General features: G+C 41.8%; 4 protein-coding genes and 1 long non-coding RNA gene across 11 annotated transcripts; 2 read left to right on the plus strand and 3 right to left on the minus strand.

The window, feature by feature from the left end:
- Nucleotides 1–9,504: 9,504 nt before the first annotated feature.
- Nucleotides 9,505–35,100, minus strand: LOC307033935 (uncharacterized protein). 2 transcript variants are annotated; one of them, XM_079672570.1, is made up of 5 exons: nt 34,944–35,100; nt 10,752–11,081; nt 10,603–10,644; nt 10,390–10,497; nt 9,505–9,616 (listed from the first exon to the last, which is right to left on the minus strand). In XM_079672570.1, the coding sequence occupies exons 2-5, from the start codon at nt 10,939–10,941 to the stop codon at nt 9,603–9,605; spliced, it is 354 nt and encodes a 117-aa protein (XP_079528696.1). In that variant the 5' UTR covers nt 10,942–11,081; nt 34,944–35,100; the 3' UTR covers nt 9,505–9,602. The 2 variants fall into 2 exon arrangements, with proteins under 2 accessions (XP_079528696.1, XP_079528695.1); XM_079672569.1 differs by lacking the exon at nt 9,505–9,616 and adding an exon at nt 9,640–9,785.
- On the plus strand, nt 17,154–18,980 carry LOC307032847 (piggyBac transposable element-derived protein 4-like; the record flags this gene model as incomplete). The annotated part of the gene is made up of 3 exons (XM_079671127.1): nt 17,154–18,265; nt 18,392–18,598; nt 18,711–18,980. The coding sequence occupies exons 1-3, from the start codon at nt 17,843–17,845 to the stop codon at nt 18,978–18,980; spliced, it is 900 nt and encodes a 299-aa protein (XP_079527253.1). The 5' UTR covers nt 17,154–17,842.
- Nucleotides 24,254–25,659, plus strand: LOC307032250. The gene is made up of 3 exons (XR_013806190.1): nt 24,254–24,661; nt 25,375–25,435; nt 25,524–25,659. It is a non-coding gene; the product is annotated as an uncharacterized lncRNA (long non-coding RNA).
- Nucleotides 35,101–42,993: 7,893 nt separating the features above from the next.
- LOC307033934 (uncharacterized protein) lies at nt 42,994–52,908 on the minus strand. Of its 4 annotated transcripts, XM_079672568.1 has the most exons (8): nt 52,836–52,908; nt 52,444–52,683; nt 48,094–48,193; nt 44,815–44,921; nt 44,367–44,696; nt 44,046–44,165; nt 43,900–43,934; nt 42,994–43,755 (listed from the first exon to the last, which is right to left on the minus strand). In XM_079672568.1, exons 4-8 carry the CDS (start codon nt 44,858–44,860, stop codon nt 43,633–43,635), a joined length of 654 nt encoding a protein of 217 aa, XP_079528694.1. In that variant the 5' UTR covers nt 44,861–44,921; nt 48,094–48,193; nt 52,444–52,683; nt 52,836–52,908; the 3' UTR covers nt 42,994–43,632. The 4 variants fall into 4 exon arrangements, 3 of the variants coding, with proteins under 3 accessions (XP_079528694.1, XP_079528693.1, XP_079528692.1); XR_013806723.1 differs by lacking the exon at nt 48,094–48,193 and having other exon boundaries at nt 44,424–44,696; XM_079672567.1 differs by lacking the exon at nt 48,094–48,193 and having other exon boundaries at nt 52,444–52,648.
- Nucleotides 52,909–54,283: 1,375 nt separating this feature from the next.
- On the minus strand, nt 54,284–56,742 carry LOC307033569 (uncharacterized protein). 3 transcript variants are annotated; one of them, XM_079672102.1, is made up of 6 exons: nt 56,669–56,742; nt 56,166–56,498; nt 55,528–55,572; nt 55,299–55,340; nt 55,172–55,206; nt 54,284–54,518 (listed from the first exon to the last, which is right to left on the minus strand). In XM_079672102.1, exons 1-6 carry the CDS (start codon nt 56,712–56,714, stop codon nt 54,396–54,398), a joined length of 624 nt encoding a protein of 207 aa, XP_079528228.1. In that variant the 5' UTR covers nt 56,715–56,742; the 3' UTR covers nt 54,284–54,395. The 3 variants fall into 3 exon arrangements, with proteins under 3 accessions (XP_079528228.1, XP_079528227.1, XP_079528229.1); XM_079672101.1 differs by having other exon boundaries at nt 55,299–55,409; XM_079672103.1 differs by lacking the exon at nt 55,528–55,572.
- Nucleotides 56,743–71,757: the final 15,015 nt, after the last annotated feature.

A 71,757-nucleotide genomic window follows, 5' to 3' on the forward strand; every position in this document is an offset into this window, starting at 1 on the left:
TATGCGCATTCACCTCATAGGATTTTTCTGCATCATCCAGGGTCTCATCCTGAGCCATCTCTCCAGGCAAGACTTTCTTCATCCTCCTCCTCTTTTGTGGCAGTGTGGCCTCCACTTCAATGTCCGTGTCATCTCTCTCTTGGATTTCTGTGTTTGTCCAGTTGACAAATGTGTCTGCTGCTTTTTTTACAGATTCAAAATCTCTTCCCAAGCTTTTCAGCGTACCCTGTGTCGATGCCACCATTCTGTGAACAGAGAGGATGTCCAATCCTGCCGTCTGAAGGTATTTAGACAATGGAGAGGTATGTTCAAATATGTGGAGGAAGATTTGAGCCGTCAAGATCATCTCATACTTGAGCAATGACTCTGCATATCCTCTGGCCATGACACAGTTTCACTGTTGCCTGTTTTCTGTATAGCATCAACGTACAGACCATCTTCCGGTTTTCCAAAGGAGCCAAACACCTTCTTCAGGGCCTCATGCTTGGCCCACCAGCGTGTCTCGCCAATAGGAGCAAGGCGTCTACGTCTCTTGTTTCGGCCTGACTCTTCCCACATATTCATCCTTTTATATGACTCTTTGATGAATACCGCAATGCCATTGAGGAGCGCAAACTCACTCTCAATAGTAATCTGGGTTGTGTTTGCAAGCACCAGATTTAGTAGATGTGCGTAGCACCATACATGCACCTGGTTTGGAGATTGTGCAGACAACAGTGAGGAGAATCCTTTGTATTGGCCTTGCATGTTTGATGCCCCATCAGTCGCATTTCCAATGCACATGGTCTTGCTGAGGCCCATTTTGTCCAGAACTTCTGACAGCATGTTGACAAAGGCCTGTCCAGTGGATGAACTGCACTTCAGCACTGCAACAAGCCTCTCATGAACAACATCACTAACATACCTCATAATTATAGAGCATTGATCCTGAGAGGTGATGTACTGCGTTGTGTCCAGCTGCACTGAAAACATTCCTGCTTTCTTTATATCACTGGAGATGTTTTCTTGAATCAGATGGTGAATTGCATCTATCACTGAGTTGACTGTGGTTTTGGAGAGTAAAGTTACAAGGGAGCCTCTGCCTCTCGTGCCACCAGACAAATGCAACTTTTTGCTGTTCTCAATGCAGCTGTCCAGGTGCTCTTTTAAACAGAAATCATACTTCCCCAGTAGAAGTATGAGTTCCAAGAAATTACCATGATCAACTGTGTGGTCTTCCAGAGTATATGCTGCCTCATTTTCGGACCTCCTGTATGCAAGCCCCCTCTTCCCAAGAACCTTGATGACATCTATGATGCGCTCCAAAACCTGCCGTCTCTTTCTGAACGGCTCTCTGTGCGCCGACATCTGACTGCCACCAAACACACTGCTGATATCAGCACTGGCGGATTTCAAGATGTAAGATTCAGCACAGTTTCTGTGTGCACTGCTTCTCTCATGCTCCTCTGTGCGCTGGTGTATATGCCTCCAATCTGACATTCCACTGATGAACAGACTGCTATCTGTTCTTTTACCGAATGCCATGCAGATGAAACAATACAGCATGTGACGCTCTGGACAGTGCAGCCACCACTGGTGCCGTCTCTGCTACAGAACACTTTCTGCACAACTGGATTGCTACTTTTTTGCTGAGGATGGTAATTTAAAAATGACTGGAGATTTTTCTGATCAGGTTGTGAAAACAAATCAGTTATTTGACTGGCACACTCATAGCTCTCAACAGCTGTTTCCCTCTCAGGTGATCCTGTCTTTGGGCTGACGCACTCCTCACTCTCTACAGCCTTTTCCCTCTCAGGTGATCCTGTCTTTGGGCTGACGCACTCCTCACTCTCTACAGCCTTTTCCCTCTCAGGTGATCCTGTCTTTGGGCTGACATACTCCTCACTCTCTACAGCTGTTTCCCTCTCAGGTGATCCTGTCTTTGGGCTGACATACTCCTCACTCTCTACAGCCTTTTCCCTCTCAGGTGATCCTGTCTTTGGGCTGACATACTCCTCACTCTCTACAGCTGTTTCCCTCTCAGGTGATCCTGTCTTTGGGCTGACATACTCCTCACTCTCTACAGCCTTTTCCCTCTCAGGTGGTGCAGTCTTTGGGCTGCCTGAATTGGTCTGGCTCTCTCCCTGAACTGACCATCTGGACTTGCCCTGAACCTGTCTGGGCTGGACATAGGGAAAGCATTTATCATTGGATGGGGAAATAACTCAAAACCACAGAATAATGTACAAGATAAATGATTAGTTCATATTGAACGAAACGTTCGCGAGCTTAACAACACTAGTGACTTTGCCATGTTTTCATTATGACACTTACTAGTGTTTTCCAATGCAAAAAAGTCAGATCTTTGTGACAATACCTGAAAATGTTCAAGACAGCACTATACACACCCATTTGAAAACTACAGTAAAAGTAACACATTTACACAGAAATTAAAGTTACACACAAATTATGAAATAGTTATCACCTCAGTAAGCAATAAATGAATTGAAAGATTACAATAAATTCAATGGCAAATATTGCAAATTAAACGAATTATTTCCTATAGGTTTACCTGTATTTTGTGATAAAATTCAAAGTATCTCATCTGTATTTACAATACAGCTTGATTCTGCATCTCTACTTACAGCTCGTTGGTCCATTTGAACGTTTACTGTTGCAATGGCAACAAGAGACCGCTGACGTTAGCAGCTCTTAGCTAGCCTAGCTAAATCATCTGAACAATAATAACCCATAATATCACAATTCGGCATATTTAAACAAAGTCAACCACAACTACCAACATTCACAGCTCTTCAACTCTGGGCTAATATGTTGTCACAAGTAGGACTAGGTAGTGATGGCAGTTTGACACTGAAGCTTCGAACGGAGCTTCAACCCTGGACTTCCTATTCCATAGAAGCAGTGCTTCGAAGCTTGCTTCAAATCACGTGACATGTGACGTCCGAAGCAGCAACTGCTTCAAATCACGTGACATGTGACGTCCGAACCAGCAACTGCTTCATTTCCTGAATGAATCAACTCACTGGTTCGCCGTCCAATCAGGTGATTCAATGCAATGCCTCGTCTCGATTCTGACAGGTGACAGGTTGAAACAGTTTCACATTTGAGCGCTTCAACACTTTATAACCGCTCTAAACAATGCGCAATGTGTGGGTTGTTGTCGTAGTTTGCATTGTTGCTGTTGAGTTGTTGTTGGCATTGTATTTTAATTGGATCATTATAGAGCAAGCCAGGAAGATAAATAGGTCGTTCTGGCTCGTGAAACACTTCGAAATGTGGAGAAGTTGTGAACAAAAAGACAATGAGTAATATAAAAACACTTCGATGGTCTAAGGAATTGATAGCCCAGTGGATAGAGCCGGCGGCTAGGATGCGGCAATATCCTCCGCGCAGCAGGTTCAAAGCTCGGAATAGTTCAACTTTAAATTGTAATACTTTAATAACTGATAAAAGGCCCTCTCCGCCCAAATAAATGTCAAGCACTCTCGAGTCTCTTCTCAATAACCCAATACACACTATTATCAATCTTTAATCGCAAATAGAACATGATATTCAGTCTTAGTGTGTGTGTGTGTATCGAATATTTTTCAAGGCAAAGATGCGTTAAACCCACTGCAGCCTTGCACTTCGCCAGGAGAGGTCGCTGTAACTGAAGCTTCGAGAAATGAACCTATTTCCGACACAATTGTCCAAGTGGTTCGACGCTTCATTCAAAGCTTCATTTTGCCATCACTAGGACTATGCAGTTAATTAGGTCACATCACATTCAATGTAAAAACGTTTTCTACTTTTTTTTTGGACATGTCTCAAAAATGTAGCCTACCCAGCCCCAGGCTAACGTTACTTACCATGTATGCCTCCACTCGCTCGTCTCCCGGCGCAGCAGCACCTGCTGGGGTGGTGACCCCGGCACCAAATAGGTCCGTCAATTTAGAATATTTAGCAGCCTCCACCTTCTTCTTCTTATTATTCTTCTTCTTTTCTTTAATGGCGAATCGCTTCCACTTGGAGCATATATCGCCACCTACTGTTGAGTTATTACATGTTCATATTAAATCCTTATCCGCAGACCAGTGCTTTTGAGGAATTTGAAGATCAGCTTGTTTGCTTCATTTCTTGATTTACTTTCATATATTGCCTTGAAATCCATGTCCTTGATGTTGAGTTGTTCCAGTGCAGTTTTCAGAATTAATCTTTGTCTGTTATAATCCGTGCAGCTAAAAAATACATGATGTATTGTCTCTGGTTGTTGGCAACCATCACAATTGCCATTTGGATGTTTTCCAATCAGATGCAGTGATGAGTTTAGTCCAGAGTGTCCCAATTTTATCCTGCTGTTAATGCTCTGTTCTCTTCTACTACTCCCCCACGTGCTTCCTGTTCCTACTTCCCTTTGTATCTGATATAAATGTCTTCCTTTGGTGTTACTGTCCCATAGTTTTTGCCATTGTTGCTTGATAACCACTTTTGTAAAAGATTTGACTTCTGCTCTACTGATGGGTACCATAATATCAATCTGGTTTGCTTTCAAACCACATTTTGCCAGTTGATCCACTATTTCATTCCCTCTAATACCCACATGCGCTGGAACCCACACAAATTGAACAACAATTCCCAGATTAACTAACCTAAACATGCTTTGTAAAATTTAATGTAAAATATCCTGACGACATTCTGAAGAGAAGTTGTTTATACTCTCCAGAGCTGCACTGGAGTCAGAGCAAATGACCACTCGCATTGGCTGTATTTCCTCTACCCACTGAAGTGCTAGAGAGATAGCCATCATCTCTACTGTATATACTGCAATGTGATCACTTGTACGCTTTCCCACTTTGACTTTTAACTCAGGAACATAAAATGCACAACTAGTTAGACCATTTTCTGGATTTTTGGATCCATCAGTAAATATTTTTATAAACTGCCCATATTGTTCATGTAGAACAGTGTTCACATAAGCCTGTACATTGAATTTGTTTTTCATTGAATGTACCCGTTTCAATAGTGATAAATCTACTATAGGTTGAGGTAGCAACCATGGTGGAACAGCTGATAACAACACCGTCGGACTAATATTCCATTCTTTAACTTTGAATTCCTTACATATTTCCGAAACACAAAAACAAAAACTTTCTTTTTTAATTTTGTTACTTTCCCAACTTGTTTGTACAGTTTGTTTAGTAGGGTGAGTATCTTTATGACCCCGTAGATTTACCCAGTAATTAACAATTAACTGCTTTCTCCTCAAAGAAATAGGTACTTCTCCGACCTCCTCCTGAAGTGCCGACACTGGTGTAGATCTTACTGCCCCACAGCATATCCTTAGTGCTTGTGCCTGGACTCTATCTAATTTTTGAAGAGAAGAATATGCAGCTGACCCATACACTATTGGTCCGTATTCTATGGCTGATCTTATTAAGGCCGTGTATACGTTCCTCAAAGCAGCTTTATCAGCCCCCCACTTAGTGCCTGCCAAGCACCTCATAACATTTAAAACCCTTTTACATTTATCTACTACTTTATCAATGTGAGTTCTCCATGTGACTCTCTCGTCCAACCGTATTCCCAGAAATTTAAATGTCTTCACTTTCTTTAGATCTTGTCCATAAAGTTTTAACCTAACCTCCTCACCTATCCTTTTCCTCGTAAAAAATAAAGTTTCAGTTTTTTCCACCGACAATCTAAACCCCCATGTCAGAGACCAGCTTTCAATTTCCGTAATGGCTTCCTGAATCTTAGCTACAATATATTTTACACTTCTGCCCCTTTTCCAAATAGCTCCATCATCTGCAAAAAGTGACTTACCAATATCAGATCCTACTTGTGTATATATATCATTGATCATGATAGAAAATAAAAAAGGACTGATGACACTCCCCTGCGGGGTTCCATTTTCAACTTCATGCCTGCGAGAATATGACTTGCCAACTCGGACTCTGATGGCACGGCCAAACAAAAAATCCATAATCCAATTATATACATTACCTCCCAGACCCATAATGTCCAGTTTTATTAATAATCCTTCCTTCCACATCGTAATCTTTTCCACATCAAAGAATACAGCTACAACACACTCCTTGTTCGCTTGGGCTTTCCTGACTTCAGACTCCAGGCACAGCAGTGGATCTAAAGTACTCCGCCCTCTTCTAAACCCACTCTGATAAGGAGTCATTAGTTCATTTTTCTCAATGTAGTATGTTAGCCTTTCTGTTATAATTCTTTCCATAACTTTACACAAGTGTGATGTCAGAGCTATAGGTCTATAACTGCCTGGACTGGTTGGATCTTTCCCAGGTTTCCTAATAGGAATAATGACTGACTCTTTCCATATTATTGGCAGCTTCCCTTTCTCCCAGATCTTATTGTACATCTCCAGCAGCTTTCCTAATGCAAAATCACTTAATTTGGTCAACATTATATAACATACATTATCTTTCCCAGGAGCAGTCATTTTACACTTACTTAATGCTCTTCTCAACTCTTGAATAGAGAAAGGTATATTTACAACACTCTGCGACGAATGTCTTTCTTCATATACATTAGGATGCTCATCTAACACTTCCTGCCTCCTGATCTTACCTTCTTCTGTCAAATTTTCCGAAGAATGAACTTTGACAACATATTCAGCTAGAATTTCTGCCTTCTCCAAAGCACCAGTGGCAACTTCCCCTCCAATCTCTAATACTGGCAGGTTACTCTGATGTCTTATTCCCCTCATCTTCTTAATCATTCCCCATACTTTATCTAATGGTGTAGTTCTCCCAATACTTGAACAGAATCCTCTCCAACACTCCCTTTTTGCTCTTTTAACAATGTTCCTTACCTGAGCCTGTGCCTTTTTATATTCTAATAAATTATGTAATGAATGTGTCTTTCTTAGCTTTCCAAACAGCCTGATTTTGTTTCGGATTGCATCATTACAGTCTTTGTTCCACCACGGTACCATCTTAACACATTTACCAAGTTTCCCAGTTTTATTCCCAATAGTTTGATTAGCGCTTTTAATTATATTTGAAGTAAATTGCTCATTTATTTCATCAATATTTTCTGCCATATCAATCTGATCCAATTCATTAGCGCACAATTTGGCAAACATCTCCCAATTTGCTTTAGAAAAAGTCCATCTCATGATACCGTCTAGCTCAACCACATGACTTATATCAAACTTGATTATAATCGGAAGATGATCACTCCCAATACTGTTATTTGCCAATACTTCCCAACTGCTACCAGAAGCTAATTCACTTGTTACAAGAGTTAGGTTGATCGCAGACTCTGTTCCATCTCTAAAATTGATCCTTGTACCTTGCCCATTATTTAAACAAACTAATTCCTTTGCCTCCATTAAATCCTCCACCCCCTGTCCGTTGTAATCTGTTGATCTCCCTCCCCACATTGTATTATGTGCATTAAAATCACCACACCATATTATTTCATTTCCTTGGCAAAGACTGTCTAATTCCTCTATTTTGAGTTTATTACATGGATTATAAAAATTCAGGACACTAATTTTCCTTTTATTAATCCAAACTTCTACACCCACTATTTCTAAATCATGACTGTTCTTAAAAGTTAGCTTACTATAAGACATGACTTCTCTGATAAAGATTGCACATCCCCCTCCCTGGCCATCATTTCTATCTTGTCTTATAGCAGTATATCCCCCAATTATGAAGTCCAAATGAGTCTTCAGCCATGTTTCTTGAATACAAATAACGTCTGGTTTTTCTTTTAACATATATATATAGGTCTTGAATTCTTGTCCATTTGCAATAAGGCTTCTAGCCTTCCATTGCAGAATGAGAAAAACCATTCATCTACTCACTAATCTGGGAATCATCATTATTGGTGGCTAGCATTTCATGTATCATTTCAACGGTTATATCCTTTATCCCCAAAAATTCACCTACTGCCTCCACTATTGTTTTCAGTCTTGACCTCTTTTTTGTCTGTTGTAAAGCAACATTCACCACTTTTCCAATAAAGGCCACAAACTTGTACTTATTAACAATCAATGCATCCTCTCCTATCACACACTTATGTGAACACTTTGTGGAGCTTTTATTTGCCTGTGGGAGTTTGGGAAAATCTTTTGAAGAGAACATACTTGATGCTACTTGGGATTTCCTAGCTATGTTTAGTGAAACCTTTTCTGTTGCTTCAGCATATGAGACTTTATTTTGCACTTTGTATCTCTCCACCTCCTTGGCCTTTTTCTGCACTTCACAGCCCTGATACGCAGCACTATGTTCCCCACCACAGTTACAACATGTCACCTTAGCACCTGCAGTACAACTACCATGTTCATGTTCCCCCGCACATGTTGGACACCTGGGCTTAGTTGCTTTGCACTTGTCTGCCACATGCCCAAACCTTTGGCACTTAAAGCACCGCAGAGGTTTAGGGATGAATTCTCTTACTGGAAAGCTCATGCAACCGATCATTATCTTCTGTTGTATTGTTTCTTCAAACTGAAGAAGAACAGACAAACTATCCACTATCTTACCTTGGTACCTAGTAGGAAGACGCTTTACTACAGTCACTTTCCCCCCTTTAATTTCCTTCTTGAGTTCTTCTATGCCGATTTCTATGGGAACTCCACTGATAACTCCTAGTATTTTCCGATTTGCTCCAGGAACATGGCATTTAATTCGAACTTCATTCAGGGTCTTCATTTTCAGTAACTTTTCCTGTTGTCTTGCATTAATCAACTCAACCAACATCCGTCCTTTGCTCAGAAATCTTGCTTGTTTTATCGATCCAATTTCTTTGTGAATTGCTTTAGTCAGGGCCACTGGATATAGCTGCGGATTGCTCACCAAACTCCACAATCACTTTCCACTCACAGTGAAGCGTTCCCACATTGACGTCACTTCCGGCTTCCCCCAAAACCTCAAAATGAGTCGAAGGAATTTTCCCGCGATGTTCGAAATTATTGATATTTATCGGAACGGTATCGCTTTTTCTTTTTTAAAGTGACGGTTCGAGATTACTAGTAGCCCACTATTTCATTGCACAACAGTTGTTGGGTTCGTGTCACAGGCTCTTTAAGGTTTGTGGTCATGGCCGAGTGCTTCCTGTGTGTTTGTCATCCTAGATTGTTTTTGGTTTTTGTATCTATTGTCAACTTGTTCCTATTCTACAAACACAGGACCTGCTATAATATACTCAAAACCAAGAATTTTAATTTTTGACTTTGTTGCAAAGCATATGCTTTAGAGGCCTCGGGACTGTCATGTTAGTTTTGCTCAGACCACACTGTGCTGTCTCTTCCTGTGAAGTGATGTCACTCCCTACCCTTTATTACCGTTTCACTCTCCATATGAGTAATTTTGACTTTGTTATCATCAATTTCCTCTGAGATAAAGATCAGAGGCCAACCAGAGTTTTTTTCTGAGCGAGACAGAAGAAAACACAAGACAAACTGAATTAGATTATTGAAAGTTTATTCAAAAGGAACATTGAAAGTGAGTAAACTTGATATGATAAAGCACCAGTTTGCAGACAGTTACAGGGACTATGAGTCTATCTGGTGGCAGCGTAAACAACATGAGTCTCCTCTTATTGTCTTTGGAAGAAACCTCCACTCTGTACGGGTCAGGTCATCAGAGCCCACATTCTGTAAATCAATATTTAGGGTCAGACACTGTATTTGAACAGTTCTCAAAAGTCAGCACATCTGACTCGAGGTATAAAACGTGTTCATATTCAGTGCAATCATTCAAGAATATCAAGAAAAACTGATACTAATGCCTTGTTTCTTTCAGGATGCAGTCCTTCAATTGCAGCTTTGTGACAAAGATAATCCTGATTAGTGAGATTTAAATCAATACATTGATTTTAATTCATCTTTTACAACTTTAAATCAATTATATTACAACAAACTGTGTCAGTTTGTGTAATGGAATAGGTAAAGGCTCTAAAGGTCAACCCTCACAGAAGCAACATTTTAAATGCATTCATATATCAATGGACTTATCACTCATGTTAAAGACATTCTGCATCTTCTAACTTTTCTCAGTAATTCCTAAAGTCAAAAGTAGTACATTTTGAGAGGAAAAAGTTGAAATATTAAAAGACGGAAGTTGGAATTAAATGAGGAAATCATATCACGAGGCCTCTCTAAATGTTTATACAAATATTAGATAATCCACTGTGTGCAGAGATGCTAACCAAAATCAACAAAAAACTTGATGAAGCTTGAATCAAAGCCTTTTGGGGCTTAACGTCCAAAGAATTGTTAACCTTTCTACTTCCGATAAAGGGTGTGCCACTGCATGTGTTCCGTGCTCTGAGCTGATTCAAACTGATTTTATCGATTTGTCTATTAAACACAAAATAATTTCCAATAGCAACACATTTCCATTTAAAATAGACACATTAGCTCTGTACCTGTTTGAAGCTTCCTGTTTTGAACCACCAGACCAATAATGACTATGATAAGGAGAACAGTCAGAACGCCCAGCATCACACTCGTCAGTGCTGCTATTTCATCCGACTCTACAAGAAAGATCAAGAAATTAATTAAATAAATTCAGATACACTTTTTTACCTTGAAACATTAGATAATCTGCGCATTAATAGAAAACTTTACAATAATCTTACTTTTAAACTTAATATCCATGTCAACATGTTGCTCATCGCTACCTTTTGAAAAAATAAAGATACATTTAGTCTACATCAAAATGATAAAAGCCACTTGCAGGTGGTTTTAAGCAGGATAACAACAGAGAATACTTTTGAAATAATCCTACCTGTAATGCTCAAACGTGCCGTGTTGAAATACAGAATCCCAGCTATGTTAAATCCACAGAAGTAAAGTCGAGAGTCAGATACATCCACTAGTTTGATTTCGAGAAAGAGGTTGGAGGTGTTGGATGTCATCTCAAATTTAGATTTTTGAACTCCATCACAGTAGGAAACCTCGCAGTAAGAATTGATCATCACGGCGACACAGCTGACCTGGGTTATGTTCACCAGTCTGAACCAGTATGTATTGGTGTCAAATTTGGAAATGTTGGCGCCCGTCAGTGTGGCATCTTCACCAGGCTGGACCTCCACAGAAACCGAGACAGAAGTCGAGCCTGAAACAAAAACATATTTTTTTGGGGATTTAAACAAGTGGACTCAAATCACCAAATATATACATGCCATTGAGAGTAATTCAAAGGCATTACTCACAAAAACTGCAGAGACTTAAAGCTGTTATCAAGATAGAGGTCTTCATGGTGCGTGCGACTGAAGCTCTGTCAAAGTCCGCAACTGAACTCTACTCCAGTGAGGGGGCTCTCAACGAAAAGAGAGGATGGGACACTGAACACGTTTTTGCTTTCAGGAAGAAAAAAAGTGTTGATTTTCAATGTGAGCCTTAAACTCTTAACCCTCCTGTTGTCCTGGGGTCATTTTTGACCCCAAAAGGAAATCTATTGCTGTCAAAAATAGGTTTTTAATTCATCAAATGGTCTGAAAATTATAGGGGTGGTTCAATACTATGCTCTTAACGATTAAAATATATTTGATGTAATTTCATTGAATTATGGGTGTTTTATTGTATTTTATAACACCTTAAGCCCTCTGGTGTCAAAAATGACCCCGCAGGACAAAGTGGAGCAATGGGGCACATTTTTTCAGCATAATGCTGCAACAACCCCCTGCCTGCTCCTCGGAACACACACACACACACACACACACACACACACACACACACACACACACACACACACACACACACACACACACACACACACACACACACACACACACACACACACACACACACACACACACACACACACACACACACACACACACACACACACACACACACACACACACACACACACACACACACACACACACACACACACACACACACAGGTGTGTTGTTGTCATCTCCGGGTATCCCGTGTGCCTGTTCTGTTGCTGATAGCTTATTATCTTAACTTAATCGATCGTTTTAAAACTCTTGATCACGGCAACTGCCTGACGTTGTAATCACACGTTACTACAGCTTAAGCACTCACAACTCTCCTTCTCTTAGCGACTGTAACTCCACAGTTGCCTACACTCTTTTCAGGTTTGCTAACGGTAGCTACTTTAGCTTGATAGCTAGCCATGGCTCTTTCCCCACCCTCGGTGCTATTTCCTGCTCTAACTGTCTCATGTTTGGTTACTTCCCTACCTCCTTTACTGGTACCGATACATGTGTTAAATGTAGTATAGTTGTTGGGTTGGAGGCGGGAATCATAGCCATAGAAGCCCGGCTCCGCATCTTAGAAAAATAACTCAGCTACAGTAAAGCCCATGTTAGCCGGTGCGGACCGGCAAAAGGTAGCTCCTCTTAGCCGTCCCCCGGCAACTCCCGAGCAGCAGGGAGATTGGGTGACTGTTCAGAAGGGGCATAACGCGAAACCCGCAGGTCCCCACCAACCCGTTCACGTATCTAACAGATATTCCCCACTCAGCGAGACACCCGCTGAGAAGCCAACTCTGGTTATTGGTAGCTCTATTATGAGACACGTGAATTTAGAGACCGAAGCGTCCACAGTCACATGCATTCCGGGGGCCAGAGCGGGCGACGTTGAGGCGCATCTTAGACTGCTGGCTAAAAATAAACGTAAATACAGTAGGATTGTTATTCACGTCGGTGGTAATGATGTTCGTTTACGCCAATCAGAATGCACCAAACTTAATGTGGCGTCGGTGTGTAGTTATGCTAAAACGATGTCGGACACCGTAATCTTCTCTGGTCCCCTCCCCAATCTGATCAATGATGACATGTATAGCCGCATGTCCTCATTTCAGCGCTGGTTGTCTTGGTGGTGCCCAGCAAACAATGTGGGCTTCGTAAATAATTGGACAGCATTCTGGGGAAAACCTGGTCTGATTAAGAGAGACGGCATTCATCCTACTTTGGAAGGTGCAAATCTCATTTCGGCAAACATTTCAGGGCTTTGTGGACTTAATCCATGACAAACTGGAGTTGAGACCAGGAGGCAGAGTCGCAGTCTTACACACTTCTCTGCGCTCTCTCCTAGGCAGTCATCCATAGGAATCCCGAACCCAATAAAATACCCAATATTAACGGTGTGTGTGTCTGCCCAAGGACAATTTAAGGTAAAACCTAATAGAGGTGTCATACATAATAACCTAATAAAAGTAAATGTAACAACTACTACAGTGCAACAAAACAGGAAGATTAAATGTGGTCTCTTAAACATAAGATCTCAAGCATCTAAAGCAATATTGGTAAATGATTTAATATCAGATTATAATATTGATATATGCTGTCTCACTGAAACTTGGTTGAGACATGAAGAATATGTCAGCATAAATGAGGCCACTCCACCCAGCCATATCAATACTCATATTGCCCGAGGCACGGGCCGAGGAGGTGGAGTTGCAGCAATCTTTGACTCAAGTTTACTTATCAATACTAAACAAAAATTAAATTATACCTCCTTTGAAAGCCTCGTTTTTAGTCTTACGCATCCGACCTGGAAAACTTTGCAGCCAATCTTATTTGTTACAGTATACCGTGCACCAGGTCCTTATTCAGAATTATTATCAGAATTCTCTGAGTTTTTATCAGCTTTGGTACTTAAAACAGATAAAGTAATTATCGTAGGTGACTTTAATATTCATGTTGACGATAATAAAAATAGCCTTACTGTTGCATTTAACTCTATATTAGATTCTGTTGGTTTCTGTCAGAGTGTAAATAAACCAACCCACTGCTATAATCACACTCTTGACCTTGTTCTGACTTATGGTATTGAAATTGAGCAACTATTAGTCGAACCGCATAATCCTGCTTTATCCGACCATTTCTTAGTAACTTTTGAAGTACTGTTACTAGACTACAAAGCATTAGTCAAAAGCTCCTGCAGCAGAAACCTATCTGTTAGTGCTATAGCCAAATTTAAGGAAGAGAATCCACCAATACTTAACTCGATAGCATGTCTGCATGTAAGGGAGGAAACTTATAAAAAATGTAAACCACCCCAAATTGATCATGTTGTTGATAGTGCTACAGATGCGCTGCGAATAAAATTAGACTCTGTTGCTCCTTTGAAAAAGAAGAAAATAAAACAACATAGATTAGCTCCATGGCATAATACCGAAACCCGCAAAATAAAGCAAAAGTCGAGACAACTTGAAAGGATATGGCGTTCCACTAAACTTGAAGAATCTCGTTTAATTTGGCATATTACTCTCAATGAATATAAGAAAGCACTGCGTAAAGCGAGAGCAGCCTACTACTCTTCATTAATAGAGGAGAATAAGAATAATGCAAGATTTCTTTTCAGCACTGTAGCCAGGCTGACAGAGAGCCACAGCTCGACTGAGCCTTCTATTCCCATAGCACTCAGTAGTAATGATTTTATGTGCTTTTTTAACGATAAAATTGTTACTCTTAGAAACAAAATCAATGACCTCTTGCCTTTGACCAGGATAGTATTATCAACAGCTCCCGGAAACGTAAGTTCTAATATTACACTAGATAGTAAACTAGAAGGCTTTTCAGCCATAAACCTTGAACAATTAAATTCAATGATTCTCTCTTCTAAACCATCAACGTGTATCTTAGACCCGATTCCAACTAAGCTGTTAAAATAAGTTTTTCCATTAATTAGCACTTCTTTATTAAATATTATGAATATGTCTTTATTATCAGGCTATGTTCCACAATCATTCAAAGTAGCAGTGATAAAACCGCTTCTTAAAAAGCACAACCTCGATCCAGAGGTTTTAGCCAACTATAGACCTATTTCTAATCTTCCGTTCCTCTCAAAAATTCTTGAGAAAGCAGTCGCAAAACAGCTGTGTGATTACTTAAAAAACTATGATTTATTTGAAGATTTTCAGTCTGGCTTTAGAACACATCATAGCACAGACACAGCTCTGGTTAAAGTCACAAATGACATTCTAATAGCCTCAGACAAGGGACTTGTCTCTATTCTTGTCTTGCTCGATCTTAGTGCTGCATTTGATACTATCGACCATGATATCCTATTGCAAAGACAAGAGCACTTAGTTGGCATACAGGGAACTGCTTTAGGCTGGTTTAGGTCCTATCTATCTGAACGCTCTCAGTTTGTACGTGTCAACGATGAATCTTACATGCAAACCAAAGTTAGCCATGGAGTGCCACAGGGCTCAGTGCTTGGACCTATTTTGTTCACACTATATATGCTTCCGTTAGGCAATATTATAAGGAATCATTCTGTAAACTTTCATTGTTATGCGGATGATACTCAACTATATTTATCAATCAAGCCTGATGAAACTAATCATCTAAACAAAATTCAAGACTGCCTCAAGGACTTAAAAACGTGGATGACCTTACATTTTTTGATGTTAAACACGACCAAAACTGAAGTTATTGTACTTGGCCCGAAGAATCTACGAAACAAATTATCTAAAGATGTACTAACTATGGATGGCATTAATTTGGCCTCCAGTGAGACTGTAAGGAATCTTGGTGTTATATTTTATCAGGATTTATCCTTTAACACCCACATAAAATCAATTTCAAGGACCGCCTACTTCCATCTACGTAACATTGCAAAAATCAGGCATATCTTGCCTCAAAACGATGCAGAGAAACTAGTCCATGCATTTTTTACTTCAAGGCTGGATTATTGTAACTCCTTATTATCAGGGTGTACCAAGAAGTCAGTCAAGTCGCTTCAGCTGATTCAAAATGCTGCATCTCGTGTACTAACCAGAGTTAGGAAAAGAAACCACACTACTCCTGTTCTGGCTGCCTTACACTGGCTCCCTATAGAACACAGGATATAATTTAAAATTCTTCTTCTCGCCTACAAAGCCCTTAATGGGCAGGCGCCATCTTACCTTAAAGAACTCATTATACCCTATTGTCCTACTAGGGCATTGCGTTCCAAGAATGCAGGGTTGTTGGTTGTTCCTAGAGTCTCTAAAAGTACAATGGGAGCCAGAACCTTTTCTTATCAAGCTCCACTTTTGTGGAATCAGCTTCCAGTTTGTGTTCGGGCGGCAGACACCCTATCCGTTTTTAAGAGTGCGCTTAAGACCTTCCTTTTTGATAAAGCTTATAGTTAGGGCTGATTAGATTCAGCCCCTAGTTTTGCTGATATAGGCTTAGTTTGTCGGGGGACATCTTACTTCTTCCTTCTCTCTGTCTATACCTGTGTACTCTCATGTTCCGATTAACCCAGCTTCCCCAAATTTCTTTCTTATTAGTGTCTATATACGCCGGGATCCGGAGTCATGGATGATCCTGCGGTCCTGTGTCATGGATCGCGAGTCCTGGATCTTGAGTCATGGCTGTGGTCCTGGATCATAAGTCCTGGATGGATATCCTCGTGGATTCATCTTCCTATTATACACACATACATTTCCAAACATTTGGACTACCTATGTTGCAAATGTATTATCTTTTCAATTTACACACGGCATCTATTGCACGTCTGTCCGTCCTGGGAGAGGGATTCCTCCTCTGTTGCTCTCCCTGAGGTTTCTCCCATTTTTCCCTTTAAACTGTGGGTTTTCTGTGGAAGTTTTTCCTTGTACGATGTGAGGGTCTAAGGACAGAGGGTGTCGTATTGTCATACTGATATTCTGTACAAACTGTGAAGTCCACTGAGACAAATGTAACATTTATGATATTGGGCTATATAAATAAACATTGATTGATGACACACACACACACACACACACACACACACACACACACACACACACACACACACACACCTTTGATGTATTGGATCAATCAATTGTCAAGTCAAAAACAAACAGGCCTTTTCTCACAAATGTTGGGGCATTTCACATTTTATTCTGAGAGAGACAGGCAGCAAAATGAGGAGGCAGAAACATTTGACTATGGAGGAGGTTCATGAGCTAATCTTTAACCGTGTTATGGTGGAAAAATCAACCGATGGAGGATTCAGGGTCAGAAGGAGGAAACTCATGAAGAGGTGATCGATGTAAGTTACAGACCAAATTCTTCCTCTGAAGAAGCCCCCACATCGCCCACTTCTGAAATGGAAGAAGGTTTTGAAATGGAGGAAAATGAATATGAAGAGGTAGAATCAGAAATGGAAGAAGTGTCAGAAGTGGAGGACCGCATTTATTTTGAGGAAGTGGAAGAATCCACTGATGAGGAAGAATCTCAGGAAGAGGACCCAGCTGAGATGGAAGAATATTTCCAATCTAAGAATGAAAAAATGATCTGGTCTTCCATCCATCCCAGTGACAGACGTTGCATGGTAACAGCAGAGACAGCAGAGAGAGAGACAAGCCGCCAGGGTCCAACCCTGTATGCCAGGTCTCATATTGAGGACATAAAGTCCGCTTTTTATCTGTTTCTGCCCAAGGCCATCGAAGAGTCAGTGCTGAACATGACTAACAAGGAGGGGCAGCGTGTTTATGGGAAAAAATGGAGAAAGATGGATCAAATGGACCTGCAGGCATACGTGGGTTTGTTGGTTCTAGCTGGAGTGTACCGATCCAGCAAAGAGGCTACAGCAAGTCTATGGAATGCAGAGTCTGGTAGGGCAATTTTCCGTGCCATGACACTTAAAATGTTTCTTAAAATCTCCAGAGTCATAAAATTTGATGACAAAGACACAAGAAAAGATCGCCGGGCACGAGACAAACTTGCTCCAATTCGAGACGTTTGGGACACGTGGGTGTCTCTCCTGCCAATGATGTACAATCCACTAATGTGACTGTCGATGAGCGCCTGGTCCCATTCAGAGGTCGCTGTCCATTCAAACAGTATATCCCAAGCAAACCAGGGAAATATGGGATAAAAATATGGGCAGCATGCGATGCCAGGTCAAGCTACGCATGGAATATGCAGACATACACTGGCAAACCTGCTGGTGGGATGTCAGAAAAAGATCAGGGCATGCGAGTTGTCCTTGACATGACAGAAGGCCTCCAGGGAAAAACGATAACCTGTGACAACTTCTTTACTTCACATGCCCTTGGCCTGGCGCTGCTGAAAAGAAAGCTGTTCATGGTGGGAACAGTAAGGAGAAATAAACCTGAGCTTCCCCCTGCACTGGTGTCAAAAGCGGACAGGGCTCGTTTCTCATCGAAGTTTGCTTTCACCGAGACCCATGCTCTGGTGTCCTATCTCCCCAAAAAACAGAGAAATGTTCTTCTGATGAGCACTCTGCATCGGGATGCAGCTGTGAGCGACAGGGATGACAAAAAGCCCAAAATCATTGAAGATTACAATCACAACAAAGGGGGTGTCGATAACCTTGACAAGGTATTTCACATTTATTATTCATAATGTTAATAATATTATTTATGGAAAGGATAATGCATTGAATTTGTGTGTAGGAAATAAACATACATTTCTGAATATGTTTTGGTTTGTTTATTTTGTTTCAAGGTTATCAGTGTGTACACGTGCAAAAGAATGACAGCCCGTTGTCCCCTAGTTGTCTTCTTCAACATTCTCGACGTGTCTGCATACAATTCCTTTGTCCTGTGGTTTGAGATCAACCCAGCCTGGAATCAGGGGAAGTGCAACAAGAGGAGGCTGTTCATGGAGGAGCTTGGACGACAACTTGTGATACCTCACATACAGCGACGCAAGGTCAGCATTAAGCTTCATTTCTGTTGCTCTTCCTTCTGTAGTGTCCTCACAATTTTTACTTTTTGTATTTGCACTGTGATTTATTATAATAAAGTTTGACTTGACTTGACAGGTTCTTCCCCGCACGCCAGCCGCTGCCAGTTTGGTTATGGAGGTCCAGCAGTTCTGCTCCAGCTCTACCTCTGCAGCAGCTACCCGTCATCCAGCTCCCACTCGCCCAGCTCCCGCTCGCCAAGCTCCCCCTCATGACCCATCACCCAAAAGGAGCAGGTGCAAATTCTGCCCTCGCCAGATTGATGTGAAAACCAAGAAAATGTGCCAAAGATGCAATGCATACATCTGCAAAGATCACACCATTGTTACCTGCCCTGCATGCAACTGAGGGCACATTAAATGTGTAACACAGAAATGCGTGAGGTTTCCACTTTAAATTCTTGAAATAACAGTCAAGCAAGACAGGGTCAAAAATGACCCCAGAGGGCACAAGGTGTGATTATGTGTTGTCATTAAAAAAATATAAATTATTCAAAAAGGGCATCCTTACTAAACTTTGACATATACCAGTCTCTGATAAGACAAATAGTCACAATACGGTATGTTCAAATTATTAAATAGTTTCATTTATATTTTAACTCAGAAAACGGTAACATTTCATATAAAAAAGATCTTTTGGCCCTAAATTCCAAAACAAAGGGAAAAATGTGTGGTATTGAGTTGGACTGAAGCAAAACTAAAGTTGTAACACAAAATTGATTGACATTTCATACTTTATGCTTGAAATAAGAGTCAAGCAAGACGGGGTCAAAAATGACCCCAGAGGGCACAAGGTGTGATTATGTGTTGTCATTAAAAATATATAAATTATTCAAAAAGGGCATCCTTACTAAACTTTGACATATACCAGTCTCTGATAAGACAAATAGTCACAATACAATATGGTCAAATTAATTCATTGTTTCACCTTTTTTTTTTATCAGAAAATTGTATAATTAAACTAAATTCCAAAACTGAGGGAGAAATGTGTGGTAATGGGTTGTACTGAAGTAGAACTAAAGGTGTAACACAACATTTATATTTACATTTTATACTTTATGCGTTAAATATCAAACAAGCCAGATGGGGTTATTTTTGACCCCAGAGGGCACAAGGTGGATAGTAATCGGGAGGACATTACAGATCATTTTAAATGATGCAACAAAACGTTAATATACGATTTTTGTATCTCTGATGTAATGTACAAAAATGCTCAGAACTACACTGAACAAAAATATAAACCCAACACTTTTGTTTTTGCTCCCATTTTTCATGAGATGAACTCAAAGATCTAAAACATTTTCTATATACACAAAATAACCATTTCTCTCAAATATTGTTCACAAATCTGAAAAAATCTGTGATAGTGAGCACTTCTACTTTGCCGAGATAATCCATCCCACCTCACAGGCGTGGCATATCAAGATGCTGATTAGACATCATGATTATTGCACAGGTGTGCCTTAGGCTGGCCACAATAAAAGGCCACTCTGAAACGTGCAGTTTTGCTTTATTGGGGGGGTCTGGGGGGGTCCGAAAACCCTAGGGTTAAACTCTAACCCTAACATGTCACCCATCTCCTTCGCATAGAGTTGATCAGGTTGTTGATTGTGGCCTGTGGAATGTTGGTCCATTCCTCTTCAATGGCTGTGCGAAGTTGCTGGATATTGGCAGGAACTGGAACACGCTGTCGTATACGCCGATCCAGAGCATCCAAAACATGCTCAATGGGTGACATGTTAGGGTTAAACCTGACTGGTTTTCGGACCCCCCCAGACCCCCCCAATAAATAAAGCAAAACTGCACGTTTCAGAGTGGCCTTTTATTGTGGCCAACCTAAGGCACACCTGTGCAATAATCATACTGTCTAATCAGCATCTTGATATGCCACACCTGTGAGGTGGGATGGATTATCTCGGCAAAGGAGAAGTGCTCACTATCACAGATTTTTTCAGATTTGTGAACAATATTTGAGAGAAATGGTTATTTTGTGTATATAGAAAATGTTTTAGATCTTTGAGTTCATCTCATGAAAAATGGGAGCAAAAACAAAAGTGTTGCGTTTATATTTTTGTTCAGTGTATTACTTGCTTTGACCATCAAGATGTCATATCATCAGACGGCTCTAAAGTGGACTATAAATGTACATCATAAAATATTCTATAGACTGAATACTGAAAACCATCTTGCAGGCTACAAATGTTGAGATAATAGTCCACATGCTAATGATGACATTGAATAAATAGCTTGGGGTAATCAGATCAAGAAACAAACAAAAAACTGTAATGCATCTAAAAAAATCTCATAATAACCTAAGATCTCAATGAAATATGAACTATAACAAACATTAAAAAAGCACGAATCCTATCTACACACACACATACATTCAGTCAGAAATGCACCACTGCATAATCAAAGTTGTTTTTATTGTATTATTGAACCTGCTTATTTGGCCATGGATGAATAACAGGGATACCACAACCCAAATGTGACTGTTGCATGTGTTGATTTGTATTGGCTTGGGGTTTCTTGTTATTGTCCATCAATTACACATATCCAATAAGGCCCAGGGGCCTCATTTATAACGCCGTGCGTTACGTAGGATTCATGCCGGAAGGTTGCTTACGTAGTAGAAATCCAAAAAATAGGTACAGATATTTTCCGACATTTTCCGATTCACCAAACATTGCGTACCGGAAAGGAAAGTGCGTACGGCACTTCCTACGCCGGTTTCCCTTTATAAATCACAATCAACTCGAAATGCGGTGCAGCTTTTGCAGGCTTCACGTAATGCCCATATTTGCTTATAAATAGTCAAAGAAACGCCCATTTATCCATTCATTCATTTTGACTGACTTTATGAAGAAGATCGCAGGAAATGACGACAGAACAGCTAAAAAATACATCTCACAGTGTCAGATTTTGGGGAGGTCGAGATAAATCATATTGTTTGGTGGATGCAGTTTGAACCAGAGTAGCAGCATGGAGGTCGGATCTTCACCAAAATAAATAAATAAGTGGTCCGAAAAAGGTTAATGACAAAATAAATACACACAGCCTTCCTCAGGCAGTGTGTTTGTACCGGGGACAGGAGACACCCCCTTGACGAAAAACTGTAAGAAATGATCGGGGAATCCCTCCGGAGTGGAGTCATGACGACTGGATCTGAATGATTTTTTTTGTATTTGGTGGTTTGTGTCCCAGCTGTCGATCAGCTGTGCGCAGCGTCTCCACTGCAGCCTGTGCATCTCAACCCCCCGCAGCAACTCTATATCCACCAGTTAAAGGAAATACAACTAATGTGTTGTGTTATATTAGCTGTACAATTTACCACATATGGTGTTTTTAGTTTCCATACCTCCTGTGTTTTACGAGGGACTTATCAAGTCTTGGCAAACGGCATAAAACACGATTAAACGTGATAGTATATAAAACCATGCTCGTATCTACAACCTATAGAAATGAAAAACGGCGTCAGTTTAGACGTAATTCTGTCCTCCTACTTACCGCATCATTTATGAGAAAACATTTCATAACATTAACACAACATATTCGAGGTGGTTTTAAATAACATATCCGTATTTATTTATTTCTCCAAGTTATGTTTTTGTGTGCACTGAGGAGTCTCAAACAGGCGATTGTTAAATCATTTTAAGATTGGCTTTAATCAATTTGTGAAAATGAATTCTTCATATATGATAAATGAGAGGTAACATTTTATTTATGGTATTATTTCCACATATTTCTCTCCATTCTTCCTTCTGCCAACGGTGTCGCAGTTTCTCGTCTCTCCCGTTTTTGTGCTTAGTGCGTACGCATAGGTTGGAGTTTGAGTGGAGGAACGCACATGTTCCCGTCAAGTTAGTATTTTATAAATCGCAAACATTGCGTAGAAACTGGCGTACGCCATTTTTGGAGCGTATATCCCTTTATAAATGAGGCCCCAGGTCCTACATAAGAACTCATGAAGGGCTCATGTACTGTGTACCCTCAAATTACCAGAGTTAATGCAGTCATATTTCGTCCTGCAAGTGTGAGTTGGTACTTTTCCATAAGTCTGAAAGCAGATTTTGAAATGTCTCGGGAGGTCAACAGTCCATCTCGGTGATGTAGTGTCAGAAGGGGTTAATATCTAATGGAAACTTAAGTAGCATCATCCTTGATATGTACAGGCTTTTGAGTTATGTGGTTATGGATGAAAACCAGTCTTCCTGTGGTGGAGACTTTGCTGCTGCTTTTTTTTGTTGCCTGCAGGTTAGTGTTTGCGCTTTGTTTTTCCAAAACATCTAGCCGCAGATGTTATGTTTGGACAACGGCTACGTACGTGTCATTTTCAGTGCAGTCTTTTTCTGTCAAACAAGTGTTGGACACCTACCTAAATCCTCCACTTTGTCATTGGAGTCCAAGTAAAGGTATCAAAGAAGAAGCGACATGATGAAAGGATGTTTAATTTGCATAAATACAAGAACAATACTACAAAACAGTGCGCTTAAGACCTTCCTTTTCGATAACGCTAATAGTTAGGGCTGATTAGATTCAGCCCCTAGTTTTGCTGCTATAGGCCTGGGGCCGTATTCACAAAGGATCTTAGGGCTAAAAGTAGCTCCTAACTGGCGAATTTAGGAGAAACTCCTAAACATAATGGGCGTGTCAGTCTTAAATTTAGGACTCCTAATTTTATTCACTAAGAGCAATTCACAAAGTATTTTAGGCCTAAAAGTAGCACCTAAGTTTAGGAGAGCTTAAAAGTCCTCGAGAGGACTCCTAACTCAGTAAGACCTATTCACAAAGAATCTGAAAATGGCTGCGAGACGAAATGTTTTGGAGACAATGGAAGACTGTGAATTGATCAAGAGATATAGGCTAAATCGTGAGGGTATCAAACTTGTTGTGGAATTAGTGCGGGATGCAATAACATCCCCGACTAACAGGAATAACCCGATTAGTCCGGAAATAAAATGTTTGGCAACACTACGACATTTAGCAACAGGGAAAATGCAACTTTGCAATGCCGACGATTTAGTAATATCGCAACCATCAGTCAGCCGTGCCATAAACCAAACCATCAACGCGCTCTCTAGACCACATATCATCCAACAGTTTATCCGGTTTCCTTTGGCCAATCAACAACTACACAGGATCAAAGCCAACTTCATGGCAATTGCAGGTATGCCCGGTGCGGTCGGTGCTATTGACGGGACGCACATAAAAATAATTGCGCCATCAAAAGATGAGGACATGTTCGTCAATGGAAAGAAAGTACATTCCATCAACACGCAGATTGTTTTCATTCATCATGATAGGGGGACTTGAACGGCGGTATGGGCTGTTATTGAAAGTGTTTAAGTGCTGGAAATATGGTCATTGGATAATAGTTTGCAGGGTGCTTTTAATTGCCTCCTTGATTTAATGCAATTTACGTATTTTTATTGTTTGCTCTCTCTCTTTAACGTGCATATACAACGTCATTATCGTGGTCTGCACAAACTTGTCATCATGCGTGTATTCTGCTAACTGCACCGTCCATAACTATTTGATAGGAATACATTTCTAGCCTAGGCTATTTCCTTGTTTTTCGGTGATTTAGTATGGCGTTATATTTGTGCCTCTATCCTGAGCACGCAATGAAACATGTTGCGCATAGAAAATGCGATTGAGCGCACACTTGAACATTTTTGAGCACAGAGAAATATATTTTCTTTCATAAAACTCCTGCTCCGTGCGCAAGCAGACCGCTGCACGCGCTCTCTCTCCCCCGCTCGCTCGACCTCTCCACCCTGTGCGCGCTCAGCTTTGCCTGTGCTCGCTCAAGTTGTCACAGCGTTACAAATGTGCCACAAAACCAACCAATCGGAGAACTCGAGAAGGTCAATTGTGATTGGCTGGTCGTCTCCAATCATATCTTGTATCTGAGATGAGAGAGGGATTTTCGGTTGCCATCAGGCTGTTGACGTTCTTATTACACATCCGTCGTTGACATTACAGGACATGACAGACTCGAATGAAGAGAATAGCACACCACAGTGTCAGGTGAGTTATACATTTCTAGTTTTCTGATATCACGTTATTGTTTGCAATGCCTGAGTTTGCTAGCCGGCAACATAGCTATAGGGGTAGTTTAAGCAAACAGCTAACAAACCGTAGCCTACATGTACGCCATGAACCCTTCTGTATTGATTACTTGCTGTAAGCATTAGAGGTGGCAGAATGACAAACATGTTTCTCTCTCTATCACAATTTTGGGTTGACCAGAACCTGGACCAACTTCTGTTTCCTGTTCTACAATGGGCATAGAGCTTGCGTTAATTTTCAACCGGACAACTAAACAGATTAGGCTAGGACCGGATAAAGTTAGCAACACACGTTAACCATGAACAGCCTATTAATCCGTTCTCTTAATGTTTATTCCGTCCAACGTTGTGGAATTAGAGAGAAAGGGCTTCTTAACGTGCTTTTATCCGGGGTGGAGGAAGTTAAATATAACATTGGGGCGTGTGATTGTAGTGGGTGGAGGTGGTGAAATGAGGATATCCATTTTGGAGTTCAAGCTAGCATAATATAGTTAACGTTGCACACTAATAAGGAAGAGAGCTATTTTTGTGATACATTGCTATTGATATGGATTTAGAGTGGATATTTGAGACAAGTAAACAAAAACGTAATTTATGGGTGAGTGTTTTTAGCAGAGTCATATTATGTCCTTGTGATTCTGTTGATTAATACCTTTCTGTATTATGTTGCAGCTCAGCTGATTTTGGATTGATGGCAAAGGGAGAGGGACTTAAGTTAGAGTGAAAATACAAGGTAAGTTTAAAATAGGTCAGCCATTTCCCATCCTATAGGTTGCGAGATGTATCTAACCCTTTCTCCTGTCTTTGTCTCTCTCTCTCAGCACAAGAACTCCAGGGGGATTCAATGGAGCCTGAAGACCTGCAATGAGAACCTCACCCTGAGCCTGAGTCTCAACTCCCAGAGTTTTGCAAGCCTCTCCCTGTTCCTTATTTTTGATTAAAAAGACATTAAGCCTCCCAATGGTGTGGTCTTCGTTTTGTGAAAAATATGATTACCTCACATATTTTGTTGCTGTTGTTGTCTTTTGTGATAGTTAAAAGGCTCCTGCTGACTTGAGCCAGCCATTCTTTCCTCCTCTCTGTGTCAGTGGGGAAGCTGTACATGTGTACTCCTTTCTATGAGTGATTGGAGCATCCCCCAGCAGCACAGCAAACCATGGGGGAGACTATATGCCAGGACAACACAGAGGAAAAGGCACAGACAAACTGCACGCATGCTATTGAATGTTTATTGAATTCCATTTATTTACAATGGATGTTCCTAAAACAACACATTTAACATCATGCTGCTGCTGCTGCTAGTGCTTTGACTCATTTTGCTGTCAGTTGACAATCATTGATAGGCACCTGTCGGTCTCCTGTCCTTTCTGAAAGTCATAAAGATTACATTAGTCATTTAGATGACTTATGTCCTCAATTACCAGAGGATTACTGAAACCACCATGAATTAAAGAAATGGTAGAAACGATTCTAATCAGAATTTTGAAACCTTCCTTCCCTCCCTCTAAATATATCAATAAGGATGTGATGTTCTTGACTCATACAAGTTTAAGAAGATAATATTTGTTTTAAAGAATTAAAAGCAATAAACAACAGGAACTGGATCTGTAACCAAGGCAACGTTAGCCTAACATGTATGTTAACAGGTAAGATAGCTGTTCACACTATCCATGTATATTTTCAACTTTTTGCAATGCTATGTTATTTCTATTTAAGATGTTTACATTTTCGATTGTTTAATTCTAGTCTTTTAACTGTCTAATGTACAATGCCTTGTCTTTTGCTGCTGCCGCGTTAACATTTCCCCAATTGGTATCAATAAAGTACTTCTTATTTTGTCTTAATCCTCAAATATTAGCACATTTTACTTAAAAAACAAACAAACACATTGATGTAACTACATACACATATCGATATGTTGTATACATATTGTAAATCAAAACCTTGATTGACCAATAACTACCAAAAATTGCATTTCTATCCTGTTATTAATGCATTCAAATCGTGATTCAAATGGCCCGCCACAAACTTCCGGGAACTTTCTGAGTCTCTCTGAACCACGTGACAATCAAGCATTTTGGACTTCCGCTGTCGCAACTCTTCTCTCTACATGGTGCTGGACCAGCCAATCAGAATTGATCTTTTCGAGTTCTCCGATTGGTTGGTTTCGTGGCACATTTGTAACGCTGTGACAACTTGAGCGAGCAGGCAGGCAAAGCTGAGCGCGCACAGGGTGGAGAGGTCGAGCGAGCGAGGGAGAGAGAGCGCGTGCAGCGGTCTGCTTGCGCACGGAGCAGGAGTTTTATGAGAGAAAATATATTTCTCTGTGCTCAAAAATGTTCAAGTGTGCGCTCAATCGCATTTTCTAGGCTCAACATGTTTCATTGCGTGCTCAGGATAGAGGCACAAATATAACGCCATAGAGTTTCACGAGCAGAAGAACAGGAATTGCTCGCGAGAGCGCAGGAGACCAAGGAGAGCTCATGTAGATGATGCACATGCTCAAGGCATGTTTCTCCCCTGCAGGCTTCAATATTGCTCTCGCGCGAGTGCCGTTTTAGTGCTCGCGAAAATAATATATGTCCGCGGCTGCTTGACTTGTGCTGGCGTGGATCTCATATGCCCTCGCGATTTATGACAGAGATTTGCCGCCATAGAGAAGGTCAATTGTGATTGGCTGGTCGTCTCCAATCATATCTTCTATCTGAGATGAGAGAGGGATTTTCGGTTGCCATCAGGCTGTTGACGTTCTTATTACACATCCGTCGTTGACATTACAGGACATGACAAACTCGAATGAAGAGAATAGCACACCACAGTGTCAGGTGAGTTATACATTTCTAGTTTTCTGATATCACGTTATTGTTTGCAATGCCTGAGTTTGCTAGCCGGCAACATAGCTATAGGGGTAGTTTAAGCAAACAGCTAACAAACCGTAGCCTACATGTACGCCATGAACCCTTCTGAGGTATTGATTACTTGCTGTAAGCATTAGAGGTGGGAGAATGACAAACATGTTTCTCTCTCTATCACAATTTTGGGTTGACCAGAACCTGGACCAACTTCTGTTTCCTGTTCTACAATGGGCATAGAGCTTGCGTTAATGTTCAACCGGATAACTAAACAGATTAGGCTAGGACCGGATAAAGTTAGCAACACACCATGAACAGCCTATTAATCCGTTCTCTTAATGTTTATTCCGTCCAACGTTGTGGAGTTAGAGAGAAAGGGCTTCTTAACGTGCTTTTATCCGGGGTGGAGGGAGTTAAATATAACATTGGGGCGTGTGATTGTAGTGGGTGGAGGTGGTGAAATGAGGATATCCATTTTGGAGTTCAAGCTAGCATAATATAGTTAACGTTGCACACTAATAAGGAAGAGAGCTATTTTTGTGATACATTGCTATTGATATGGATTTAGAGTGGATATTTGAGACAAGTAAACAAAAACGTAATTTATGGGTGAGTGTTTTTAGCAGAGTCATATTATGTCCTTGTGATTCTGTTGATTATTACCTTTCTGTATTATGTTGCGGCTCAGCTGATTTTGGATTGATGGCAAAGGGAGAGGGACTTAAGTTAGAGTGAAAATACAAGGTAAGTTTAAAATAGGTCAGCCATTTCCCATCCTATAGGTTGCGAGATGTATCTAACCCTTTCTCCTGTCTTTCTCTCCCTCTCTCAGCACAAGAACTCCAGGGGGATTCAATGGAGCCTGAAGACCTGCAATGAGACCCTCACCCTGAGCCTGAGTCTCAACTCCCAGAGTTTTGCAAGCCTCTCCCTGTTCCTTATTTTTGATTAAAAAGACATTAAGCTTCCCAAGGGTGTGGTCTTCGTTTTGTGAAAAATATGATTACCTCACATATTTTGTTGCTGTTGTTGTCTTTTGTGATAGTTAAAAGGCTCCTGCTGACTTGAGCCAGCCATTCTTTCCTCCTCTCTGTGTCAGTGGGGAAGCCGTACATGTGTACTCCTTTCTATGAGTGATTGGAGCATCCCCCAGCAGCACAGCAAACCATGGGGGAGACTATATGCCAGGACAACACAGAGGAAAAGGCACAGACAAACTGCACGCATGCTATTCAATGTTTATTGAATTCCATTTATTTACAATGGATGTTCCTAAAACAACACATTTAACATCATCATGCTGTTGCTGCTGCTAGTGCTTTGACTCATTGTGCTGTCAGTTGACAATCATTGATAGGCACCTGTCGGTCTCCTGTCCTTTCTGAAAGTCATAAAGATTACATTAGTCATTTAGATGACTTATGTCCTCAATTACCAGAGGATTACTGAAACCACCATGAATTAAAGAAATGGTAGAAATGATTCTAATCAGAATTTTGAAACCTTCCTTCCCTCCCTCTAAATATATCAATAAGGATGTGATGTTCTTGACTCATACAAGTTTAAGAAGATAATATTTGTTTTAAAGAATTAAAAGCAATAAACAACAGGAACAGGCTCTGTAACCAAGGCAACGTTAGCCTAACATGTATGTTAACAGGTAAGATAGCTGTTCAAACTATCCATGTATATTTTCTACTTTTTGCAATGCTATGTTATTTCTATTTAAGATGTTTACATTTTCGATTGTTTAATTCTAGTCTTTTAACTGTCTAATGTACAATGCCTTGTCTTTTGCTGCTGCCGCATTAACATTTCCCCAATTGGTATCAATAAAGTACTTCTTATTTTGTCTTAATCCTCAAATATTTGCACATTTTACTTAAAAAAAACAAAAACACATTGATGTAACTACATACACATATCGATATGTTGTATACATATTGTAAATCAAAACCTTTATTGACCAATAACTACCAAAAATTGCATTTCTATCCTGTTATTAATGCATTCAAATCGTGATTCAAATGGCCCGCCACAAACTTCCGGGAACTTTCTGAGTCTCTCTGAACCACGTGACAATCAAGCATTTTGGACTTCCGCTGTCGCAACTCTTCTCTCTACATGGTGCTGGACCAGCCAATCAGAATTGATCTTCTCGAGTTCTCCGATTGGTTGGTTTCGTGGCACATTTGTAACGCTGTGACAACTTGAGCGAGCAGGCAGGCAAAGCTGAGCGCGCACAGGGTGGAGAGGTCGAGCGAGCGAGGGAGAGAGAGCGCGTGCAGCGGTCTGCTTGCGCACGGAGCAGGAGTTTTATGAGAGAAAATATATTTCTCTGTGCTCAAAAATGTTCAAGTGTGCGCTCAATTGCATTTTCTAGGCTCAACATGTTTCATTGCGTGCTCAGGATAGAGGCACAAATATAACGCCATAATTTAGTGGGCTCTTTTGTGGGATGTTGCGGATGAGTTTCACCGAGACCGCCTGCTCTGAACAACCAATCACCGTACTGACCGCTTCTAAACTCATGCACGAGAATCGACGTAATCCATAGTAACGGCGCGTCACTCTTAGTTCACTCTTAGTGATTTATCCTTAGTATGAGTAGGTCTCAGCGGCTTTGTGAATAACTTTTAAGAAAAAACTCCTACGTAAAATGTTTTAGCGCGAGTTAGGAGCACTCCTAGCGGTAAGATAAAATGCTTTGTGAATACGGCCCCTGGTCCTGAGTCGTGGATCCTGAGTCGCGGTCATGAGTCGTTGCTGTGCCTGTTGCTGTGGTCCTGAGTCCTAGATCACAAGTCTTGGCTGTGCCTGGCCTGATTTGCACCTTAACCTCTTAAGCCCTGAGCCTGTTTTTCAGGTTTCAGGCTCGAAAATGCTATGCTCAAAACAAATGACTATAACTTAACTTTTAAAAGGGTTATATGAATAATTGTTTTGATCAAAGCAAGGTTACATCTGTGAGTTGGATGGAGAGGTGTCAGAATCAATATAGATATGTCTGTGTCAGAGTAAATTCAGATGGAACATAGTAAAAAAAGGTAAATTCTTACCTCCGCCTAAAAAAACCCCATTACTTTCATTTCATTTTTATCTGTCCCGTTCATGGTACGCAAAACCAAATGTACAATAATTGCCACAAAACATGACTCTACCATTGAGCGAAAAGGAGCAGGGAGAAGAATAAAATCTTATGTGACCTGCCCCTTTCTAAAAAAAACTAAATAAATACAAATAGATGGTCTGCCCTTCATAATAATAATGTTTTGTTTTTTTTCTCAGCCAAACATAACAGTATCTTAGGATACTAAGAGAAACACACAAAAAAAATACTTATTTCCCACTTGACAGTTAACGGAAAGAAACAAAACACCAAAACATCACATGTATAAGGAAAAGAAAAGTGCAACACCCTCATCTGAGTCCTACTGGAGGAGAAGGTGGAAAGCGACGCATGATGATAATACCACCCTTGAATGATGGGATAGTAGACTAAAAGCTTTAGGAATCTAAACTATAACATACAATAAGTACCCTGTATCAAGATTAAGGCAAAACAAGTTAAATGTGACCTTTTTAGAGAGGTTTAGCAAAGGGCACATTTTGGCACCATCAGTGCCATTTCACCTTTTTTAGGTACCATACTGTAAAAATAATTGTATTATCACTATAGGTAATCATTCCATCCAAATACAAGAGTTTTTATTAAAACATCTTTTTTTAAATTACACTTCTTTTTTGTATGTAAATGGTGTGTGTGTCTGTGTGTGGACTTTGCCACAGTCCTTACATGTTTATCACCCGACTAACACTTCTAGGAAGGTTTACTTACACAATAAAAATTAGGAAACATAGGATACATTTGTCTCCAACAGGAGCAGATTTATTTAAAAAATAACACATTAGAAAACTACACTAAAACCAAAATAACACCACAAGCATTTTCTTTGTAAACACTGGCAAGAAAGAACAAATGTACACAACCTGAATGTGTTTAGTGTTTTTGAATTGAGGCACCAGGCACTTAGTGCAGTAGATAGGTCTTCACCGTTTTGTTGCCAGCACCAGAGCACCTCCTGAGCGCGGTGGCATCTTCCCCATAATACTTGGGAATGCATACGAGTGATGATGGGGGGAGTGGTGGTGGTGCTGCAGGGACTTCACCCCTCATGTCTGCAGCAAGCTGCTCCCTGAACGACTTCTCGGTGTGTGGCTTCGTCCTGCCGGGGTCACCCCTCATCTTGTGCAGCTCCTTGTGGAGAAGGAAGCTGTTCACCACTGCAATGTCCAGAAAATCGTAAAAACAAGTCTTGTACCATTTCATAGTTTTGTGGTGAACGCTGTAGTACCCAATCAAAGCATCGGACACATCCACGCAGCACATGCTTCTGTTGAAGTCCACCACAGCGTCAGGAACGGTAACAATCTTAGTCTGCCACACACCAGCCCGTTTCACTTTCCTCCTGACAGTCTGTCCACTGAATCAGAAGATGCAGAGGGAGGCTGAGTTAGTACTGGTGCAGACGTCCGGCGGAATGGCTTGGATGTTGATGGCTCTGGGGCAACTGTATGCTGATCTGATGCACGTCGTAGCACGGATGAGGCAGATGTTGATGGCTGTGATCCAGAAGCCACTCGTCTTCATCACTGTGAAAACAATATATATATATATATATATATATATATATATATATATAGATTGATATACAATACAGCTTTATTTATAAACTGCTTATAGTCAATGTCTGTAGAACTACAAAACAGCATCCATTTGGCGTGTGTGAAACAACAGTATATTTAAGCAATAGCTCACGACAGGCCGTGATATATGCTCATTATATCACAGCTAAGGGGCGTGGTTCGGCCCGACGCGAAGCGTCACGGCCTGAAGTAAGCTATTGCTTTTATAAAACGGTTACCAAGTGTGGCAATATGAAAGAAAAATACACACTCTAATTTAAATAGTTTTTATTAATAAATAATGATGTTCAAAATAAAATAGTCCCTCCGTTGCCTTCTGCACAAAACATGCAAGGTGGTTGCTATGCAACAACACTAACAGCTAGCGAACATATTAGACAGAGAGCGTTGATCCATTATTTGGCTGTTTATTTACATTAATGTGTATGTTGCTGTTTATTATGCACCCACTGAAAAACTGTCCAGCATCATTAGAATGGCTTACGTGGTCACTTGTATAGGTTGAGGTTGTTCTAGGCTGTTGCTTGGCGTGGCGAGAATATTGCTCCACTTTCTCCGGTCCCCGAGATTGGGCTTACAGTAGCTCTGGAGAGAGCTTTTGCACCTGTGGCCACTAACGGTCATCATTTCGGGGGAGAGATGGGCCGAACCACGCCCCTTAGCTGTGATATAATGAGCATATACCACGGCCTGTCGTGAGCTATTGCATATATATATATATACTGGGTTGATATACAATACAGCTTTATTTATATACTGCCGTATTATAGTCACGAAATACAATTACTCTATTTATACTAGGGGTGCACCGAATGGGAAATTCTTGGCCGAAACCGATACCGAAAATAGGAAACAGTTGGCCGAAAACCGAATGCCGAAAGGCCGAAAATGATTAATAGAAATATGTATATATATAATGTATACATTTTTTACCAATGTTGTTCAGTAACCTGATTATGGAAAAAGACATGATTATGGCAAAACTTAACTTAAATAATAATCACTATTATGGGTCCATAAAACATTTATTCAGCACTTTTGAATGCATACAGTACATTAATTCCAAGTCAAGTGCATTTTCTTTTTCCTCTCTGTAGGATAACTACAACAAAGTGCATTCAGAACAAAGCGAAGGTGCTTTAAAACTGCATAAACATCTAGGCCAGTAGGCCTACAACAAAATAGTGTAAATAAAGACTGTAACAGCCAGGCCTTCAACAACAACAAATGCACCTATAAGTGCATGCATACAAATGTGCAAACTGGATAAATCCACATGAATGTAACTATTTACAAATGAGATTACAATTCCATTTCAAGAATCTGCAAATAAGGTGGTCTGTCCTCATGAGCAATGTAAACAACATTGTATCATTTAGATACTGAAAGTACAATATATTTAACACTGTGCTGCTGTCATTTCCCCCTAATGATAACCTGAGATGGTGAATTATAACTCACAATGAAAATTGTTCAGGAAAGTGGGTATAGAGTAGACATGTAGAACTAGATAAGCTTATGATAAGCCAGCCTTGTCTACTTATTAAGGAAAAGTGGGAGGTTCTTTTTAATGAACAGTAGCTTCTCTGCTTTATCAGCCATAAGTCTGTTCCTCTTCTCATCAAGCACATGAGAGGCAGCGCTGAACAGTCTCTCGCTGTCAGTGCTTGTGATTTGATCTTACTCCGCATATTTGTCCGGGTGTTTTGATTTCAAGTGGTGGAGTAATCCCGAAGTGGTGAAAGTCTTTGCAGTTACACCCCCTCGAGAAATGTCAGCTGAACACGTTTTACAAATCACAATCCGCGCCTCTTTCTCTGATATTTTTAAATATCTCCAAGCGCCAGACATGTTGGCTGTGAGCCAGCCGCGAGCATGCTTGTCGCCGCATTTTGATTACGTCATCACAACAACACGTTAGCTTACCAACGTAACCCTGTTCCCTGACACTGGCCGAAAGTCGAAAGGGCCTTTTTAACCATTTTCGGCCGATAATTTTCGGCGGTCGAATATTCGGTGCATCCCTAATTTATACGTTCACCAACATGATGTTCCCATTTTTTTAGTTTCTCACGGAACGATAACGCTACAACAACAAAGCGGCGTCCATTTTGTTTTTGCGAGTGTGGAATTACTATAGATTACACCAAATACACAACTAATAGATACAAACAGAGAGAGTACATACCTTTCCTGAAGTTCATAATCAGGGTCTGATTGTGGCCGAAGTACATCATCATCTTCTGACGGAGAGTCAGCGAACACCATTTCCACGGCGTCTTCAAGCTTATACAGCCTCTTTCTGGGTGCCATTATTTTCTCAAATAAGTCCTAAAAGCAAATAAATCCTTGTCCTTGTAATATTATGTTCTCTTGCCTGCTGTTGTCTCTGTGTTCTCTGTTCGTTGCTGCTGTGCTGTGCTGTGCTGTGCTGTGCTGTGCTGTGCGGCTGGCTGTGCTGCGTCATGTGCGTAAAGCAGCCACTGCTGGCATTATTCATACTGCGCAGGATCCTATCTCTGGAACCCATTGGTCGATTTGGGTGATTGAAACGTTTTTTGAGCGAATAGAATCGAGGAGGAGTTAGTAAATCCCTCTAAACACTTGCGTCAAGGAGAGAGAGGATTGCGTAAACAGCACATTAGACAGCCTGAGCCCCGAACTGCAAAACTTTATACCTACTCTGCGGCCATGAATGTAATGATGGATTATCAGCAGGGGCAGACTGGCCATCTGTAGAATCTGGAGAACCACAGAACGGCCGGTCGTCAAGGGCCGTTGACGGCCGGCCGGCCCTTTAAAACAGAGGGCGACAGCGGCCGCTAATGCAGTTGTGTGGTTCTTATCTGTCAAATAATCTCACACGAAGAAGAAAAAAGACCACCCAAACGAAGAGAAGGGATTAGACGCCGTGGCAGACAGGGAGAATGCAAATGGATACAAATCAAAGAAAACGAAAAGAAAAAAGTTGGGGCCGAGAAGGCAAGAGAAAAAAAGTCACTCGCAGGTGAAGCATATAAATGTCGCAAATTGACAGACCTTTTTGGCAGCAGCTTAGAACAAGTGCAAAATGATGAAGAGAATAATGAGGGAGCGAGTTAAGATATACAGCCAGCCTCCTGCGTTCATGATGAGGGACAGAGTTGAGCTGGTGGAAGAACCAGCTCAACCCGCACACAAGGGCAAGAGCAAGAGGTGGGTGAGAATGATCCCTTGAACTCAGTGGCGTTTTCTCCTGGAGGCCAAGGGAAGCCAGGCTTCCCCTGTTTTTTTGGATTGTAGTTATAATTTTAATAAATAAATAAAAACACTTCGATAGTTTCGGTAATTATTCTGCCGGCCCATCTCTCCCCCATTCTCATTGAGTATTTTACAAAGATTGAAACAGCGCTCCTCTAGATGTTATGGTGAAACAGTAGATTGCACTCTCTGTTGCGAGAGGAGGCTATCCGAAATTGGCTTCCCTTGGTGAAAAAAAATGGAGGGATTGACCAATCAGATGAAGCTCACGTCATGCCTCACAATCCAATCAAATCACATCAACTTCAGTTCGTACTGTAACTGTCCTCACCGCCCTTAAAGAGCCTGTGACAGCATCCCAACAACTGTTGTGCAATGAAATATTGGACTACTAGTAATCTCGAACTGTTAGTTTAAAAAAGAAGCTGCGATACCGTTCCGATAAATATCAATAATTTTGAACATCGCGGGGAAATTCCTTCGACTCATTTTGAGGTTTTGGGGGAAGACGGAAGTGACGTCAATGCGGGAACGCTTTATTATTATATTGTCTAAACGGCATCATGTAAGTTGCGCTGACAGGCGACACAGAGGTCCCCCAAGCCCCCCCCCCCCGTTGACAGTTCACGAGCGCGTCCATAGTGTCTCCCGTCCACCCAGTAAGAAAATCCCCACTGGTTGTAGTAGTACACCAACATGGATTAAACGTGTTTTTTTTTTTACCACAATGTTGGGGAAATTAATGGATAAAATGCACGGATTATTATTATTATTATTATTCCCACTCCGGTCGGGACACTATGGTCCACCGTTTCCGCAGCGAGGCTCCCCCCGTTGACAGTTTACGTGGGCTGGGCTGGGTGCAGTGGCGGACTGGCCATCGGGACGAATCCCGATGGGCCGGTACCGAAGTGGGCCGGTCGGATAAGTCACTAGCACATCCCCCACTCCCCCCGTTGACAATTTACTAGTTGTACCGAAGTGGGCCGGTCGAGAGTCCCGGGCTGATTTTTAGTCCCAGTCCACCACTGGCTACATGGCCGTATGATCGCCCACATATTGACGCACCTAATTCCTAAACTTCTAACAGATACAACATAAACCGATCCTTCAGCCTCATATGAGCTCTCAGACACGTTCAAAATTAAACTGTCATCGCTGTCTGAGCTTGCTGCTGTGTGCGCCATCGTGCGTTTACATGCAGATGCTGGGATCCTGAGCGGTGCAGCTGGAGCGCTGTGCCCGCAATGACGTCACACATCATTTGGCGGGACTTGAAGAATCCCCGAGAAGATCCAGAAAATGGTCAACATTGAAGGGCAGATTAATGGTTATCAAAGTACAAATATCCAAAATCAGTTCAGTAACGGTTTTCAAGGGGATAATATTTACTCAAATCGATGGGTTTGGATGATGGGGGAAACTCGTGTCACAGGCTCTTTAAAAAGTAGCAAGCAACTGAAGCAAGTGCAATTATGGAGGGTAGAGATTTGGAGTATTCCATCAAAAATTATTTTACTAAACTTCCGCTACAGACAGCAGCAACTAAAAATGAAATCTGATGACAGGCCAATGCCCAAACTGGAGCTGTGTACAGAGGAAAAAAGGAGCGAATCGGACGTAAAACTTCAAATAATAAACAGCGGATTTCTAACATTTGACATTTCATGTGGCTGGACTGGGTCAGTTTCCAAGGCTGAATTTTAGTCCCAGTCCGCCCCTGATTATCAGCAACAATTCTAAAGTGACTAAGAGACATTGGATTAACCTTGAGCAGTGTTTTTATTCCCTTGAACACGACTTTTGATCACAAAACAGCAACGGTAAAACATAATTATTGTTATGGTTTAGAACACTGTTGTTGTTTTCTTGCTCTGTTCTGGCTGCTAGCTCAGTGAGTTCGTGTCCTACAGTGATAATACTTATATCAAAATAATTTGTGGAGTATCAGCTTTCAGATGATATGTAGTGCAGAACATATTACGTTTTAAAGATCGTTTTTTCTAGTTAGCTCCGGAAGTAGCATCAGCCTGTTTTCACTAAGGGCTAATGCTAACGCTTCTTGTGAAACTTGTGTTTTGTTTTGGTAAAAATGGCTCATATCGTCAGGTTGCTGAGTTTTTTCTATAAAAATAAACTTTGATTGATTGATTGACAAAAAACACATTGCTTCTGGTGGCAGGGGAGATGGTAATACCCAAAACATTTTTCGCCATAGTTGCATTTAAAGTCATACTGATTCAGGATTGACAAAAAAAAAGAAAGAAATAAAGTACCAAATACACAATTTATGCTGACGAAACGAAAGGTCTCTGCTATTAAATTCTATACAAACTATTTAAAAACAAACATGACTCAGTAACTCTTCCCAATGCTGCCTTTGTTGGTCAAAATATACAATTAAGAATCTGCACAGCCACAACTGCAGCTCTATATCCACCTACCTCAACCCTGAGTATCCTGGGCCGTCGGTCATCTTCTGCCCACCAGCGCTATATCATGCCTCACAGGAATGAGATCCTTACAGCACAAACAACCATGAACTCTTGCACTACACGATGATGAGTAAACTTTCAAAGATGTATATCTGTAGAATTCTGTTATTGCATACCAGGTGGTTGCTGGGTTAGATTATATATATTTTTTATTATAGTATACTCCCCTCATAGCTGCATGCTTGGGGGGGAAAGCTCATTGTCGCTGCCTCAAAGACCTAGAAACAGCAGTCGCTCTAGGTAGTATATTCCCCTCAAAGCCGCGGTGATTAAGGGGGATGGCTTTCGGGCTGTTCCCGGGCCTTCACATAGCAGTTTCACTAGGTAGTGTATATAGGTAGTATATTCCTCTCAAAGCCGCTGTGCTCGGGGAAGAATCGGCTCTGGGCTATTCCTCAGGCCTACACATAGCAGTCTCACTAAGTAGTATATTCCCTTTAAAGCCGCTGTGCTTAGGGGGAATGGCCACATGGCAGCTCGCCAGGCCCTCTACTTATCAGATTTACATCATTTGGCGTCAGGCTCGGGCTACGCAGTTTTGGGGGATAGTATCTAATCTCCACGCAGTTTTGGGGGTTAGTTATTCGATCATCACTCATCGTGCTATGTATATCTATGGAGTGATGATGCCCGAGCCTAGTCGCCAAACTTAACTATATGCTGCTTCTAATAAACATGTTAAAGAAACACGTGAGTTGTCTGACTGAAATGGGGCGAAGCCTGCGAGCTAGTTCAGGCAGTCAACTCGAACACTTATGCTGCATTCATACATAACGCCCCTTGCCACTCTACAACCAACCAAACAGAGTCTCCTTAATATGCCGCTCTATTTAACCTGCCAGATCTCTCTCTATGCATTGCTTGCTGCTGCTATTGCTGCAGCTACTTCCACGTCGCTGCTGCTTGCCTGCCCCACCACCACCCCAGCTTCCACCCCAGCTTCCACCTTTAGGCTCGGGGGTTAGTTATTCGATCATCACTCATCGTGCTATGTATATCTATGGAGTGATGATGCCCGAGCCTTGTCGCCAAACGTAACTATATGCTGCTTCTAATAAACATGTTAAAGAAACACGTGAGTTGTCTAACTGAACTCAGTATCTTTCACAAAATGGTAGAAATTAGAATTTTGTTGGCAATTAGACCCCATTGTGATGTCACATGTCTTAAGGGGGAGGTGCTTTGAGTAGAGAAGCAAAGGAAGGCCGCCGTCATAACGCCTGAAATAGCGACTATGAGTTCTATGAGTCCCGGCTGACCGCCAGAGGCGGTGCTTTAGCACTGGATGACTTATACCAACCATGTCATGAAGAATCCAAGCCCTTGCTCACTACTGGAAGCAGCGGAGCTCAGCAAAAGGACCACGCCCAAAGGATGGGGAGTGGCGGCATTAACCCGATAAAACCTGGAGAATGTGCCAGAAGACCCCCACGACGCCGCGGTGTAGATGGTCTCCAGGGGCACCCCTCTCAGGGCAGCCCAAGATGTTGAGATGCTTCTCTTAGAGTGGCATCTCAGTCCTGATGGCAGGGGGCGGCCACTGGCCCCATAGGCATGTGAGATTGTATCGACAACCCAGTGGGGCAGCCACTGTTTAGAGGGCACAAACTCTTTTAGTGCCGCCATGGCAAACGAAGAGCTACTCCGACTGCCGTGTACAGGCAGTAGCATCGATATACGCCCTTTAGGGCACCCACAGGGCACAGAAACTTTGACGTGCCGTTCTCCTGAATGTCAAAGCCAGCTGGACAGGCTGTTGAAGTGGGATTGTGGAAGCACCTTGGCAGGAACGCCACATTTCCCAAAGGGCAACACCTGAGAGTCCCACCTCAGGCATGCATCACTCTCGGAGAGGGCATGCAACTCCCCAACTCGCTTCCCTGAGGCTATGGCAAGGAGAAATGCTGCCTTCGTGGACAGCCACTTAAGCCCCACCTGGGCCAGGGGCTCGAAGGGAGGAGATGATAGGGCACCCAGCAGCAGGGACTGGTCCTGAGCCAGAGCCATCGGGGTGCTAGGGGGACGCTGCCATAAAGCCCCTCTCAGGAAGAGGGACACCGACCTGTGGCACCCCACTGTGGCGCCGTCAACCCTAACATGTCGGGCAGAAATAGTAGCCCCTTAAACTCTCAAAGTGGAGTGAGAATATCCACTATCTAGAAGGGACTGCAGTCTGGGCAACAGTGAGCATGTTATCCGAAGGAACAAGCTCATATGTGCCCCCCAGTTGGGGTAAAAAGTGTTTGAGTGCAAGCTGCACAGCCCGAAGCTCTAGCACGTTGACATGGCGTGCACCCTCCTGGGCAGACCCTGAACATTCCTGCCCTGCCACACTGCACCCCACCCGAGAGACATGCATCTGCAGTGACAGTCTCCCGGCGAAATGGGATGGCGCCCCTTGGCACGCCCATCAAAAGATAGGCCATGTCCCTCCAGCAGGACAGAGGGCGGAGGCACCGCTGAGACACCCTGACTCTTCTGTGCCTGTGCGACTTGCCGTCCAAGTGGAGGCTGTTCAGCCACATTTGCATGGGGCGCAGTGACAGCAGGCCTAAGGGCACAATGGCTGAGGCAGCCGTCAGTCCGCCCAAGAGCCGGAGGAACTGAATGTAAGGCACCATCTTGCCCAGCCTGAAGCTGGGAAGAAGGTGGAAAATGTCGTCCACACGATGAGGTGACAGGTAGGACCTCATGGCGGCCGAATCTTGGACCATCCCCAGGTAAGTGACCTGTTGGGAAGGTTCCTGGCAACTCTTCCCGGTGTTTACTGTTAGACCCAACCGGGCTACGTGAGATAAAAGGCAAAACCAGCCAAACATCTAAATACGGCAGGACCTTCACGCCCTGCGCCTGCAGGGGTGCGAGAGCTGTCACCACAACCCTGGTGAACACCCTTGGAGAGAGGGAGAGACCAAAGGGAAGCACCCGGAACTGATAGTGTCGGCCCTGAAAGGCAAACCTCAAGAAGCTCCGACTGGATCAGTCGCGAAGCTGCACGCGGCCAGCTGCATGCAGAGAAATCCCTCAGATCAAACGTTCAAACTGAACGCTATAGGCTACAAAAATGTAGCCAAAGTACTCTCGTGCAGCGAGAAGATGAAAGGAACAGATCCTCTGATGACACCGGCAGATATAGCTGGTGTCACGTGGGTCACAGGTGACTTTGTTGTTATTGGTACTCGAGATGGACATATCCAGTGCTAAAGCACCGCCTCTGGTAGAGGGGTCTGGCTGCAGACCTCCAGTGTCAGGACAGTTCCGGTGCAGACCTCCAGTCTCAGGACACCTCCAGTGTCAGTACAGGAAGTGACGATTCTGACGAACACGTTTTTTTTTTCGCCCACCCAAGGACTCGTCTGATGGAAGTTTTCAAATCACAATGGAGACTCATCACTGAGCAAACACGGTTGTTTCTCTCGATAATAAGTGTCAGTGCGATTTCCTGTTCGGAAAGTGGTGCTGTACTGAGAGTAAACAATACAAGGTGTCCCTATTTTTATATATACATATCTATATATACATTATGTATATAATAAGTGTCAGTACGATTTTGTTTTGTATTTGCGTGCATTTCCTGTTTTGAAAGTGGGACTGTACTGATAGTGGTGATTTTATTTTGACATTCTTAGCGTGCACTTCCTGTCCTGAGAGTGGAGATGTCATATATATATATATATATATATATATATATATATATATATATATATATATACACACATGTGTATGTATACATACATACACATACACCTCCGTGATGAGTCTCCATTGTGATTTGAAAACTTCCATTAGACGAGTCCTTCGGTGGGCGGGGAAAAAAACGTGTTCGTCAGAATCGTCACTTCCTGTACTGACACTGGAGGTGTCCTGAGACTGGAGGTCTGCACCGGAACTGTCCTGACACTGAAGGTCTGCAGCCAGGCTCCCATGGCCTCTGGCAGTCAGTAGGGACAAAATAGAACAGCTGACGGCAGGAGGGAGAACATATTTAAAGTTTGACAGCAGCATGATGATTGACTGTTGGAGATCATGGCAACATGTTGTTGGTTGACTAAAATATCTGGTTAGAGGCGGCTGAGGAGAGAGAATTGAGAATGAATGAATGTAAAAGGTGATCTTCCTGACTTCCTCATGCGGCTGAACAAGGCATTTCTGCCATCAGGGTGCAGTTGTGTACAGGTTAAAAGAGTTCAAACGATTGTGAAGATATTGGTCAGTGTCGTCGGCAAAGAAGTACAAAACAAATTGGAAATATTGTTGACAGAATTCTATGTAACACGACACAAATATCTTCACATTTAGCAGTTCATCTCATGTGTGAATGTTGCACAGCTTTTGTTTGATGTGGTTTTATTGCAGAGAGCTGAAGGCTACTCTTCCTGTGGCTTTCGCTGAAGCTGATACACAGTGTTTTCAACACAACAGTGGAAAAATACAGGGGGAGGGGCCACAGGACTTGTTGTTGCCCACACATATGCCAAGGCAGAAAGCCACAACTTTGTATTTCTTATAAAGACAGTAACCATGACAAAATATGATATAGACACATGATTTAAAAAGGCAGAATAGCTAGTCACATATAGAAAAATACAGTTTAACACCACCTCTTTGCAGACGCCTAAGATTACTATCAAGTCAAACAGAATTAAAAACTCTCTAGTAGGAAGGAAATTGTATATTTTTTACGTTGAATTATTTGAGCAAATTACATTTTACCCTCTTATTGCCATGTCTGGTTCCTGATGCCCCGCCTTTTTGTGGTTGTTTGCCATGCCCTGATTGTACCCACCTGTGTATAATCCCCCTGCTGTACTTGTGTTTGGCCTGCCCTTTCCAGCTGTGGCTTGTGGATGTGATTATTTATGTGAATATATTCCTGTTTTCCCCATTGTTCTCTGTATTACTTTAGCCTACTCACCCAGTTTCATCTTTAGCTGTTTTTGTACCAGCTAAACGTTAATCAAAGTACACTTTTTTTCTATTTATACCTGCCTTCTGTTTGTTTTGTGTTTAGGTCCAACCCTCAACTTAATCCCTGACTAAATGTTTGCACTTGCTGCTAGGATAATTTGTAACATGGCTTCAAACAGGTTAAAACGGATGGCAGTTTCAGTAGCATTACTGTTGGCCTGTGAAACAGCAAGTCATTTAAGATTTGTGGTCATGGCCGAGTGCTTCCTGTGTGTTTGTCATCCTCGATTGCTGTTGGTTTTTGAATATATCGTCTATCTTTTCCTATTCTACAACACAGGACCTGCTACAGTATAATGTACTCAAAACCAAGCATTTTAATTTTTGACTTTGCTGCAAAGCATAGACTTTAGAGGCCTCGGGACTGTCATGTAAGTTTTGCTCAGACCACACTGTGCTGTCTCTTCCTGTGAAGTGATGTCACTCCCTACCCTTTATTACTGTTTCACTCTCCATATGAGTAATTTTGACTTTGTTATCATCAATGCCCTTTTTTGGCTCTTCCCCATCAAAAAATATATATAGTATTTCCTCTCAGATAACGATCAGAGGCAAACCAGACTTTTTTTCTGAGAGATTATTTGAAGTTTATTTAAAAAGAACATTGAAAGTGAGTAAACTTGATATGATAAAGCACCCGTTTGCAGACAGTTACAGGGACTATGAGTCTATCTGGTGACAGCATAAACAACATGGGTCTCCACTTCGTTCTCCATTGCAGACCTCCTGCTCCTTATTGTCTTTGGAAGAAACCTCCACTCTGTACGGGTCATGTCATCAGAGCCCACATTCTGTAAATCAATATTTAGGGTCATACACTGTATTTTAACTACAGATCTCAAAAGTCAGCACATAATCTGTACTGACCTAAGGTCAAAACTTGTTAATATTTAGTACAACCATTAAAGAATATCAAGAAAAACTGATACTAATACCTTGTTTCTCTCATGATGCAGTTCTTCAATTGCAGCTTTGTGACAAAGATAAGCCTGATTAGTGAGGTTTAAATGAATATGTTGATTTGAATGTGTCTTTTACAACTTTAAATGAATGATTTTTCAACAAACTGTGACAGCCTTACTTTTCTGGATTTTCCTTATTTTAACAACCAAAACAATGACGGCCACCATGAAGAAAACAGTCAGAGTGCCCAGGGTAAAAGTCAGCCAAGGCATTTCTTTTCCAATTTCTTCACCGCCTCCTAAAAAAAAGCGGTATTTAACATTGTTAATATTACAGGTGTGAATGTGTTCAAATAAAAAAAAAACTTGAACAGTTAACATTTTTGAGAAGAGTTTTGCTGTTAATCTCGAAGAGCACTTTACCATACTATTCAACTTAATAAACTAAATATGTCTTTTAAGCAGGATAAGCACAGAGAGTACTTTTACAATAATCCTACCTGTAATGGTCAAACGTGCATTACTGAAATATGGAATCCCAGCTATGTAAAACCCACAGAAGTAAAGTCCAGTGTCAGATACATCCACTTGTTGGATTTTGAGAAAGAGGTTGGAGGTGTTGGATGTCATCTCAAATTTAGATTTCTGAACTCCATCACAGTAGGAAACCTTGCTGTAAGAATTCATCAACACGGCGACACAGCTGACCTCGGTTCTGTTCACCAGTCTGAACCAGTATGTCATGGTGTCATATTTGGAAATGTTGGCGCACGTCAATGTGGCATTTTCACCAGGTTGGACCTCCACAGAAACCGGGACAGAAGTCGAGCCTGAAAGAAAAAGCGAAGAAAAATATATATTTACTTTCAATGAAAAAGTTAATTTGGATATAAGCAAAATCACCAAAGACATACATGCCATTGAGAGTAATTCAAAGGCAGTACTCACAGAAGCTGCAGAGACTTAAAGCTGTTATCAAGGTAGAGGTCTTCATGCTGGGTGTGACTGAAGCTGTGCCAACGCCCGCGACTGAACTGTGCTCCTGTGAGGGGGTTCTTAACGAAAAGAGAGGAGGGGACATGTTAGTGCTCCAAGAAAAAAACAAGTGTTAAAGTAGACTGCTAGCCTTAATGCTCAACTAGTATGCTATATTTGAACAATATATTATAGGGCCATATCTATTCAAAACATGTCTCTGAAGCAGAGGTCACGTTAACCGATTATTTTCCGTCTGACGTTTTTTTTTTAACAATGACGGAAAAATCAGAAAGCCATCAGTCATTGTGACAGATTAGAACAAACTCAGAACAGCGCCAAAGTTTCCCCGCAGCGGGGCTCCGGTATTATGCCGTGTTATGCATGCCAAAAGGAAACCTAACTTTGCAGAACAGATCAACTGAAGTATTTGCTTTATGCTATGCACGTTCCCGTGAGGTGTTGTGGGCATGCATAACACGGTGCTAACAGTTCATGAACCAAAAACCGGTCAGGGGCAGTGTGGTGACTCGATGTTGTTGGACGACAGGGCGTTTAAGCATCAGGGCTCATAGAGTCCAGTAGAGGGTGGAGCCTGTGTGAAGAGAAGTGTAGGATGACGGGAACGGGATGCGTGGCCGCCTTGCCTTGTGCACGCATTCAGGGGGCCGGCTACGGTTATACATATCTCAGTAATTGAATGCTTGCATAGTATGGTTGAGAGGTATTACCCATAGAGTCCAGTAAGGGGCTCCGCCTGTGCTCATATAACTAGGGTTACAATACGTAACCCACCGTTATGGGCCATAGGCCTACTCCATTATACTTTTTGAATTTGCTGAGGTTCAAAGTGGATAAAGGGCTGCAGTTGGCCACCGGGCCGTAGTTTGGACACCCCTGCTGTAGATCATGTTAATTGACCTGTGAAGACATTATTTGTCAAATGCCAAAACGTATCCCCTCGTCGAAAATTGAAACAATAACAGGACCATAATAAGCCTTGACCATAAAACTGACTCTTTCTTTGCATTTTCCCGCCTTTTGTAATTGTTTGCCCCGCCCTGATTTGATCCATCTGTCTCTAATCACCCTGTTGTGTTTTTGCCTGCCCTTTCCAGCCGTCCCAATTAGTTATCTATATCCCTGTTTTCCCCATTGTTTCAGTTTTTCTATGTTACCTGGTGTGGTCGGTCCTTCTGTGTTGGTTCCTGGTTTATTCCTTGTGTTCCCAGTTTTTCAGAGAGGGGAAAATGTTTTACTTTAATCTTCCAATTACATTTTTGAGATCTTGTGCAGAAAAACGTAGGCTAACATAGAATGCATCGGCTAAAGAAAAGCAACAGTATGCTATAGAAATGGACGATAGAGGGATGGCAGTTTCAGGAGCATTGCTGTTAGTCTGTGAAAACAACAAGTCATTTGATGTTTGTGGTCAATTCCGAGTGCTTCCTGTGTGTTTCACCCTAGATTGCTTTTGATTTTATTATCTAACTCCTTGTCTTTATTTGTTTCCATTAAAAAAAAAGACCTGATATGATGTGCTCAAAACCAAGTAGTGTATATTTGTTTTACTTTGCTGCAAAGTTTGGACTTTAGAGGCCTCATGACTTTCATGTTAGTTGTGCTCAGACCACACTGTGCTGCCCTTCCTGTGAAGTGATGTCATTCTCTCCTCCCTACCCTTTAGCACCATTTCACTCTCCATATGAGTTATTTTGCATCAATGCTTTGGACAAGGTTCAACACTGGCTGAACAACATTTGGTTACAGTTCAATGTAAAAAAAACAGTATGCATGATTGTTCAGTAAACGACCAGTCAAAATCGGAGGATCTAATGTGTTTTTAAATGGATCAGAAATAGAACTAGTCTCCCAGTTCAAGTATCTTGGAGTCATACTGGACTCGAAATTGACTTTTAAGAAACATATTAAGAAAGTATCCAATACTATTAAATTCAACTTGCAAAATGTTAAACAAATTAGACCTTTCTTAACTGTCAATGCTGCAAAGTCATACCTCCACTGTATGATTCTATCCCACATTGAATACTGTTTCACAAACTGGTCATTTGCTTGTACCACAAACCTTAAACCCATAGAACAGCTGTACAAGAGGGCTATCAAGCTGCTTGACAGAAAGCCATATTCATATCACCCCTGTACCATTCTTGAAAAACATAATTTCTTGAGTTTTGACAATTTTAAAGGGCCCATGTCATGACCATTTCTACTGATCATAATGCCATTGTTGAGGTATACTAAAATAGATTTATACTGTGCAATTTTCCAAACTCACATAGGTTTCTCATACAGCATCTCTGTAAACAACCCTGTCTCCTAAAGATTACATTCCCACAGAACTAAACTGCATTCTCAATTACGTTTAGCTAGAAACGTATTTGCTCCCACGTTACGTGGTTTTTACTGTGGCTGGGGCAGTTCAACTTGATTTGGGGGAGGGGGGGGTGCGCCATAGTTCATGGGCGCTGTACGCAATATAGGCGTAGTAATGTTAGTATAAGATAATTTTTTTTATTTCTAACTTTTTCCCCCAAATCTTTGGTGTCCCCTGATGTGTTGATGCGCACATCTCCAACGAGGCGTTTTGGGGCAGTATAGACTGTGTTAGTGTTTTACTCGCTACAGGGTGCACTTTGAGGGTTTTTGACTCTGCAGACCGTTTACATGCATAAAAACCTTCATAACACACAAGGGGACGGATAATAACCGGAAAAGCATGAAATGGGCCCTTTAAGTCTTTTAAAAGTATGTGTTTTATTTATAAATGTTTACATGGACTGGCCCCCCCTCCCTTAGGGGAATTCATCCACAAAAAAGACACTGGACGCTGCAGTAGGTCAGAAACCACAGGAGACTGTGAAGTCCACCATAGACAGACCACTTTTGGACAAAATGTACTTTCAATTAAGGGCAGCTCATTCTCGAATTGCCTCCCAACTGAGATACGGGATTGTCCCACTCTCAATAGTTTAAAAGGTCCACTCAAATAATGGATGAGAAACAAACAGACGTGCAATCACTACTAAATGCACTTTAATACAGGGGTATCTCCTCTTGCACTTTAGGTAGCTCTTATATTTTCTCTTGCACTTTACATACTCGCTGCTATATTGTATTACCATGTCATACATACTTGTGTATGCTGCTCTTGCTCTCTTGCACTTTTTGCATAACATGCATTTAGTTTTTACAATGTTTGTAAAATGTAAACAAACAATGTGTCACGCTTACCTTTCTGGAGTTTCCTTATTTTAAGAGCCAAAACAATGACGGCCACCATGAAGAAAACAGAGACCAGGATAACAGTCATCAAAGCCATGTTTTCCAAATCCTGCATTTTATATATAAAAAAGGTGGCTTTGAACATTCTTAATACTACAAGTGTCAATGTGTTCTAATTGTTAAAACTTGAACAGTTAACATTTTTGAGAAGAGCCTCACTGTTAATCTCGAAGAGCACTTAATCATAGGAATCAACATAATCTAAAATAAATGAGGATAAAATATGTCATCCAATCAAGAGACCGTGAATCTGTAAATGCTTGTTATACCAGGGTCACAGTCATCCAAGGCATGTATTTTCCAATTCATTCACTGTCTTTGTCATGTATAAATGTGTTGTAATTGTAACAAACTTGCAAACTTAAAATGTTTGAGAAGTCTTACTAAAAATCTTACAGTATAATCATAGGAATCTAAATAATCTATTCAAAATGGGGATAACATTAATCCAAGTTTGTTATGCTTCTTTCACACCACTGCGTACAATTCAAGTTAAACTGTATACAAAACTCAATAGATTATATGACCATAAAACAAAAACAAAAAAGTTCTGTCAGTCTTTAGTTTTTATTCTTTTTATTTTTATATAATACATTTCATTTTACACCTGCAAACATCCTTAAAAAACTTCAATATGTCCAAAACTGCTCACCTCCATGAACCACAATACACCCAATACCCCTATAATCCCTATCATCCATGACCTCCACTGGCTCCCCATCAAACACCGCATTGACTTTAAAATCGTACTATTCACTTTCAAAGCCCTCAACAACCTTGCCCCCCCTACCTCTCTGACCTCATCCAACGACAGCCCCCCCCTCAGATCTGCTGAAGCTAATCTACTGCAGCCAATCAGAACCAAGCTCCGGACCTGGGACGATAAGGCCTTCGCAGCAGCCTCCCCCTCACGTCCGATCTGCCAACACTCTCAAGCCATTCAAAAAAGCCCTCAAAACTCACCTTTTCCCTCTTGCCTTCAACTCCTAATCCACTAACCCCTTGCCCCTATTCCACCTGGTTTAGCACTGTTTTACTTTTGTTGTTATTTTTCTTCTTAACTTGCTTGTAAAGCGTTTTTGGGAACCCGGAAAAGCTCTATATAAATAACATGTATTATTATTATTATTATTATTTCAATGAAACTCTAATTACAATGAGAATTAAAACTGCAGTCGCACTTGTGCGCGCAGTGATGAGCGGGCTCTCGTGTCCGTGCGCCTGTCGGGGAGGGCAGCCTGTCGTCCCGGCGTCAAGCAGATGCGCGCGAGTCCTGGGAAATGAGCCGTTTGTCATTTCTATAATTTTCGCGTCACAGACTCCCAGGTCCTCCGGCAGCGACCCGGAAACGGATGTCGGCGCGCCGTCTCGAAGGAAAACAAATTTCTCTAAAGGGTCGTCGATTATCGAAGAGGCTGTCTGGAGGAGCCGTAACCGAGGATACACTGATTTAGAGGAGAAAGGAGAGAGGAGTCTCTCTGGAGGAGCTATAACCGAGGGTACACTGATGTATTATCCGGAGTCGATTTCAGCCAACAGTGATGTTTAAAAGAGGCGTGACGCATGGCTGGACTTATGTCAACGAAGCACAGCTCTGCAAACTGTTCCCGTTGTGATTATAAGTTATTCAAGATGATCAAATGTGCATCAGACTTTCCGCCCTTTACCGTTTGTTTACTCACTAATCACATCCCCCTGGATGTTAGGCTATTTATTTTAATACAACTGCTTTCATTGTGAGGCAATATTTACAGTGAGAACAGCAATACTATATGTAACAGGCCTACATTACACACTTTATTTGTATGCTTTAGTAGATATCTACAAGTAAACAGTAGATATTTTTCATGAAACCATATAGTGCTTCACATAATAAAATATACAAGGGCTTTAGCCTGATATACATTATATGCTTTAGGAGCTGTATGTGTTGTACAGTCATTAGGTGTCTGTTGTGGAGTGTATAGGTGTCTGTTGTAATTGAATTTGCCGCAAGCAGAGCCGGTGTGTGTGTGGGTTAGGGGTAACCCTAACCCTAAACCCTAACCCTAACCAGTTATGAGCATTTATTTCTAAGCCCCGCCTTTTTGCAAACAGGTTTAGATTAATGACGGGCATATTTATCGACTGAACATGCTCCTTTTTATACGGTAATGTGTCTGACCCTCCACCGATGCTGTATACTAAGTTTGCCGTTGAAAAAGAAAACATGGAAATTTAAGGTAATATTTCACTGTTTTTAACATTATGCTAATTTAAAAAAAATGAAGTAGGTGGAGCTTTGGGGTTCAGGGACATAATATGTAGAATAGGTCCACCCGAATAAGTGGGCAACATTTCAGGTCATTCGGAGTTACGGTGCCACTTTGTAAAGGTTTCCAAAAATGGAAATGTAGTAGTTTGGATTCATTTGTGGCATGTAAATCGTCAAAAATGGTACATTCTCCGTTAGCTTACGAGCTCTCCGTTTGAGCTAGCAACTATTTTCTTCGCAATTTAGCATCATATTGGATAGGGATTGAATTTGTCCTGGATTGGAATTGTTCCGATCATACCCCTAGGAGGATTTGCAAAAATGTCCTTCAAATGGCTGAAAAACGCACATTTTTCCAAATGGCCGACTTTCTGGGGGGCGTGGCAAATGAAAAGTAATTTGAAATATGTGTGCAAATATAATAGCAATGTGTATACAGCGTTTCGTGAATATCGGAAAAAATATATATACGAGTAGTTTGTAGTAATTTCGCTATGTAAATCTTCAAAAATTGAACATTCTCAGTTCGTTTGGGCGATCAATTATTCCTTCGCAATTTAGCATCACATTGGAAATGGGCCGACTTTCTCGGTGGCGGGGCTAATGGAAGGCAATTTGAAATATGTCCGCAATCATAAGAGCAATGTGTATACAGCGTTTCGTGAATATCAGAAAAACTATATGCGAGTATTTTGGAGTAATTTGCGACATGTAAATCGTCAAAAATGGTGTATTCGCTGTTAGCTTACGACCTCCACGATTGAGCTATCAAAAATGTTCTTCTCAATTTAGCATCATATTGGATAGGGGCTGAAGGTGTCCTGGATTGGAATTTTTCCGATCATTCCCCTTGGAGGAGTTTGCAAGAATGTGCTTAAAATGGCTGAAAAACGCACATTTTAAAAAATTGCCAACTTCCTGGGGGGCGGGGCTAATGGAATCCATTTACAAATATGTCCGCAATTCCATGAGGAATGTCTGTGCCAACATTTGTGAAGTTCTGAGAAACTATATGTGAATACGACACAATAGGGGGCCGCGAGTAAGCAGTTTTTAAAAAAAATTACGTTTTTTTTTAATATTCTCTAAAAGGTCGTGGGCTGTGACGTGTGTCCCAAGTTTTGCGTCCAAAGCTCATTTTATGCTATCGCAATTTTAAAAAAATTGTATAGGCCATGCCCACATTCTGCATTTGTTGCGACACTTTAAATCTCAGTTCGTAGTCACCCCCAAAGTATGTGTAAAAAACAAAGAAAAACATTCGTCCATCCATTCTTGAGATATAAATTGGTGGTGTTTTTGGCGCCCCCTATCGTCCAAAATGAAAAGACTTTGTTGTGCCTATTCCCCAAGACAGACTGAACCTATCCACCAAAATATGAGCATTTCTAAGCCCCGCCTTTTTGCGAGTACGTTTTGATTGACGGTGGCAATATTTATCGTCCTAACATGCTCATTTTCTACGGTAATGTGTCTGACCCTCCACCGATACTGTATACGAAGTTTGGTGAATATTTAACTGTTTTGAACATTATGCTAATTTAAATAAAAAATGTAGGCGGAGCTTAGGGTTCCAAGAGGATTATTTGTAGAGCAGGTCCACCCGGATATGTGTGCAAAATGTCAGGTCATTCGGAGTTACGGTGCGACTTTGTAAATGTATTCCGAAATGGGATTTTGATAGGTGGCGCTAGTGAGCAGGTTGGAATATCTAACCCATTGACTCCAGAATATTGAATTTTTCACCGGTCCTGGCGTCCGTGCAAAATTATACAACTTTTTAAGCATCCTAAAGACCTCAAAAAGAGGAAACGCCAGCACTATAATAATAATATCACCAATAACAATAGGTTCCTCGCACTTCGTGCTAGGACGCCGTCGGGTCCTAGCGCTCCGTGCTCAGGCCCTAAAAAGACTGAAAGCGGTATGACTCAATTACTGTACAATCGTACCTTCAACATTTAGTTGGATTGCACAGGAAATCACTGTGTCTGCGCCTATGTGAAATCCGCAAAAGTACATTCCAGTCAGATATATCCACTTACTTTATTTATGAAAGACAGTGGTCAAGTTGGAACTCATTTCAAATCTTCCATATTGAAACCCATCACAGTATGAAGCTTCGCCACCATCCCAGTAGATAGAAGAGACACAGTTTGTCTTGGCTCTGTTGATCTCTCTGAACCAGTCGGTCTGAGTTGGATCGATGGATATGTTGGGGCAGAGCAGAGTGGCTTCACCAGGCTGCACCTTCACGGTTGGAGTAACAGAGACAGAGATCCAGACTGAAACAGTAGAGACAACGACATTTACCCCAGTAAGCCAACAGTAATAAAGCAACAACAACAATCAGTTCAGAACTTCAGTTGTATTTTTGCATGCTTAAATTGCAGGTTACATGATTTGAAGCTGAGAACAATAAAATGCTAGTACTTACTGAAGCTGCAGAGAAGAAAATAATAATGAAGGTGAAGCTCCTCATTGTCATTGTTAGTGAAAGAGTATTCACCCATCTACTATGCAAAGGAAAAAAGAGAGGCGGGGTGTCTTTTGTTGAAACAGACCTGCCAATGCTATGACACGCCTTAGTACAAGTTCTCTCCTGCAGTCGTCATTCAAAACATCCTAACCTAATCCATAACAGTCTAATTGACATGGATTATGATAAGAAAACAAAGCACAGAACTTTTGTGTATATTATTTTATACTTGATAAGGCGATCTGTGAATGCAGTTTTTTGGTTTATTTAGTGGTATCATGTGTCTTATGATTATATACTGTATATACCAAGGGTTTGTGCACTGCATTTACATTTTTACAGTAGCCTATAACAGGCAAACTAAACACTTGCTTTAGAGAGGGCTTACATATTTGTTACCAACCAGTGTAGGTCTCCAACACGCTTACTGTAGCAAAATAGGGGACAGCAGAGGGGTGTTCAGTTGGTTGAAATCACCGCCTGTCATCTCTGGAAAGACGTACATTGGACGCGTTTTATTGCAACTTAATAACCTGTCTGAAATAATTGATTGCATCAACAATATTTATCTCCATGCCCCCAACCCCTAATAATCACATACAGGTATCCTCATTTATTTGCAATTTTGAATGAAAAGAGCTACATTTCAATGGAAAACCAATTGGTGGACACTGAAATATCTCTCTAAATATTAAAAGGATTACTATATATTTTATACAGATATTCATGGACCCCAGAGAATGAATCCTATTGACTAGATCCAACACTACAGTGAGAATTACCTTTGTATGTCATCAGTGAGATGTCTAGGAAACTTTTAATGGATTACATTGAAATGAAATGTCCCCTACGAGTGACACGTTAAACATCTTAGCATTCTGATGCAGAGCTGCTAGCATGGCTTCATGACTGAAGTCTTGTTTAATATCAACACTCTCCTTTTGATACTGTTGTTGCCTTTGATTGACAAGAAGCTACTTATTTAGCTTACTTCCCTGCTCCATAGTAAATACACTTTAGTCATGGGGTGTGGAGAGATTTTACAATGTCAGAAGAGATTGATCTACATGTTTTAAGGCAGAATTAGTCTTGTTCTGGCATTTTCCCTCTATTTCCTAAAAAAAAGTCTAAATACAGCAGTTAGCTAAGTTTGCCATAAACAAGTAAGCAGCTTTTCACCACTTCCTTTTGCTTTGACCCGACAATTTTCAACTCAGTTGTTGTCAGACCACACTGTGCTGTCTCTTCCTGCCAACATACGTCACTGACTCCTCCCTCCGCAGAACATTTCCCTTAAGTTGGTCTGACAGTTATACGCCTCTTCCTCCATCACACATTAACACGCTCTTTGTGGTCTTACATGAAAAAAAACAAGAAACCTGAGTAGGAAAATAGGGAAAATATATTTAACATTTATTTTTTGCCAGTGAATTCTCCCACACATGAGGCTACATGAGAAGTTTATCATGACAAAGCATTTTTTCCACTCTGAGCTGCATTTCCGACCGTTTCCTTCTTCTATCTGGTGGCAGCATACACTACATTTGGCTCAAGCTCTCGCTCAGAAGCAGGCCTGCGGCTCCTTTTTGGCTTCGCCTGGAAACTCAGAGCCACGTAGTTCAGTTCATCCGAGCACATATTCTGTAAAATAAAGTATTCAGAGTCACTTGCTGTTTGCAGAAATCCGTAAAATGTGTTGTTTTGCTCGCTGTCCCACAAAGGAATAACACTAACACAAATTAGTGTTAACCATAATTTATTTAACACCAAGTATGACTTTTAAAAGAATCTGAGTTTAATTTGATTGAATTTAATATAAAATAATCTTTTAATTTTTATATTGAAACCGAGGTACATCAATAGGCCACATCGAAGGAAAAAAGCAAATTAATTAACATTACATACATTGTTCACCCTTACAGTGACAAAAAAAACAATTACTGTTGTAAATGTACGCAGTGGAACGGCAAAGTGACAACATTTCATACACATCTCTGTCTTGACAAAAATTATTGTGGTTAAGTTTATTAAGGTTTTACATGTTTCACAGGGAGAATAAATAGATCACACATTTTGCTAAAGAAAATGCAGTTACCTTCAAGGTACTGAGCCTGAACTAGAATACATTTTCTGTTTCAGAAAACTATTATGACTGCCTTTATGCCTGCTTGAATAAGTTTGATGCAAGCTGCAGCATGGGATAACATGACCAAACAAATAGCAGATTATTAAAGTTGTTAAAATGCATTTTAAAACCATAAAACACTGTAAGCATACATTAATATTGGGTTTACCTGGGGTCTTTTGGGCTGAGATTCTTCGTTTGCATCTAAATAAATACACAAGTGTGTTTTAGTTAATTGAAACTAATTATATACTTTTTCCATAATGTGCTGTGCAACAAAATTAAATCCACTGTACCTCTCTGAAGCTTCCTTATTTTAACAGCCAGAACAATGATGACTATAGTGAGCAAAAAAGCCAAGCATCCCAGAATTAAACTCATCAGGTATGTCATTTCATCAGGCTCCTCTACAAGAAAAGAATATAATTAAACTCTGTAATTTAATCCTGTTGCTTACGATATGGTTAAAAATAAATTGTAATTAATGGCTGTTTGGAAATTGCAAACAAAAGAGGAGAACCTTACTTTTGGTCTCGAAATCATATTCATTATAATCAGATTCACCGTTACCTTTCAAGAAAAAAATGGGCATTAATCTTTTTGTACACTTATTTGTCTTAGTGCTGTTTTCCACTACATTTGAGATATAATGTAAATACTATAAGAACAATTTATTTCTTAAAGAGGTCCCACCTCTTTAAGAAATAAATTGTTCTTATTGTTCATCACAATCTTACCTTCAACGTTTAGCTGGATTGCACTGGAAATGACTGTACTTGTGCTTTTAACAGTGTTAATATAACAAGTGTAAATGGGTTGTAATTGTAACAAGCTTGCACAGTTAACATTTTTTGGAAGAGTCTTACTGAAAATACAGTAATCATAGGAATCAAAATAATCTATGCAAAATGGGGATATATGAATCCATGTTTGTTATGCTTCTTTCACACCACTGCGTACAATTCAAGTTATACTATATCAAAAAACTCAATAGATTATATGACCATAAAAACAAAAGGCTTCTTTTAGTCTCCGAATCACATTGTATTTCTTAATTATTTACTTTTATGGTTTTTATTTTCTTATAATACATTTCAATGATACAATAATTAAAATGAGAAAAATGCATCTCTGAAAGCGGTATGACTCAATTACAATCTTACCTTCAACATTTAGCTGGATTGCACTGGAAATTACTGTACCTGCGCCTTTGTAAAATCCACAGAAGTACAGTCCAGAGTCAGATATATCCACTTGCTTGATTTTAAGAAAGACAGTGGTCAAGTTGGAACTCATTTCAAATGTTTCATTTTGATATCCATCAGAGTATGAAGCTTCGCCACCAGCCCCGTAGATAGAGGAGACACAGCTGGGCTTGTTTCTGTTGAGCACTCTGAACCATTCGGACTGAGTTGGACGGGTGGATATGTTGGGGCAGAGCAGAGTGACTTCTTCACCGGGCTGGACGGTCCGACTAGACGAGGCAGAGATCCAGCCTGAAACACAGAGCGGACACAACAAAATATATAGTTGTTATAAAACCACATGAAGGTTTACAATATCTCTTCATAAAAGTTACGTATTTGATACGGAAACACGTTATGGGTTGGATTTACAATTATAAAACTAGCCATTAAGTTGACATTAATTACATGTCAATACTTACTGAGGCTGCAAAGAAGCACAGCTGCTATTAAGGTGAAGCTTTCCATTGTGCGTATGACCGTATCACTGCATGGGCACTCTATATTTACGTACTGTAAAGGGGGTGGGGGAATAAAAGGTTCATGCAAGGAAGCTCAAATCTTTCACCTCTGATATCTTTACCAGATGCAATTTCAGACACAGCATCCCTCAAATGATTTCAGACGGCGTAAGTAAATATGTACGTTTTATAGCCTTTATAAAATATATCCTCACTTTATCTGTCACAATCTCACATGGCAGCTCAGACGGTCAGACATGCATAGGTCACATGCAAGTTTGATGTTCTTAATAAACTATGCAGTTTAGGTGCACAGAACACAAAGTAATCCGACCCATCCTGCAGTCAATGGCCCATCTTTTCCCGTCAGTACCCCAAGTGTGCCAATAACAAACTTTAAAAGTGTGAATAGCAGTGGACTGAGCATATCCATGTAGACCTAGGGGGACACCAGTGGTCAGCACGATGGAGCTATTGCCCCAAACTCTGTGTTGTATCTGTCACTTGGTTTTGGATTCAACAGAGTGAGATGCTGACCACATTTGTAAAAAAAACAGCCACAGACAGCACCCACAGCTTATCTTTTTCAAACCAGAGGACCTACTGTGCAAGCACTGCCATTCTCCCTCCCTTATTGAGCAACAAGTTGACTCCTGCAAACAACTTCGATTCATCTTGTCTCCTCAAGGAGGCACTACAGATCTCTGGTTTACAGAGTTGCCTTCACTAGAACACTTTATATCCCACTGATTGAGTATGTGTTATCAACCTTGCATGAAGTACCAACATCTTTTTTCCATTAACCCTGGTGATGGGGTCATTTTAAGTCCCCTTCTATTCAAAAACGTGTTTTATCAGTAAAATGTGATAGACTGCAAATTACTGGTTTTACCAGTAGAATTTGACGAAAGAAGTTGTATTCAAATTCATCTTCTAAAAAAGGGCTATTTCTATGTGGAGTGATGTTAAATTTCCCAAATATTTCTTGAGAAATGTATTAAAAACGTGGGTAATAATTGTGAATTCTCTTAAATAAACCTGCGGAGCAAGTTCAAGCTATAATTTCCCCCAAAAAATTAAATGACCTACATTGCTCTCAATATCATTAAATATGTCTTCAAAAGTAGTTACAGGCCTTACTAAATGTGACAGAGCAATAATTTTGTTTTATCTCGTATGAACTGTCAAGCACCCGTAATGTCCATTGTTTATGGTTTAAATGTTCTGCGTTCATGAGAAAGCTACAATTCCACATTGCAGAAAAAAAGATATGAATTATTTACTGCTAAATTTGTATAACAAATACTGTGATGGCCAAACTTGACGGTTAATGCGATGTCCTTTTTGTGTTATTCGGGCCAAAACGGATGTTTGAGGTGTTACAAAGTTTGACCCTATTCCCAACCAATCAAATGTAACCTCCTTTTTTGGCTTGTGTCTGCTCTTTTGCTCGAAAGCGTTCAGTTATTGAGACCTCTGAGACGATGAACCTGTATATGGTCCTCTGTGGAGTGTGTAAGTCCCTTTTTATAAAATGTATTTGTATCTGTGATTCTAATATAAATTGTTTGATTGAACATGAGCTTATGTTGTATACCATTATCTGTTTTTGACCAAGTTCTGTCGGCATTGATCCAGTCGGATGCAGTAACACAGGACATTGGGGTTATCTCTGTCAATGTTGGGGACAGTGTGATTTTGCATTGCTTCTACAATAGCCAAGTGGCCATGCACTTCTCCTGGTACAGACAAACCTTAGGAGGCAGACCTGAGCTCCTGTCTAGTGTTTACAAGCATGAAAAACAATCCAAAGTCTTCACCTGGATGGAGAAGAACCTGGGGTTACGTAATGTAACCCAGCTTCTATGAGTATAGGCGCAGCCCTCTAAGGCTATCGCTATTGGGTAATCCCTCCTGCACGTGTGCAGCACTGACGGATTTAATCCACGCCCACCTATGACGTGGGCCCCACTTCCGGGCTCACTTCCGTATAAATAGGAAGTAGGCCCTCCCATCTACTCCCACACAAACAGCTTTTCTTCAGCTATTCGCGGAGCCAGTGGGGCCCGACCCTTAGAGGGCTGTGCCATACTCATAGAAGCTGGGTTACATTACGTAACCCCAGTTCTATATCGTATAAGGCTTCGCCCTCTAAGGCTATCGCTATTGGGTTAAGGGCGAAGCAGGATGTAGTCTACGCCCCACTGGTTCCGTCCGTTACCAGAAGCACAAAACACACCTACTCAGTTAATAACCTATGTCCATTTCGTTCTGCGTAAATGGAGCATCACATTCCCAGGGAATATAGCATTTAAAAAATGAATATTCTCCATCAGGGAATGAGGGAAGGCTTACTTAGGCTACCTGTCGTTTATAAAAGATAGAGACCGAGTCTCCTTAAATAAAACGATCAAGAGAGGGGAAAAGGGGCAGCTCTCTAAGTGCCTACAGGCAGGAGAGAGGGCACGCAATTAAAAACCCCGACATTACTCATTCTGACAGGCTATTCAGTACTGAATGTGTCAGAGAGGAATGGGAGACATCCCTCAAATAAAAACAAATAAAAGAACAGGGTGAAGACCAAGATGCAGCAGTGCAAATGTATTCCACTGTCATTCCTCCATGCAACGCCGTAGAGGTTGAAACTCCCCTGGTGCTGTGCGCTTTAATGTTCTCCGGGGGATCCAACCCAGCGGAGACATACGCCTGTGACACCGCCTCACATAGCCAGTGTGACAGGCGCTGTGTAGATAGAGGCTGCCCTAATGAGCGCTCTCTATAATGTACAAACAGACGCTGGGATTTGCGTAAAGCAGCCGTGCGTGCAATATAGCATGCCAGCGCGCGCACGGGACAGAGGAGATGAAAAGTGGCTTCTTCCTCCGATGTGTGAGGAGGGGGAAAGAAGCCCTTCAAGGTTATCACTCTTGATCTAAAAGACCTTGCGATCACCTTTGGCATAAACGCCGGGTTCGGGCGCAATACAGCTGAGCTGCCATCTCCTTGGATCTGGAGACATGACGGAGCCACAGAGAGAGCAGACAAATCACTCACCCTTTTAGCTGATGTCAGATTTAAGAGCAGAGCTACTTTGGCTGACAAAAACTTCAGGGGAACCTGATCTAATTGTTCAAAAGGAGCTTTACCCAGTGTGCGCAGCACTAAAGCCAAATCCCATTGAGGCGCTAAAGCGCGTGATAGCGGTCTGAGTCTCTGTACTCCTCGTAGAAAACGTTTTGTCAGAGGGTGACTAAACACCGTGCTGATCTCAAAACCTACGTGGCATGAAGAAATGGCAGCGGCATATGTTTTTATCGTGCTATAGGCCAAATTCCTTTCCAGCAACAGCTGGAGGAATGACAGCACGTGAGGCAGGGGACACGTAACGGGGTCCAAGCCTTTCCCTACACACCAACGCTGGAACGCTGTCAATTTTGGCTGTGTAAGAAGCCCTGGTGGACGCGGCCCTAGACCCCTGAATAGTACTCACAACATCTTGAGAGAGACCAAGCCTCTCTAAGTGTTTCCGCTCAGGGGCCATGCCCACAAACGTTGGCCTAACATTGGGTGACTGCTGATCGCTCCCTCCACCTGGGAGAGAGCATCCCCCCGCCACGGAATTTCCCACGGTCTCCCTGACAGCATCCGCTGTATGCAGGGAAACCAAGACGCTCCCGTGCGCTCCGGGGCTATTAAGACCGCTATCAGCCGCTCCTCCTGCACTCGGTCCAGGAACCGAGGGATCAGAGGGACTGGTGGGAAAGCGTACAGTAACAACCTGGGCCAAGGTCTGTGCGCGAACGCGTCCACCCCCAGAGGGGGGTGATCCTGCCTTCTCAGGGAGAACCAGAGAGCACATTGCGCGTTCCCGTGTGAAGCGAACAGATCCACCTCCGCTCTCCAGAACCTGCTCCATACCTGGGAGACCAGCTCGGGGTGGAGGCTCCTGTTCCCTTGTCGAGGACCTCCTCTGGACATGAGGTTTGCCCCTCTGTTCAGCTTGCCGGGAATATATACTGCTCTGACAGAGAGTACGTGTGTGCGCGCCCAGCACAACAGCCTCCTGGCTGTGTCCAGCAGCTGCGCTGATCGTACACCTCCCTGACGATTTATGTATGCTGCCGCTGCCTTGTTGTTCGTTCGAATCAACACATGATGATTCCACAGCAACGGGGCGAAGTGCCGGATTACTCTCCATATGGCGAGTAATTCCAGCGCGTTTATATGAAGGGACATGTGAGGCGGCCACTGTCCCCCCACTGCCTGCGACATGCATGTTCCTCCCCACCCTGAGAGCGATGCGTCTGTAAACACCGAGGTGTGTGACGTCACTCTGCCAAGGGGAACCCCCACTGACAGGACGTGGGGATTTTTCCAGTAGGTCAGATCTAAACCTACGGACAGAGGAATGTACACCATGCGTCTCCTCTGACGCACGGGGTCGATGCACAGGCAAATAAACCACCTCTGAAGTCTCCTCATGTGAAGGAGATCCAGGGGAATCACCACGTGAACAGCTGACATCATGCCCAACAGCTGCATCACGGAGAGGGCTGTCACCACCCTGCCGGGTGTGACGCGCCCGAGGAGAGCTGTCAGATCCTCCACTCTTCGCTGTGAGAGTCGTGCTCTCATGCGGGCTGAGTTGAATTCCACCCCCAGATATATGATAATCTGGGAGGGAAGAGGACAGCTCTTCTCCCAATTGATTATGAAACCCAGGCTTGACAGGTGAGATACGAGTTGTACCGTCTGTAAAGCAGCTTCCTCTCTGGAGCGGGCCAGCAATAGCAGGTCGTCCAGATAAAATAACACTCTCATCCCTCTTCTGCGTAGCGGCTCCAGCACCGTCTCCACACACTTTGAAAAAGTGCGTGGAGCCAGAGAATATCCGAACGGGAGTCGATTGAACTGGTACGCTATTCCCTGGAATGAGAAACGCAGGAATTCCCTGTGTTTTGGGATGATGGTTATGTGGAAGTAAGCATCCTTCAGGTCGATGGAGGTGCACCAATCTCCCTGGTGAACACACTCCATTACCTGTTTGATTGTCAGCATATGAAACGGTCTTTTCATTATCACCCTGTTGAATGCTGACAGATCTAGGATGGGTCTCATCCCCCCCCGGTCTTTTTCGGGATCAGAAAATAACGGGAGAAAAACCCCCGATTTTCTTTCCCCTGAGGAACCCTGGAAATTGCTTTCTTTAACAGGAGTCTCCGCAGCTCTGACTGGAGCGCAAGACACTGTTCTTGGGATGACAGGAGCGTTTCCTGAATGCCCTCGAACTGCGGAGGGGTAAGGCAAATTGCAGAGAGTACCCTCTGCTGATCAGCCTGCTCATCCATCCGTCCATTAAACATACTCTGAGCACCGCTCTGAGAGCGGGCATACCTGTTTTTGTTGTGCTGTGGTAGTCATGGCGACAAGCCATGCCAGAGCCCTTGCCGCCGTTGCCCGTGAAGCAACCCAAGGGGGGCCCCGCCCTAAAGGGCTTTGAAGGGGTCTCCACACGCTGCATCACACACCGGCTCTCATCCTGTCTCTGTTTAGGAGAAGACTCATCAACAGGACCCTGAGGCGGGTTTATGCTCCAACTCGTGGAGGTGTGTGCAGTGCTATTCACCTCGTGCGTAATAGCCGCGCTAGGCTTAATACGACTGTGTGTAGGCACAACTGGAACAGAGAAAAAACCGCGCTGCTTGTTACCCGAAAGGATAGAAGCAGCCAATTTAAATGTCAAGCCCTGCTGTCTTTTAACCGACTGGTTAAATACCGCAGGCTTATACAGCGAGCCTTGCTGTTTTCTAACCGACAGATTAGAAACAGCTGGCTCAAACGGCGAGTCCCTCTGTCTATTACCCGAAAAGGAAAAAACAGATGGAATATGCAACAAGTCCCTCTGCCTTTTAACCAATAGATTAATGGCAGCCGGCCTGACTAGTGTGGGGGACATGTGAGACACAGTTAGGCCTGTCACGATAAATAATTTTGTTGGACGATAAATGTTCCTGGAAATTATTGCGATAAACGATAATATTGTCGGCACCATTGTAAGACTACTGACATAATGATAATATATAATAATCATTCTAGTACATCCTTTCAAACAGAACTTTTATTGAACATTCAACATTGCAAATGAAATGTGAAATAATATTAAAATATATAAATGATATATAATAAATAAAACAAATTAATTAAATTATAATAAATTAATTAAATCACACACAACCAAAACAATAAATTAAATAGACTCAGGCTGGAAAACAGAGCTCTCAATCCATCTATCTATCCATCTCTATATATATATATATATATATATATATATTAGGGATGCACCGAATATTCGGCCGCCGAAAATTATCGGCCGAAAATTGTTAAAAAGGCCCTTTCGGCTTTCGGCCGAAAGGGTTCTAGCACCGAAAAAATATCACCGAATGTCAGAGAACAGGGTTACGTTGGTAAGCTAACGTGTTGTTGTGATGATGTAATCAAAACGCGGCGACAAGCACGGCGCGCGAACATGCTCGCGGCTGGCTCACAGCCAACATGTCTACTGCTTGGAGATATTTAAAAATATCAGAGAAAGAGGCGCGGATTGCGATTTGTAAAACGTGTTCAGCTGACATTTCTCGAGGGGGTGTAACTGCAAAGACTTTCACCACTTCGGGATTACTCCACCAATTGAAATCAAAACACCCGGACAAATATGCGGAGTAAGATCCAAATGCAAATCACAAGCACTGACAGCGAGAGACTGTTCAGCGCTGCCTCTCATGTGCTTGATGAGAAGAGGAACAGACTTATGTCTGATAATGCAGAGAAGCTACTGTTCATTAAAAATAACCTCCCACTTTTCCTTAATAAGTAGACAAGGCTGGCTTATCATAAGCTTATCTAGTTCTACATGTCTACTCTATACCCACTTTCCTGAACAATTTTCATTGTGAGTTATAATTCACCATCTCAGGTTATCATTAGGGGGAAATGACAGCAGCAGTGGTCAATATATTGTACTTTCGGTATCTAAATGATACAATGTTGTTTACATTGCTCATGAGGACAGACCACCTTATTTGCAGATTCTTGAAATTGTAATTTAATTTGTAATTGATTGTGGATTTTGTATCCAGTTTTTACTTTATGTATCTTTATACAATGTTTACTACTTTGCTTATGAGGACAGACAGCCTTTTTTACAGATTCTTGAAATTCAATTGTAATTTCATTTGTAAATAGTTACATTCATGTGGATTTATCCAGTTTGCACATTTGTATGCATGCACTTACAGTATAGGTGCATTTGTTGTTGTTGAAGGCCTGGCTGTTACAGTCTTTATTTACACTATTTTGTTGTAGGCCTACTGGCCTAGATGTTTATGCAGTTTTAAAGCACCTTGGCTTTGTTTTGAATGCACTTTGTTGTAGTTATCTTACAGAGAAAAGAAAATGCACTTGACTTGGAATTAATGTACTGTATGCATTCAAAAGTGCCGAATAAATGTTTTATGGACCCATAATAGTGATTATTATTTAAGTTAAGTTTTGCCATAATCATTTATTTTTCCATAATCAGGCAGCTGAACAACATTGGTAAAAAATGTATACATTATATATACAGTATATATATATATATATATATATATATATATATATATATATATATATATATATATATATACAGGACTGTCTCAGAAAATTAGAATATTGTGATAAAGTTCTTTATTTTCTGTAATGCAATTAAAAAAACAAAAATGTCATACATTCTGGATTCATTACAAATCAACTGAAATATTGCAAGCCTTTTATTATTTGAATATTGCTGATTATGGCATACAGCTTAAGAAAACTCAAAAATCCTATCTCAAAAAATTAGAATAGTTCCTCAGACCAAGTAAAAAAAAAAGATTTATAACAGCAAAACACAATCAAACATTTGAAAATGTCCATTAATGCACTCAGTACTTGGTTGGGAATCCTTTTGCACGGATTACTGCATCAATGCGGCGTGGCATGGAGGCAATCAGCCTGTGGCATTGCTGAGGTGTTATGGATGCCCAGGATGCTTCAATAGCGGCCTTTAGCTCATTAGCATTGTTGGGTCTGGTGTCTTTCAGCTTCTTCTTCACAATACCCCACATATTCTCTATGGGGTTCAGGTCAGGGGAATTTGCAGGCCAATCGAGGACAGTAATGCCATGGTCAGTACACCAGTTACTGGTGGTTTTGGCACTGTGGGCAGGTGCCAGATCATGCTGGAAAATGAATTCCTCATCTCCATAGAGCTTTTCAGCAGACGGAAGCATGTAGTGCTCTAAAATCTCTTGGTACACAGCTGCATTTACTCTGGGCTTGATGAAACACAGTGGACCAACACCAGCAGCTGACATGGCTCCCCAAACCATCGCTGACTGTGGGAACTTCACACTGGATTTCAAGCAACTTGGATTTTGCTCCTCTCCAGCCTTTCTCCAGACTCTGGCGCCTTGACTTCCAAATGAAATACAAAACTTGGTTTGGTCTGAAAAGAGGACTTTGGACCACTGTGCAACTGTCCAGTGCTTCTTTCCCTTAGCCCAAGTCAGACGCCTCTTCCGTTGTCTTGAGTTCAGAAGTGGCTTGACCATGGGAATACGGCTATTGTAGCCCATTTCCCGGACACGTCTGTGAACAGTGACTTTTGATACCTGGACTCCAGCTTCAGTCCACTGTCTTTGAAGCTCCCCCAAATTCTGGAAGCGACTCTTCTTCACAATGCTGTTAAGGCTGCGGTCATCTCTCTTGGTTGTGCAGCGTTTCCTGCCACATTTCCCCCTTCCAACAGACTTTTTGTGGATGTGCTTTGAAACTGCACTCTGTGAACAGCTTGCTCTTTGAGAAATTTCTTTTTGTGTCTTACCCTCCTGATGGAGGGTGTCAATGACGGTCCTCTGGACAGCAGTCAGATCAGCAGTCTTCCCCATACTTGTGATTTAGTTTACTGAACCAAGCTGAGTGTTTTTCAAGGCTCAGGAAACCCTTGCAGGTGTTTCGAGTTAATTAGACGATTCAAGTGATTCGTTGAACACCCTACTAGTATACTTTTTCATGATATTCTAATATTTAGAGATAGGATATTTGAGTTTTCTTAAGCTGTATGCCATAATCAGCAATATTAAAATAATAAAAGGCTTGCAATATTTCAGTTGATTTGTAATGAATCCAGAATGTATGACATTTTTGTTTTTTTAATTGCATTACAGAAAATAAAGAACTTTATCACAATATTCTAATTTTCTGAGACAGTCCTGTATATATATTTCTATTAATCATTTTCGGCCTTTCGGCATTCGGTTTTCGGCCAACTGTTTCCTATTTTCGGTATCGGTTTCGGCCAAGAATTTCCCATTCGGTGCACCCCTAATATATATATATATATATAAATAAATCAATATGAGCACACATTGTCTCGCAAGCAAAAAAAATCTCCTGAAAACAACATTCATGTGTTCAGTCCACTGTCCATACAAAGACCCAGATGCCTCAACAGGCCATATCCAAATCTGTTTTTCAAATTTTTCGAGCAAGGAACACCAACATGTTTGCATTGTCGGGCAAATGCATCTTTGATTGTAAACTGTCGGGAAGGTGGGGGCTCTCCATCTCCAGCTGCCGTGTTTGCTACCAGCTGGGAAAACGGAATGGAGCGGTTGTGTTTTAGGTGTAGTTTAAAATGCGTGGTATTGCCTGCTTTTGTCGCTACCTTTTTTAAACAAATGCGACACACCGCCCGGCTCATTCAAGTCCGTAGGTTGGCCTCGTTGATTTGGCTTGAATCCAAAATACTGCGACACCGGAGAATCGAGATGTGTATCTTTTGTAACCAATTCCATTTCACTTTAAATTCCCCGCGAGTAAGTCACAGGTTGTCTCCCGCCTGTCGCTATATTATTAATTTGGCTGCTACCCTGCTGTACTTGCACACAGAGTGTCCTGACCTGGCTGTGTGTCAGCCCCGCCCCTCACAGCGCGCATGGCCGGCAGCCACAGCTCGTCTGGCAGCCACAGCGCTCCTAGCTAAAATGCTGGTCACATCCTTATGTAAACAAACACGCATGTAAACGGCAATTTATCGAGCTCAGAAAAGTTATCGAGTCCATTTTTATTTATCGTACGATAAGTCAATTTATCGATTATTGCGACAGGCCTAGACACAGTTGCTACAGAAACACTGTTGAGATTTGAATAATTTTTATTAATAATCCTCTCTTCCCACATAACCCCCCCAAAGAGTCATCTTCGGTTCTGTTTCCTCGGAGGTTCTCTCGGAGGAGCAGACCAGGAGCGGGGGGTTCTTCCTTCCCCTCCGACTCGACGCCTGCAGATCCCGTCTCTGTGGCGGAGGAGCGGAGAGCTGGGACGGAGCCCCTGCAGCTGCCGAAGGGCGATTCTGACGCCGTTGCTGTTCTCGCCGTTGCCCGCGCTGCCCTCGCTGAGACTGTTGCGGGGGCTGCGGGTGCTGTCGTTGCTGTCGCTGTTGTTGTTGAGGACGTTTGTCCTGAAGTCAGCTAGCGTGACGCCTTATGTCGTCTGCCTGCTCCGCGGCAGATTTCATAGACTCCACCATGGTGTGGAACTGTGGCCCAAACAGTCCGTCCGGACTGACTGGAGCCTACAGCAGCTCCTTTCCTGCACCCTCCGGTATATTCCCCTGCTGTAGCCAGAGGTACCGTTGAACCTGTGTCGTCCATGTCGTAATCCGCGCCTGCGAGACTGCGACTGCTGCGCACAGGGTAAGTGCAGTACTAGCCGCCTTACCTATCTCCTCAGCCTCCACTGAGGACATAGTTTTAGACTGCTCGGATATTTCCACCATGGAGTTTGACAGCAACGCTATATTGTTTGCCGCCGCCGACGCCTGGAACGCAAACTGATGCATAACTGGTTTTGCCTGACAATGCTTCTGCAAAGGAGTGCTAAAGAAAAGTGGGAGTAGATGGCAGGGCCTACTTCCTATTTATACGGAAGTGAGCCCGGAGGTAGGGCCCACATCATAGGTGGGCGTGGATTAAATCTGTCAGTGCTGCACACGTGCAGGAGTAGTGCTGCGTACCGGTACGCCGAACCGGTACTGGACTTGTAAAAAGTTTCGGTTCAAGTCCGCTTAAAACCAGAACGTCGGGAACCGGTACTTACATATATTCTCCTTTTTGTTCTAAACCATCTAAAACCTTCCATAGATCGAGAAATTTGCGCTGAGAAAAGACGAAAAACATTGTTTTGGCTTCTGATATTGCGGCCATTACTGAACTCACGAAGTCTTGCAAAATATCGCAACTGTTCGCGAGATCTGTGTGACGTCAAGGGAAGCTGGCTTAGACATAGTGGACACTGACAGCGTGGGATGCTGGTTGCCATATTTGGTAGTGTAGCGTACTGACAGCATGGGATACTGGTTGCCATATATGGTAGTGTAGCTAAGCTAACTCCTTTGTATGTCAACACAATGCCGCGGTGCTTTAAATCCAGTAAGGTGTAAGACCATGTGACGAAACTGCCGCTAGATACTGCGAAGTGTAACCTGTGCGGGAACGTGATCAAGTGCGCTGGGGGAACATCGAACATAGCGAGGCACTTGAGGAGAAACCACAAAATAGAAACAACTCCACATGCGGCCTCAGCCACATTGGCGGTGATGTTTGGCGACCAAAATAACAACGATCAAGGTAAGCTGAACAATACTTTTGGAGGATTTTCAGTTCAGGAAATAGGCTTGTAAAAAATTGGCATTCTTAGCATTATAGCAAGATATACTAGTAGTAGCATCGGTCCGACTAGCCGACTAGGGCGTTTATTCAGCGTCATCTTTTATTATTATTATTATTATATTATTATATATATATATATTATATATTAGTATTATCAACTGATTCTTAAATACTACATTTTTTTTTAAATCATGGCAAGTTTGCAACGGTAGGTATTATGAAATCTATGATAGTCTTATTTATTTTGCATGATCACCTGGCAAGATAACTAATAAACAAGTAATAATATATTAAAGATTTCTTATTTCCTTTATTATTTACACAGTAACCCTGAGAAAGTAGGACTATGCTTTGGTTCAATTGGTTAATCAATTTTATTTTGCTTTCAGCTCAGGCCCAACCTCCACGTGCCCCACAGCCCCCGGTCTGCGTCCCACACTGCCACTACTGGGACACCTGCCTTACCATCACTAGATTCATTACCGTCAACGTCAAGTTCCACTTCCACTGCTGCCAGCACTACTGTAACGCCTTTCATCTTGGCAAAGCTTACCAAGATGCCTGCAGAGAAACAGCATAAGATAACCGGCAGATTGTGTCATTACATTGTAAAATCACTGCGCCCATTCTCCATCGTGGAAGACACATACTTTCGGGCATTCCTAAGCGAGCTGAACACATCCTACAAAGTCCCAAGTCGTGGAGAAGTATCAGAGAGGTTCCTCCCCAAGATGTACGAAGCAGCCCTTCTCAATCTCAAGACGGAGCTGCAAGAGGTGGAGTACGCGGCCTTGACTGGAGATGGTTGGACATCTAGGTTGGCTGACCATTACTTAACACTGACTGTCCACTACATGAATGACTGGGAGATGAAAGTAAGAGTCCTACAAACGTTGAAGGCAGAAGTTTCCCAGACAGGGGACAACATTGCGGCAGAGATTGGACAGTGTTTGGAAGACTTCAGCCTCAAGGGTAAAGTAGAGGTAATGACCACTGACAATGCAAAAGCCATGGTCAATGCTACTACTAGTGCAGGGATTCCACTGTCTCTAGGATGTTTTGCCCACACTCTGAATCTTTCCACACAGAATGCCATGAATGTGCCAACTGTAGGCACAATGCTAGCTGTCATCAGACCTCCCATCATATTTTTCCGCAACTCATATCTTGGCAAGATTGTGCTAAAGGAGAAACAGAAAGCGCTGGACAGACCATCTCACAACCTAATCCTGGATTGCAAAACCCGCTGGAACAGCTCTTACATGATGGTCGAGAGATTTGTGGAACAGTACCCAGCAATAGTGGCTACATCATTCAATGAGAGATTTAAGAAGAAAGACAGCTTTAAGAAGCTGCAATGATGCACAGACAAGGACATTGAGAGGATGGAACACTTCCTGGAGGCGATGAAGCTCCCTTACATGATAACTGTGGCCATGTCATCTGAGAAACGCCCAACATCAGGACAGGTGCTCCCCATGATCGACAAACTGGAAGTCCATCTGGCTGAAAAATAAGAAGATGAGAAGTTCATCAAAGACATCAAATCAGCAATCAGGAATGATCTATCTACCCGGTACCAGGATGATGCAAGGAGAGAATTCCTTCAAGAGGCTACCGCCCTAGACCCCAGGTTCAAGGGTTCCCCTGTTGTGACCGTGGATGTGTGGGATCGGATAACAAACAAAATCACAAGTTGCCCAGGCCCAAGTACAGGTGAAGAAGGAAGCTGAGGAGGGGGGAGCTATGCCACAGTTGCCACTACAGGTCAAACAGGATGGTCTTCGTGACACTGACACACCTCCTCCCGCTAAGAAGGCAAAGCTAACAGCCATAGAGGAAATATTCCAAGATGAAGACGATGTCATGGTGACCCACATTGAGCCACCCCTGCCTGTCCGACTACGTATTCAACATGAGATCCTGAAGTTCAAATGCATGCCAAAGCTGAAATCAACAGATGATATTATTGCTTTCTGGGGGGAGAAATCTGATGAGCTACCATTGCTCAGTACATTGGCAAGCAAGTACCTGATTGTTCCTGGTACGAGTGTACCAAGCGAGCGTGTCTTTAGCACTGCTGGTGATATAGTGTCTGCCGAAAGAGCAACACTTCACCCAGACAATGTCAATATGCTGTTGTTCTTGAACAAGAACACATAGACGTGTACTCTTGCATATTGAGTCTTGTATGTACATCACTATGTATGTAGTTGTGTTGTGTAGTTATTAACACATGTAGAGTTCTAGAAAAGACATGGTGTAGACACAAGTTGGAAGGGGGCACAATAAACCTGACGAGTTTGAATTGGAGTTGATTATGAGTTTATTTTCAATTGATAATTAGCTCACAATAAGTTCACTTTAGTTACTCACACAACTTGACACAAGTCCGGACTTATAAGTCCGGACCTGAACCTGAACCTCTGGACTTGAGTCCGGACCTGAACCTGAATGTGAGTCCAGGTACACAGCACTATGCAGGAGGGATTACCCAATAGCGATAGCCTTAGAGGGCGAAGCCTTATACGATATAGAACTTCGTTTCTCTGTGAAAAGGGAGGAAGGGATGAATAATTTAGACATCGCTGATGCCCAATTCTCAGATTCAGCTACATACTTCTGCGGAAGCTCGCACTCCAACATAGTGGAATTTGGAGTGGGGGTCTTTCTAAGTGTTAAAGGTATTGTGCCTTTTGTTGTATTAGCTTTTACCTAACATGAAAGCAGAATTTGCTGGATATGTGCAGTTTTTGTACAAATTACCTGAAAAAAAAGTACAACTAAATTTCATTTTCAATTACATTTTCAGGGGAAACATATCTTCTCCCTGAATACGGTTGTGGTTTTAAACACATGGTTAATGTTAACGTTGTAAATGGAAACAAAACAAAGCAAATGTGCTTGGTTAGGTTTAGTTTAGTTAAAAATGTTTTTTTCATTATTGATGTTCAGATGTCATTTAGAAATAAAGTACAATTTTTCAGAGGCAACATATGCCATATGTCAACAAAACGAATGTAGGAGATGGTTTTTCCTCGAAGCATAATTGACAATGCGTTTCAATGGAAACAAATATTTGTAGTAGTTTAGGCAGCCATTCAACACCTGTCAATTTGACAAACGGCTTATCAGTTTTCATATATTATCACAGACAAATAAATGTATTCATAAAAATAAGGTTTTGCTGGTACAAAGGTCCTACATACATTTTAAACATTCCAAAAATGAAATACTTGTTGTCTGCTGATTGTAGGAACCAACCACAAGAAAGTAGTTCAGGGGCCAGTATCTGAGACC

The sequence above is a fragment of the Notothenia rossii genome (genome assembly GCF_949606895.1).
Source record: "Notothenia rossii genome assembly, chromosome: 3".
In the NCBI taxonomy this organism is placed as follows: domain Eukaryota; kingdom Metazoa; phylum Chordata; class Actinopteri; order Perciformes; family Nototheniidae; genus Notothenia; species Notothenia rossii.

Excerpts from the sequence above, each read along its gene's own strand:
- LOC307033935 (XM_079672569.1), bottom strand. The coding sequence starts at position 10,941 with ATGATCAATTCTTACTGCGAGGTTTCCTACTGTGATGGAGTTCAAAAA. Across the intron at positions 10,645-10,751 it reads GGCACGTTTGAGCATTACAG|GTAGCGATGAGCAACATGTT; the intron begins GTAGGATTATTT and ends TTTTTTCAAAAG. Across the intron at positions 10,498-10,602 it reads CATGGATATTAAGTTTAAAA|AGTCGGATGAAATAGCAGCA; the intron begins GTAAGATTATTG and ends TCTTTCTTGTAG.
- LOC307033934 (XM_079672567.1), bottom strand. The coding sequence starts at position 44,860 with ATGAAGACCTCTACCTTGATAACAGCTTTAAGTCTCTGCAGCTTCT. Across the intron at positions 43,935-44,045 it reads AATAAGGAAAATCCAGAAAA|CTGCAATTGAAGAACTGCAT; the intron begins GTAAGGCTGTCA and ends TTTGTCACAAAG. Across the intron at positions 43,756-43,899 it reads TGCATCATGAGAGAAACAAG|AATGTGGGCTCTGATGACAT; the intron begins GTATTAGTATCA and ends ATTGATTTACAG.
- LOC307033569 (XM_079672101.1), bottom strand. The coding sequence starts at position 56,714 with ATGGAAAGCTTCACCTTAATAGCAGCTGTGCTTCTTTGCAGCCTCA. Across the intron at positions 56,499-56,668 it reads TGTGCTTCTTTGCAGCCTCA|GCTGGATCTCTGCCTCGTCT; the intron begins GTAAGTATTGAC and ends TCTGTGTTTCAG. Across the intron at positions 55,207-55,298 it reads AATAAGGAAGCTTCAGAGAG|ATGCAAACGAAGAATCTCAG; the intron begins GTACAGTGGATT and ends GTATTTATTTAG.